This window comes from Drosophila teissieri, chromosome 2L (assembly GCF_016746235.2).
Source record: "Drosophila teissieri strain GT53w chromosome 2L, Prin_Dtei_1.1, whole genome shotgun sequence".
Taxonomy (NCBI): Eukaryota; Metazoa; Arthropoda; class Insecta; order Diptera; family Drosophilidae; genus Drosophila; species Drosophila teissieri.
This window is the reverse complement of record NC_053029.1, coordinates 23391925-23464013: the sequence shown is the minus strand read 5'-3', so window position 1 is coordinate 23464013 and position 72089 is coordinate 23391925. Positions and strand designations below refer to the sequence as shown.

At 40.6% G+C, this 72089-nt stretch overlaps 2 protein-coding genes and 1 long non-coding RNA gene across 4 annotated transcripts; 2 read left to right on the top strand and 1 right to left on the bottom strand.

Moving 5' to 3' along the window:
- The first annotated feature begins 17268 nt into the window (after positions 1-17268).
- On the top strand, positions 17269-19308 carry LOC122626087. 2 transcript variants are annotated; one of them, XM_043806212.1, is made up of 3 exons: positions 17269-17444; positions 17506-18090; positions 18160-19308. In XM_043806212.1, exons 2-3 carry the CDS (start codon positions 18042-18044, stop codon positions 18717-18719), a joined length of 609 nt encoding a protein of 202 aa, XP_043662147.1. In that variant the 5' UTR covers positions 17269-17444; positions 17506-18041; the 3' UTR covers positions 18720-19308. The 2 variants fall into 2 exon arrangements, with proteins under 2 accessions (XP_043662147.1, XP_043662146.1); XM_043806211.1 differs by having other exon boundaries at positions 17269-18090.
- A 14700-nt stretch (positions 19309-34008) lies between these two features.
- Positions 34009-50050, bottom strand: LOC122619040 (UDP-N-acetylglucosamine--peptide N-acetylglucosaminyltransferase 110 kDa subunit). The gene is given in 10 exon segments (XM_043795726.1): positions 34009-34474; positions 36467-36647; positions 36714-38442; positions 38494-38689; positions 43619-43815; positions 43941-44009; positions 44066-44249; positions 48151-48361; positions 49892-50027; positions 50030-50050. Coding segments are annotated over 10 exon segments (3180 nt in total). The 5' UTR covers positions 50048-50050; the 3' UTR covers positions 34009-34215.
- LOC122619047 lies at positions 48806-50255 on the top strand. Its single transcript, XR_006326069.1, has 2 exons — positions 48806-49390; positions 49935-50255. It is a non-coding gene; the product is annotated as an uncharacterized LOC122619047 (long non-coding RNA).
- Positions 50256-72089: the final 21834 nt, after the last annotated feature.

Here is a 72089-nt window from a genome sequence, read left to right as displayed (position 1 = left end):
TTACGGCAGCTAGGGCCGACAAAGAACTATATCGAAACACAAGTTGAGTCTTTGCCGAAAAACGAAGAAGTAACAATTAGCGGGACAGACAGCCGAAATGCCCAAGCTTAACGTAGGTAGATAACAAAGAGAACAAGGAATGAGCGCCGTACAGATAAATGCGTGCGAGAACAGCGGTTTGCACTATGGGCATCGCAACTGCTACCACTGACTATTTCGGCTTACAATATTAAGAGTATGAGATAGTCTACTGCACAGTTTTGGCGGCTGCATGACCCAACATCCTCCCCCCGTTGGAAGCTTGGCTTTCAACAGAGTCCTCAAGGGGAAGCAGACACAGCTTGTTCACTGCCCGCCTTATTACTCCAGACGCGGTCCTCAATTCTGCAACTCGAGCGACGCCGTCTCTGCCAGGAATCAACTGCATGACTCTCGCCAAAGGCCATCTTATTGGGGGTAGATTCTCGTCCTTAACAAGAACGACGTTGTCCACGGCTACGCCAGGCTTTGGGGTGCGCCACTTGGAGCGCTGCTGGAGCAACGTCAAGTACTCTTCCTTCCATCGCGACCAAAAGATTTGCTGAAGAAAGGAGATGCGCTGCCAAGAGTCAAGCCGATTATAGTTTAGGCCCGTTATATCTGGCTCGTCAAACGACGAAGGCGGACCACCATTGAGAAAATGCGCCGGAGTGAGGACGTCCAGATCGGCAGGGTTCTCTGAAATGGGAACTAAAGGTCTGGAGTTAATAACTGCCGAGATGTGGCACACCAGCGTCCTCAGCTCGTCGAAGGTCAGAACCGCCGTACCCACAGCGCGGTAGAAATGATGTTTGGCCGTTTTCACCGCCGCTTCCCAAAGTCCACCGAAATGGGGCGACCGTGGAGGGATGAACCGCCAGTCAATCGTCTCCGATAGGCAAAAATTCTGAACGGAGCCTTGATGCTCGCTGCTGAGAAATAACCTTCGAAGTTCATTCTTGGCGCCGACAAAGTTGGTGGCGTTGTCTGACCAAATTTGCTTTGGCTTCCGCCGGGTGCATATGAACCTCTTGAGTCCGCACAGAAACGAGAGATCCTTGATCAGCTCCAGGTGCACTGCCTTGGTTGCAAAGCATATAAATACGCAGACGTAGCATTTAACCGCGGGCTTGTTGCTAGTATCCGACTTGTGAAAGAAGGGTCCACAGAAGTCTATGCCAGCAACCTCAAAAGCGTGAGATCCTTCCAAGCGCTCCTTGGGAAGGTCCGCCATCAGCCGCGGCTTCATCCGAAAACATCTAACGCATCTGTTCACGGCCTTGGTAACCGTCTTCCTCCCCCAATAGGCCAATATTGGGATCGAATTGCACCCAGAAGAGCTCGAGGTCCGGCATGAAGATTGCTTTCATGGTAATGCGAAATAATTGCCAGAGTCACCGGATGGGACCTTGGAAGGATTTTTGGGTGGCGGCCATCAAAGTCCAATGACGAATTCCGGAGGCGACCGCCTACTCTAAGAAGTCCAAACTGATCCAGGAACGGCGACAGCGAGGATATGGGACTAGACGAGGAAACTCTTCCCAGCGTTTTTAGGGACTGCATGTCCTCCCATAACTGCGCGCGCTGCACCAACCGCAGCATCATCTGAGTACCCTCTTGAATGTGTGCGACGGTGAGCCCAGGATGACGAATTCCATTACAAAATTTGTAAATGTATGCAAACACTCGTTGCAGTGAGGGGTACGAATTTGCAAATTTGGAGCTAGCAATTACATCCACGTACGGCGACTTTACGATGAACACACTTCGACGAAGCTCAAGCACCGGTTTGTCAGGACAAACAGCTGTTGGCCAATCTCTTTCAGGCTCCGTAAGATAGGCGGTTCCATGCGCCCAGAGTGACGATTCGCTAAGCTCAGACGGCAAGGATCCTCTGGATAAGATGTCAGCCGGATTTAACGCTGTTGGAACATACCGCCAAGCCGTTACATCTGTCAGCTCCTGAATGGCAGCAACCCTATTTGCCACAAATATGTTGAACCTGGCGGGCTCATCTCGGATCCAGGAAAGTGCCACCGTCGAGTCGCACCAACAATAGTAGCGTCCTTTAAATACTTTCAAGCCAACTATTTCCCTCATGATTTTAGCCAGAAGATCCGCACCACAAAGTCCCAGCTTTGGTACTGTTATGGTCTTCAACGGAGCTATGCGCGACTTCGGACAAAGCAAATGGCTAAAACGTTGATTCCCTTTAGAAACCACATAAACGCAGGCTCCATAGGCATCAATGCTTGCATCACAAAAGCCATGCACTTCAAGACCAGACTCTGCGCTAAACACGAACCGAGGGAAACTAACATGACTTATTATTTCAAAACTGCGACATATATCAAGTTATTTCCTGTTATGAGTTTCCGGGAGGCTTTCATCCCAGGACAGCTTTTCCTTGCAGAGCTGCTGCAAAAAGATTTTACACCTTGTGATTATAGGACCGACCAGGCCGAGAGGATCGTAAAATTTTGCAATCGCAGACAAAACAGAGCGCCTGCAGGGTCTCAATGGCGACTGAAAGGCAGAGAACGAAAACAATAGCTGGTCGGAGGCGGGATCCCAAGCGAGACCTAAAGTTTTGGTGAAATCGCTACCATCTTCAAACTTCATGAACGACTCCTTGTCCTCGGCGGGCACACCCTCCAACACAAGCGGAATGTTAGAGCACCATTTCCTTAGCTTGAGCTTGCTCTTCGCAAGAATGCCAGCCGTCTGCTGCATTATGCTGATAGCATCCTTTACCGTGCCGGAGCCGGTGATAAGATCATCCAGCGCCGAAGGATTTCTGATCCAATGGGAAACGATGCCTGCTCATCGATTGACAACTGCTGCATAGCCCTTACGGACAAGAAGGAGGCTGGTTTGGTGCCGTACGTAACTGTGTCGAGTTTGTATACTTGAAGGTCATCTATTGGGGAGTCCCTCCATACAATGCACTGCAAATAGCTATCTTCTTGCGAGACTCTTACACATCGGTACATTTTACATATGTCTCCTGTAACGGCAACTGGGTGTGAGCGAAATCGAATTAGGATGTGAAATAGCTTGGGCTGGATGACCGGGCCAGCCATTAACACATCGTTAAGCGAGTAACCAGTGGAAGTGGCAGATGCTCCGTCAAAGACAACGCGAAGCTTGGTGGTAGAGCTATCCTCCTTCATGACGCAGTGATCCGAGCTGACCTCGGAAGCAGGCAAAGCCGACATATGTCCCAGATGACGATATTCCTTTATGAACGCCGCATATTTAACCTTCAAGCCAGGGTGCTTTGTAAGCTTCCTTTCCAGCGACAAGAATCTCCCGCACATCCTGAGGATAGGAATCTCCTAAAGAATCCAAATGGAGTGTTAGCGGTAACCGTACCGAGTAATCGCCAGCTGGCAATAGGGTGTAATTTTTAACAAAGTGGGCCTCGCAAACTAGCTCCTCATTAGTGGCTTGAACTATTGGGCCGGGACACTTTTCTATCTCCCAAAAGAGCTGCAGAAGTGAATCAAGTTCAACATCAATGCTGTTTTCCTCGCTGGCTGGTGGTTCTTCTTTCAGAGTCCTCGGTGTCCGGCTGTTAAGCCAGAGAGGGGTTACTTCTTACGGAGATTAGGATGGAGGGCGTGACTTTGCCCCCTTGGTCGATCGTTGGCCATTTGGCTCAGCGAGGATGTTCAATATAAAGAAATGGTATTTTAAGGCCAAGTGCCGGAGTAGCTGTTAAAGTGCTAGCTTAAAACTCAATACAAAGAATCGAGAAAATATGCATCACGCCATAAACCCATGGTCGGCAAGCCGACTCAGCATTTATGCAGCGCAATTCGGTACCCCGGATACTGGGTGTCCGCTGCTGACCGTTCTTAGCGCGGAGCGCTAAACTCAGTTGGGGCGCATAAGCATTATTTGTATGAAGCTACTTACTTGCTAGGGCATTATAAACGTAAACTATGTGACTGCTGACTCAAATAATATTGAACGCTCTATTATTTGTATGACCGTCCTCGGTTATATTAGGCTTATCGATGGTTTGTTGTATTTCGACGGAGGCTGCTTTCTCGTTAATACCAGAAAAAGGATGAGTGAACCAATCAGACCAACGTTCAGGATTACTCCAGCCGCGAACCAAAGTTTAGGGGAACCCGCGGCGTCAACCTCGTCCTTGAACCCTTGGATAAAGCGCAAGTTGTCGTTGTTCATGCGGTGTAGCAAGGGCATGCTCAGTACCGGGTCGTGGGCGACGATGTTCAGTAGTGGTGATCTTCCTACGCCAAGCTGCTTGTCTATTGTTTTTCGGAAATTTACGAACTCCGTTCCGTTGATGGTAGCTGATCGTTCGAAGGTTACCAGATGCGTTCCTTTGACGAGTACCTCTGGGCCGCCATCCGTGCTGACGCGTGCTGTTGCCTCGTTAATGATAACGATGCCGTCATCTATAGGCATTACTGCCCTCAGGTGGCTGGATTGAGTATGGCACTGGGCTGTGTTTGCCACGTGGAGCGAGCGGGCGCAGGTTTCGCGTCGAGATCGCTCGCAGAAGGTGTTGGTGACCGAAAAGGTGTCTTCATCACATTCTGCCAAAGTGTCTTCGTCGAGTCGTAGGATTACTGATAATGTGATACCGGATACACGAGGACTTTTTTACATCTGACCTTGACTCAAGGATAGGCTAGTAGTATATGGATAATGTTATCGGACTGAATAACCCTAAACTAACTATTGGGGTGTCTTGTTCAATTAGTGATTTCAGATCGGCATGATCAAGGATAGTGGGATTTACTATGTTAGCTTTAGCCAATGTTACAGTGAGAATTAAATGTTGTATCTCTGTTGTCAGCATTCTATTCCTCGCTAGTAGTGCCTCGTACAGATGCGGGGTTATTTCGGGCTTTAATAATTTTCTTAATGGAGTCGGTTAGCTTGTTTATCTGTTTTTGAGTTTCTGAGTTTATGTTGATCTGCCTGGAGTTTGAGTCCACTAGCTGAGCTTCTGTCATTCTGATTTTTAGGAAATCTGAGGCGTCAGGAGTTTCTGCAACTACCTTAAGAGCTGTACCCAAGAAGTCTAAACTTCTCGCAATTCGGTGGTGTACTTTTAGAACGGACAACAAGTTTCTAAGATGATCTGTATCAACATCTAATAATTTGCGCATTTGCGACTGTGGAAAAGATTCGGACCATTTTTCTGTCTCATCTTCCATGCTAATAAATTCAGTTAGGTTGCTCGAGTGCCTCAAGCAGTCACGATGTTCAAACACCGTAACATCTCCATCTATGACGGGAATGTATTTGGTGATGAGCGTTTTGAAGGCGAACCTGCAATCCAAACGTAGAATGAGACCTCGGCGTATTTACTTAAATCTGGCTTACTATTAAAGAATATGGTATTAGCAAATTAAAAGTAGGAATCTTTTTTGAGGTTGTCCTTATGGACCACCCTCCCCTTAATAAGAACAGACGTTCCCAGGTCTGCCTGCACTTTTTGTTCTGTGCACAATCAAGTTAGTTTGTTTCCTAACCCTTTATTGTTTTTGACAAAAACCTCGTCTCCTACCTCAAAAACACGGTTTTGCCTAGCTGGCTTGCATCTTTCAATGTTGTTTTGCTGGGCCTTTATCAACCTGTCTTTAATGCCTAAACAGCGACCATCTAACTTAAGACACCTGGCTATTTCTGTCAAGGTGCTGTGGAATCGTTCCACTTGACCGTTTGACAAGCTATGCAGCGGGGCCGCGTTCACAATGTTAATGTGGTAGCTGTTTTTAAGTAACGAGGTGATAGTTTCCAAATTATAGGCGGCTTCATTGTCGCAATATATTCAGGCATGCTCCGGTAATCGTAATTATTTTTCGAATTCGATTTGGGCCAATTCGTACGATATCGTTTTTAGGTGCTCTGGTTTTCGCAAAATTTTTGCTATCGTTTTGCTATCGGAATGTTTCGTTTCTCATCGCTTCTTGTTGCGCAAACACCTGTTTTATTCTATTTCTCTAAATCAAACAACGTGAATTAATGCTTTTAATATTTGCAATTGCTTGTTTTGAAGCCAGAAGGCCAATATTTGAGGGCTTGAGAAAATCCAGAGTTGCCACATTTTTCACAGTTTTAATTCCCATGTTCGCAATTACTTTTTTACAGCACTTTGACCATTTAGGTACTTAAATTAAGTAGCATTAATTTCAAACAACACTTTTGGCCCTCTTTTTAATTAATTAATGAATTCTTTTATATTTCATAAGTACTTTTACCTGCCTGTTTCTTTCCACGAACAGTATGGCAACCTTCTCGATAGCTTTTGGTGACGTACTTATCGACCATTTACCAAATCGTAAATTGTTGTTGCCGACGGCCACATTTTGTTTGTCAAATCTGAGGTGGGGTCAGAAATATATTTATTATAAAATAACTAAGTGGCAGAATAATTTTGTGGGGATGTGGAATTCACATCAATAGACCACTGAATTAACTGTTTTTTTCCTTAGTAAATAAGATCTGATCTGGGCGTGGCAAAAAGTTTTTAAGCAAATCGATAGAACTTTAGAAGACTAATACAAAAATGAAAAAATATCAAAACATTTTTCAAAAGTGTGGGCGTGGCAGATTTATGCGGTTTGTCGGCGTTAGAGTGGGCGTGGCAAAAAGTTTTTTGGCAAATCGATAGAAACTTACAACACTAATACAAAAATGAAAAAATATCAAAACATTTTTCAAAAGTGTGGGCGTGGCAGTTTTGGGCGGTTTGTGGGCGTTACAGTGGGCGTGGCAATATGAATCGACTTGCGCTGCGTCTATGTCTCTGGAGTCTGTATGCTTAGTCTCAACTTTCTACCTTTTGTAGTTCCTAAGATCTCGACGTTCATACGGACGGACAGACAGACGGACAGAAAGACGGACAGACAGACAGACGGACAGACAGACGGACAGACAGACTGACAGACGGAAGGACAGACCGACATGTCCAGATCGACTCGGCTATTGATCCTGATCAAGAATATATATACTTTATATGGTCGGAAACGCTTCCTTCTGCCCGTTACATACTTTTCAATGAATCTAGTATACCCTTTTACTCTACGAGTAACGGGTATAAAAAGACATTTGTTTTTTATTTCGACCACACAAAAGTGCCCATTTTACAAATCGAAAAGTTCTTACTATTTCGAAAACCGGAGCACCAATTTTTCGATTTCAAATCGAAATCGTAAAAATCTTATGAATTCGATTACCGGAGCATGCCTGATTGTTCTTATTTTGGGGAACAAATTTACGAGTTGAAGCAGGGGCCCTCTGACGGCCATTATTGTTCTGGACAGCACTGGTTGCACTATTGCAAACTTCGAGAACTTGTCAACGCATGTTAAGAATTGCCTCTTATCAGTTGAGAAGATATCAATGTGCAACATTTCGCCGGTAAAGCTTGGTATTGTTGTTTCCCCGAGCTCCTGTTTCTTAGGGTGCTTGTCATTTTTGGCTTTGGTGCATATTTTGCAATTTGAAACCACTTCTTCTGTTAGGCTGCTCATTTTGGGGAAATAGTAATCGTGGAGGACTTCCTTGGTATTCTCCTGAGCCGCCCTGTGTGACCTGTGTGCACGATTGTGTTCTGTCGTGATAATTTCCAACAGCTCGTTTCTATTTGTAACGTCTATCACAATATGAGCAATTAAATCATGTTGAAAACTTGCAAGGGTGGACAGATCGCAGTGTGTCGCATTTACGACTTCGGCGTTCACGACCTCCTTCAGTATTTCCAAAATGGTGATTTTATCGGCGAAATGGATTAAGTGACGAGTTTTACTACGAAACAACACCAAGCTTCGATTTAGTCGGAAACGTGCTTCTTCTATAACAATTTGATTTCTGAAACAGTTTACTGGTTGGTCTGTCGCTTCGACCGTGTAGGTCAGTGACAGTTCGCTGTGAAAAGTCGCAGCGTCTGACTGAGGTTCATTTTGTAGGGCATTAATGTTCTGCCTGGAAAGAGCGTCAGCCAAATGGTTGTCTTTACCCGGTTTGTAGTGTATTATTGCGATATGAACATCAATATACGCTTTCCACCCTTTTATATTCGGATTTGGATTCCGATCGGTCACCGCGAATGTCAGCTGCTGATGGTCCGTATAAATGTTTATATCGCGAGGGCCGTATAGGAAGTGTTGTAACTTGCCTAAAGCCCACACTATGGCCAACAATTCTCTTTCATTCGTGGCGTAGTGTGACTCGTCCTAGAGATCATAGTGATGGGTCTTTTATCTTGCGATAGAACCGCACCAAAACCTTTCGCGGAGGCATCCGTCGTTAGATCAAATGGCTTCCTGAAATCAGGGTATCTGAGAATTACATCGTCAGAAGCCAAGACATTTCTCATCCTCTCGAATGCATGTCTCTGCAAATCACCGAACTCAATTGGAGTTTTCTTGGTCATGTGCCGGCTGATAGAGCCGTTTTCTCCTTTCTACAAGCTTGTGAAAGGCCTCGCGATCGCCGCAAAGTCAGAGAATAACCGATGACCCAAAAATAACCTTAGCTCATACAAATTTATAGGCTCTGGGTATTCCTTTATGGCCTTTACTTTTTTTGGGTCGGTTTTTGCACCTCCATTGGTTACAATAAATCCCAGATATTCAACGCTTTGCTTAAAAAAGTGCGTCTTCTCGTTGGATACCTTCATGTTGGCATCGCACAGGCTTTTTAAAAACCAATCTATATGCCTAACATGGTCGTCTTCATTTTTAGAAAAAATACTGACGTCATCTACATAAACATAGCACGATTTGCCAATTTATTCCCGTAAGACGTCGTCAAACGCTCTTTGGAAGATGCTTCCCGCATTCTTCAACCCGACCGGTAATCGACAAAATTCATACTTTCCACCGTTAACCGAAAAAGAGGTCTTCTTACGGTCATGCTCGGCCAAGTATATCTGGTGGTAGATGAACTTCAAATCTAACGTTGTAAAGTACTTGGCTTTTCCTAAGTTTGCCAGTATCATGGGGATGTTTGGCATTGGGTACTTATCAGCGATGGTTTTTTTCCTTAAGCTTTCTAAAGTCTATAACCAAACGCATATTTTTGTTCCCCAGCTCATCATGGCCTTTTCTGTCCACAACCCATGTTGGATTGTTGTACGGTGACCTTGAGGTTCTAATAATGCCTTTCTGCAGTAAGTCTGCGATTTCTCGCTTAACAAACTCAGATACACCCATGGGGTGCGGGTATAATTTGGAATATACCGGCTTATCATCGCTTGTGCGAATTGTGGCAAAAACAAAAGTGTTAAACGGCAGTGACTTGTTACAGGCTGAAAATGCCTTAGATCTGTTTGCGATCATGTTTCGGAATTGAACTTTTACAGATTCCGGTACGGCGATGTCATTTACATTGTCGCAATTATGATGCTGAAGCTTTTCAGAAACAGAACCATAATTTATTATACCTTTCTCTGCGTCGAGTTTTGCTCCCACCTGAGCTAAGAAGTCAAATCCTATAATACCATCGAATGGTGCCAGCTCGTCTAAAAGAAAGAACGGAGATGTTTTTCCAAAAATATTCCATGCTAATAAATTCAGATAGGTTGCTCGAGTGGCAGTCACGATGTTCAAACACCAGGACATCTCCATCTATGACGGGAATGTATTTGCCGTGAGAAAAGTCGGTAATCTGTGCACTTGCCACTGCCAGGGTGGTGAGCGTTATGAAGGCGAACCCGCAATCCAAACGTAGAATGAGACCCCGGCGTATTTACTTAAATCTGGCTTACTATTAAAGAATATGGTATTAGCAGATTAAAAGTAGGAATCTTATTTGAGGTTGTCCTTATGGACCACCCTCTCCTTAATAAGAACAGACGTTCCCAGGTCTGCCTGCACTTTTTGTTCTGTGCACAATCAAGTTAGTTTGTTTCCTAACCCTTTATTGTTTTTGACAATAACCTCGTCTCCTACCTCAAAAACACGGTTTTGGCTAGCTGGCTTGCATCTTTCAATGTTGTTGTTGTAAATCAAATATGCATATACATATATTCAGCAAAATTTTACATACACATAAAATTATACATACCCATAAATATATATATCCATACATTAAGTAAAATTTGACATACATATATTCCAATAAAATTTACATCTACATACATATATAAGAATCACTCCATAGATTTAACCAATTTAATACACAAATAGAACCCGAACTGAGAACAAATTTTATCTTGGCTCAAAATAAAACACAAATCTCGACATACAGAATAAAATAAAACCTAATTTTTTTCTTCCGATATTACATTCTCCATACATAAATACATATTGCAAGTCCCCTATTAAAAAAAAAATACATACATACATACACACAGTCGCGACTTACACAGGCTTGCCAAGTGCAAGTTCTTTCGTCTCCTCTTTGTTCTTTATTGCCCTGACAAAAAACTGGCGCATAGCGACGAGAGAATACCCTAGATTCGAAACATAAAATAAAATAAATAAGTCCGATGACAAAATTTAAGAAAAAACTGACCCGATTATTTAATAATTATTTAAGCCAAATAATAATTTTTTACAAGCTATTTCTGGCTCCTATTTCTGGTTCCTAAATTAAAATAATTATTTATCAGTTCCACCCAAATTTATCAGCCTCCCAACTTGGCTTTTTGGCGTGTTTGTTGGTTTTTTTTTTTGGTGCTTATGTTTCGCATCCGTTTGTCGCGATTTTTCGTTGTGGTCCTAAATCCGGTAGCTATTTTTTTATAAATTATTAGCTATCATCCGAACTCTATTCGATAGCTATTTTTCTATAAATCCCAATTTATAGTAATTTTTCATATATTTTTTTCGGGATTTCCAATCGGTAGCTAATTTTTATAAATAATAGCCAATGATTACCCAGACTCCATCATTTTTTAAGCTATTTTTCCATCAATTCAAATTTATAGCTATTTTCTATATATTAGCTATTTTTTTCGGGATCTCAAGTCGGTAGCGATTTTTTATAAATTATTGGCTATTACCCAGACTCCATCTGGTAGCTATTATTTAGCTATTTTTCCATAAATTCCAATTTCCATATATAAGCTATTTTTTTTGGGATTTCCAATCGGTAGCGACTTTTTATAAATCATTGGCTATTATGCAGACTCCAGCTGGTAGCTATTTTTCTAAAAATTGCAATTCATAGTTTTTTTTATAAATTTGAGCTACTGTTTTTCTAGACTCCAATATAGCTATATCTTCTTGTGGACTTCACTCTAGCTGTTTTTTTGTGAATCCTCCTAGCTATTTTTCACACTGAATTTTATATATTGTGCTGCATTTAAGCTTTTTCCAGTTGATTGAAGATCTATTGGGGCCTTATTTCACAAAAATTGGGATTTTTTTTCCTTTCGTGCTCCAATCTCCAGATCCCAATTGCAACTTTCTCCCGAATTCCGACGGGATTCTTTTTCCATCCAGATTTGGGTGCCCTCTGTGTCTGGTTCTTTTTCAATTCCACATTTTTTGCGGCGTGCAGGCCTTCTTGACTTCCTTCTCCTAGGGCATAGCTGAGCATGCCCCTAGAGGGAGACAAGAAAAAGACACCCGCTCCTGGAAAAGAACAAAAGTTCAACCCGCAATCTCCGCTATCCACTCGCGGTAAGCCAGCACCCAAGTCCGTTAGTCCCAGCGTCAAAACCGCGACTCCCACTCCGAAAGCAAAGGTTTTGCCATCGACCAGTTCGAAGACAACTCCTAGGATTGTCATTTCCCGACCAGTGACGCGAGCGTCTAGTGAGTCTTCTCTATCGAGAAAATCCGAGAGTCCCTCCGCTGTCGGGACTGATTTCCTCCGCGTCACGCGCTCTACCACAAAGAAAATGGCATCCTCTGAGCAGCCAACGCCCGCAACCGCAGCGTTGCATAAATTCATCGCCGTCAGCGATCGCGTAAGCCTTTTCGAAGCGAAGATCAACACTCCTGATCAAGCCTCTCCGTCCCTACACACGTTACAAGTCCGTCTGCAACAGGTGCGAGCCTTATGAGACAAAGTGGAAAGAGAGTACGAAACATGCTCTGACCTAATGGCCCAAGAAGGATCCCTCGACACAGTGTCTATTCTCCAGGCCAAATATGACTACTGCTACTCAGTATACGAGTCATGTGCAGCACAAATTGGCGAAACAATCGACAGAGCAACGCCTCAAGTCGCGCAAGCACCCTCTCAGCCGCTAATTTCGTCCGGCTGCCGCTTACCTCCATGCGACACGGAAGTCTTCGATGGCGACTACCTCCGATGGCCCACTTTCCGGGACCTATTCACGGCAATTTACGTAAACAACCCCAGGCTGACTCCGGTCGAGAAGCTATTCCATCTCCTAACGAAAGCAAGTGACGAAGCAAAAGCCATCGTGGCGAAATCTCCTCTCACGAATGATGGTTTTGCTTCAGCGTGGGAGGCGCTTCGAGATCGGTTCCAAAACAAGCGACTTTTAGCCAACTTTAGCTCCTTTTTAACTTGAGTTCAATTTCGCAAGAATCTGGTCATGCTCTAAAAGAGCTACAATCCACGATTCAGGGGTGTTTAAGAGCACTAGCGCATTCCCAGGTATCCACAGAAAACTGGGATTGTCTCTTGGTTTTCCTTTGCGCGAGCAAACTGCCCAAGCAGACCCTGTCCTTATGGGAACAGTCGCTAACTGCCAAATCCGAGATCCCAGCTTGGGAAGAAATGAATGCCTTCCTGAGCGAAAGGTATCGGACATCGGAAGCCTTCGAAGATATGAAACCGACTCAGGCAGTTCCAAAAAGGCTTCAATCCTTCGAGACAAAGGTCAGCACCAAACGGAAAGGGTGTGACTTATGTTCTAAGGAGAACCATCCGGTAAGATTGTGCCCGCGTTTTCTTCAAATGTCTGTTGACTCGCGCTCCGGCTATAAAAAAAAGAAGCAGCTATGTCTGAATTGTTTTGCCAGAGGTCACCAGCTACGTGACTGCACAAGCACACACAGCTGCTTTACATGTAAGGGCAGGCACCATACGCTGCTGCATCGCAGCCCCCCAAATTCCGAAAATGCGAGTTCCTCAACCTCGCCCCCTACACAGCAACCTCCGAGACCCTCCAGCAGAAATGCATCGGCAAGCACCTCAGCGGTGCAAACTTTTTTCGCGTCCGGCACTTCAGGCGTCCTAGCGATCATTGACGTGTGCCATTTGGGGACGAACTACCGAGCCCGAGCCTTAATCGACTCGGTATCCGAGGCGACGTTCATTTCAGAACGCCTGTTCAACCTCATCAAGTTGCCATTCCGCAACACCCAGACCCAAGTCTCCGGGTTAAATCATTCGGTCTCCGCGAAATCCTCGAAGCTGTGTCACTTCGGGATTCGCTCTCCTACTAAGCCAGGTCTACAGTTAGACTCTGAAGCGTACGTCCTTCCGGAGCTCTCAGGCAAACTGCCCTCCATTTCCAAATGCCAGCCGCATCATCCAGCAGCACATGTACGTCGACGACGTTCTGGCAGGGGCGAATTCCGTAAACGAAGCCCAAAGTTCGATTCCAGAGTTGCAAGCAGCCCTAAGTGCCTCCGGGTTTCCGCGTCTCAGAGAGCCTATGGAGCGGCTATATACATCCGCGTCGAGTTCAGATATCCGCTGCTGGACAGATTCCACAATCGTCTTAGCCTGGCTACGAAAGCCTGCGTGCAACTGGACCACATTTGTGGCCAACAGAGTTGCCAAGATCACGCAGGCGACGCCAGTCGACTGTTGGGCACACGTTCGCTCAGAACAAAACTCCGCCGATCTATCCAGTCGAGGCGTATCCCTACATGAATTGGCAGAAAACCATCTCTGGTGGCACGGACCAGAGTGGCTGCAAGGGCCACGAGAGCTATGGCCAGCACAAAGCGACATTCTTCCAGTGACAGAGCTAGAGCAGCGCGCGGTCAAAGTGCATTTTGTCAAGGCCCCGTCCATCGACTTTCTCGAACGTTTCTCCAAATTGGACAAGGCCCTGCGAGTTCTGGTCTATGTTCAACGCTTCCTTAAACGCTGCCGCAAAGGTTCGTTCTTGCCCAATTCACGCCCTACAAGTGAAGTCGATCCCGTGCATTTAATTTCCAATTATCTTGGACAAATTCCGCCCACTCCAGTGTTGTAACTGCATGTTAAATACTCCGGCGTATTTACTTAAATCTGGCTTACTATTAAAGAATATGGTATTAGCAGATTCAAAGTGGGAATCTTATTTGAGGTTGTCCTTATGGACCACCCTCTCCTTAATAAGAACAGACGTTCCCAGGTCTGCCTGCACTTTTTGTTCTGTGCACAATCAAGTTAGTTTGTTTCCTAACCCTTTATTGTTTTTGACAAAAACCTCGTCTCCTACCTCAAAAACACGGTTTTGCCTAGCTGGCTTGCATCTTTCAATGTTGTTTCGCTGGGCCTTTATCAACCTGTCTTTAATGCCTAAACAGCGACCATCTAACTTAAGACACCTGTCTATTTCTGACAAGGTGCTGTGGAATCGTTCCACTTGACCGTTTGACAAGCTATGCAGCGGGGCCGCGTTCACAATGTCAATGTGGTAGCTGTTTTTAAGTAACAAGGTGATAGTTTCCGAATTAAAGGCGGCTTCACTGTCGCAATATATTGTTCTTATGTTGGGGAACAACTTTACGAGTTGAAGCAGGGGCCCTGTGACGTCCACTATTGTTCTGGACAGCACTGGTTGCACTATTGCAAACTTCGAGAACTTGTCAACGCATGTTAAGAATTGCCTCTTATCAGTTGAGAAGATATCAATGTGCAACATTTCATGACATGCCTGTCATATTTGGCTTTGGTGCATATTTTGCAATTTGAAACCACTTATTTTGCTAGGCTGCTCATTTTGGGGAAATAGTAATCGCGGAGGATAACCTGTGTGCACGATTGTGTTCTGTCGTGATAATTTCCAACTGCTCGATTCTATTTGTAACGTCTATCACAATATTATTACAGTATCGAAACTGCGCAGCCGGGAAATGAGCAATTAAATCATGTTGAAAACTTGCCAGGGTGGGCAGATCGCAGTGTATCGCATTTACGACTTCGTGGTTCACGATCTCCTTCAGTATTTCCAAAATGGTGCTTTTGTCGGCGAAATTGATTAAGTGACGAGTTTTACTACGAAACAACACCAAGCTTCGATTTAGTCGGAAACGTGCTTCTTCTATAACAATTTGATTTCTGAAACAGTTTACTGGTTGGTCTGTCGCTTCAACCGTGTAGGTCAGTGACAGTTCGCTGTGAATAGTCGCTGCGTCTGACTGAGGTTCATTTTTTAGGGCATTAATGTTCTGCCTGGAAAGAGCGTCAGCCAAATGGTTGTCTTTACACGGTTTGTAGTGGATTATTGCGATATGATCATCAATATACGCTTTCCACCCTTTTATATTCGGATTTGGATTCCGATCGGTCACCGCGAATGTCAGCGGCTGATGGTCCGTATAAATGTTAATATCGCGAGGGCGATTGGTAGTGTTGTAACTTGCCTAAAGCCCACACTATGGCCAACAATTCTCTTTCATTCGTGGCGTAGTGTGACTCGTTCTAGAGATCATAGTGATGGGTCTTTTATCTTGCGATAGAACCGCACCAATACCGTTCGCGGAAGCATCTGTCGATAGATCAAATGGCTTCCTGAAATCAGGGTATCTGAGAATTACATCCTCAGAAGCCAAGACATTTCTCAGCCTCTCGAATGCATCTCTCTGCAAATCACCGAACTCAATTGGAGTTTTCTTGATCATGTGCCGGCTAATAGAGCCGTTTTCTCCTTTCTACAAGCTTGTCAAAGGCCTCGCGATCGCCGCAAAGTCTTTAACGAAGCAACGGTAATAAATGGCTAGACCCAAAAATGACCGATCGATAGAAATTTACAAGACTAATACAAAAATGAAAAAATATCAAAACATTTTTCAAAAGTGTGGGCGTGGCAGTTTTGGGCGGTTTGTGGGCGTTAGAGTGGGCGTGGCAACATGAATCGACAAACTTGCGCTGCGTCTATGTCTCTGGAGTCCGTATGCTTATTCTTAACTTTCTAGCTTTTATAGTTCCTGAGATCTTGAATTTCATACGGACGGACAGACAGATGGACAGACGGACAGACAGACGGACGGACAGACGGACATGGTCAGATCGACTCGGCTATTGATTCTGATCAAGAATATATTTCTATGGTCGGAAACGCTTCCTTCTGCCTGTTACATACTTTTCAACGAATCTAGTATACCCTTTTACTCTACGAGTAACGGGTATAAAACAGAAGCTGAAAAACAAAATTATACAAATTAAAATCCCAAATCAAATGAGAGATAATAAAAAAAGTAAAATAAACATTGTAGACAATTATCATTTAAATATTGTTACAGAAAGATCAAAAGCATCCAAAATGGGATTAATAGACACAAATTCCACTGCTCATGTCATAAATAAAGTGGAAGTAGAAACTACTTATTTAAATCTAATTACCTTCCTGCTGCAAGGAATTTGTATATTGTTAATTACCAATACATTTATAAAGGCATACAAATTACATAACAAATGCCTATTAAAAACTACGGCAGTAAGGCTGATAATTTAGAAACAATTTAAAAAAAAAAGAGGAAAGAAAAACACATCGAATAAAGGCACCATAAACTATCGTAGAAAGATTCCTTTCAAATGCAATTGATTTAACAATAGAAAGGGACTCCCTATTCATACTGCGACCTTTAAAAGAATTGAGCCAATTTCACACGTTTATAAGCGTGAAGGAATTTGAGTATGGTTATATCGACAATTTAGAATTACCAGTAAGCCCTCTATACCATTGCTCGAAAACAGAAAAAGCAGTAGTTCTTTCTACATTACCCTATGTGAGTATCAAAGAAACCACGGAGAATAATATTTATCTAGGGAGCACAAAATAATAATAATAATAACAGAAAAGGCTCGTTAAGAATCATTTGTCTCAAGTATCAACATTTTTAAATATGTTCCGAGAGAATCTAGATAACGCAAGCCCAACCTAACAGTACCGAGCATACTAAGTACTACGGTATCAATAGAATCGGATGATGAAGACAGAACTCCTGATTCTATAAAAGATCCACATAAAGAAATAAAAATAAAATGTGTGCACGATTTGATTATACCGGCGGTAATAACCATACCAGATTTAATTTAAGAAGAAATTACAGAACAGGGCGTAGACCATATAAAAATCATGCTGAAGATTTGGCAAGCTCCCAAAGGGCATATATAAGAGAAGTAAGTTCAACCATACCGTCACAAGGTATATACATTGCAGCACTAAAATGACAGACAATGCAAACACGGTGCTGTATATGATCAGAGCTGCCAACAGAGGAAATAGTTTCAGAGGAAATTACCGAGGTCGTAGTTGCTAACAAATAATAATTATAATTTAAATAATCATGGTAATAATTACAACCGCAATAACAATTAACACCGAAACCGATGAAGTTTCCAAAACTCCAGGAGAGGTCGAGGAAACTACCAAGGAAATTTTTACGGACAACATTTTAACAGAGGCGAAACAAATAACAACAATAATATTAGATTAGCCCAGAATAATTCGGAAAACGGCCAACAACCCTTAGATGCAGACCGTGTCTAGTAATACCGTGTGATGGAATAGACATGGACTTTATAAACAAATTTAATTGCCAAATAGAATGCAATCCTACAGAATATTGACTAACAACCAGGCCAAATAACCTAAATTATTCGATTCATGTCCCCATGACATTTAATTCTGGTAATAACATAGTATTACTACCAGCCCGATGATCTCAAGTTATCTGAAAAATTAACATAACACCGGTTACAGATGAAAATATATTGATAAAAAACCAAGAAATTCAAGAAGGTATCTATGTAGTAAACACTATCTCAACTGCTCCAAACATTTTTCTTCAATTATTAAATACCACTTGAAATGACCAATTTAAAATATGAGCCGCTTTCAAACTATGATGTAGTTCAAACGAACATACCCATCAGAAAAAAATATCATGTCACCAAAAAAACCTTTCGGGTTCGGAACAAAAGAAGTGGCGATAAGTAATTACTTACCTCGTCAATTGACGATCGCCAAATAAATAAATAGTTACTATCCGATACATTACTCAGTTTCAGCTGGTGCGGACGGACCGGGGTGGTCGGCTAGCGGCTGTCGCGGCTGTCTCTGCTGTCTCGCCGTTCTCGTCGTCCCAAGTGGTGCGGACCGTGTCGCTGTGTGCCCGTCACTTGGGCTGAGGATTGTCGTCGTATGCGGACTCACGACAGCTACCGACTGCGATCCCCAAGGCAAACGCCTGGTGGAACAACAACACGCCAACCCCACGTCTGCTCCGACTGGTGGCCCCGGTACCACGCCTGCTCGGTTCGCATGGACACACCTGGCAATCGCCAGGTTCACGTACGTAGTCTCCGACACAGTCGACCGGGTCTTCACCACAAGTCCTGCCGCCTCTTCGGGTCCATCTTCAGTTTGGCCCCGCATGCAGAATGACACAGGACTAATCGTGCTTCGTCGTATTGGACCTCAGCTACCTGTGTCTCCATTCGGAGACTTTCCATTTCCCGAACGTCTCGAAGTAGCGATCTTGTTCCTAGCGGACTTTCACGGCTGTAGGTCCCTTGCTGACTTCGTTTTTCACGTTGTTGACTCGTATACTCGTTCTCCTTGACTGTTCAGCTTTCAGCGCTTGGCCCGCTTATATAGGCCTCCTTTAACGGTTTATCCCTCTTGTCTTCAGTCTCCGGACCCAAAGGCCGTTTTTACCGTTGTCCCGGTCCAAAGTCCAGCTTGGTCTGGTCCAAAGTTCTGCGGATACCGTTATTCTCCTTACCCTGGCACGACGACGCCTACTGTTGTCTTGCCGTCATGTTCTCTCCTTCAAACCGTCTGTTTTCCAAACTCTCTTTCTACCGGTTCTGTTTCTTCAAACTCTCTTTCTACCGGTTCAGTCTCTCCAAACTCTCTTTCTACCGGTTATGTATCTCCAAACTCTCATTCTACAACTCCAAGGCTTCACACTGCCGTTACTACGCGTTGACTTGTTGCGTAACTGGCTACGGCAGGCCCTCCTCATGCAATCTTCATTTGCATTTGTGCGGAGTTTTAACTCCTCCCAGAAGTCGACAACAATTGTTTTAGCGGTGAGTATCGAATTCACCACCGGGTGCACACGTCAAAAAAAATTGTTGGCTATTCACGACTACAAACGTCGCTCTGATGATATATGGCTATGCCTATATTAAACATTAAACATTTAATGTCGATCAATGAATTGCCTTGCATGGAAGAGGCTAACAATAAAATATCTTGTATACCTTCGGTTACCATTATTACAAAAATATATATATATAAATTAGCTTTTTCCTCCCGGACATGTGTCTTCTGCGACTCCAGACGCTGGTGGTTCTTCTTCCAGAGTCCTCGGTGTATGGCTGTTAAGCCAGAGAGTGGTGACTTCTTACGGAGATTAGGATGGAGGGCGTGACTTTGCCCCCTTGGTCGATCGTTGGCCTTATGGCTTAGCGCGAATGTTCAATATAAAGAAATGGTATTTTACGGCCAAGTGCCGGAGTAGCTGTTATTTATTGTTAAAGTGCCAGCTTAAAACTGAATACAAAGAATCGAGAAAATATGAATTTACCTAGCTCCAATACATCACGCCATAAACCCATGGTCGGCAAGCCGACTCAGCATTTATGCAGCGCAATTCGGTACCCCGGATACTGGGTGTCCGGTTGCCGCTGCTGACCGTTCTTAGCGCGGAGCGCTGAACTCAGTTGGGGCGCATCAGCATTATTTGTATGAAGCTACTTAGTTGCTAGGGCAATATAAACGTAAACTATGTGGCTGCTGACTGAAATATATTGAGCGCTCTATTAGCTGTTAACTACTCCCCCCCTCAGATTATGACCGTCCTCGGTTATATTAAGCTTATCGATGGTTTGTTGTATTTCGACGGAGACTCGCTTTCTCCTTAATACCAGAAAAAGGATGAGTGAACCAATCAGACCAACGTTCAGGATTACTCCAGCCGCGAACCAAAGTTTAGGGGAACCCGCTGCGTCCACCTCGTCCTTGAACCCTTGGATAAAGCGCAAGTTGTCGTTGCTCATGCGGTGTAGCAAGGGCATGCTCAGTACCGGGTCGTGGGCGACGATGTTCAGTAGTGGTGATCTTCCTACGCCAAGCTGCTTGTCTATTGTTTTTCGGAAATTTACGAACTCCGTTCCGTTGATGGTAGCTGATCGTTCGAAGGTTACCAGATGCGTTCCTTTGACGAGCACCTCTGGGCCGCCATCCGTGCTGACGCGGGCTGTTGCCTCGTTAATGATAACGATGCCGTCATCTATAGGCATTACTGCCCTCAGGTGGCTGGATTGAGTATGGCACTGGGCTGTGTTTCCCGCGTGGAGCGAGCGGGCGCAGGTTTCGCGTCGAGATCGCTCGCAGAAGGTGTTGGTGACCGAAAAGGTGTCTTCATCACATTCTGCCAAAGTGTCTTCGTCGAGTCGTAGGATTACTGATAATGTGATACCGGATACACGAGGACTTTTTTACATCTGACCTTGACTCTAGGATAGGCTATTAGTATATGGATAATGTTATCGGACTGAAGAACCCTAAACTAACTATTGGGGTGTCTTGTTCAATTAGTGATTTCAGATCGGCATGATCAAGGATAGTGGGATTTACTATGTTAGCTTTAGCCAATGTTACAGTGAGAATTAAATGTTGTATCTCTGTTGTCAGCATTCTATTCCTCGCTAGTAGTGCCTCGTACAGATGCGGGGTTATTTCGGGCTTTAATAATTTTTTTAATGGAGTCGCTTAGCTTGTTTATCTGTTTTTGAGTATCGGAGTTTATGTTGATCTGCCTGGAGTTTGAGTCCACTAGCTGAGCTTCTGTCATTCTGATTTTTAGGAAATCTGAGGAGTCAGGAGTTTCCGCAACTACCTTAAGAGCTGTACCCAAGAAGTCTAAACTTCTCGCAATTCGGTGGTGTACTTTTAGAACGGACAACAAGTTTCTAAGATGATCTGTATCAACATCTAATAATTTGCGCATATGCGACTGTGGAAAAGATTCGGACCATTTTTCTGTCTCATCTTCCATGCTAATAAATTCAGATAGGTTGCTCGAGTGCCTTAGGCAGTCACGATGTTCAAACACCAGTACATCTCCATCTATGGCGGGAATGTATTTGCCGTGAGAAAAGTCGGTAATCCGTGCACTTGCCACTGCCAGGGTAATGAGCGTTATGAAGGCGAACCCGCAATCCAAACGTAGAATGAGACCCCGGCGTATTTACTTAAATCTGGCTTACTATTAAGGAATATGGTATTAGCAGATTAAAAGTGGGAATCTTATTTGAGGTTGTCCTTATGGACCACCCTCCCCTTAATAAAAACAGACGTTCCCAGGTCTGCCTGCACTTTTTGTTCTGTGCACAATGGAGTTAGTTTGTTTCCTAACCCTTTACCTCCTACCTCAAACACACGGTTTTGCCTAGCTGGCTTGCATCTTTCAATGTTGTTTTGCTGGGCCTTTATCAACCTGTCTTTAATGCCCAAACAGCGACCATCTAACTTAAGACACCTGGCTATTTCTGTCAAGGTGCTGTGGAATCGTTCCACTTGACCGTTTGACAAGCTATGCAGCTTGCTGACAATTTGATTTCTAGAGCAGTTTACTGGTTGGTGACAGTGACAGTTCGCTGTGAATAGTCGCAGCGTCTGACTGAGGTTCATTTTGTAGGGCATTAATGTTCTGCCTGGAAAGAGCGTCAGCCAAATGGTTTTCTTCACCCGGTTTGTAGTGGATTATTGCGATATGATCATCAATATACGCTTTCCACCTTTTTATCTTCGGATTTCGGCATCTCTCTGCAAATCACCGAACTCAATTGGAGTTTTCTTGGTCATGTGCCGGCTGATAGAGCCGTTTTCTCCTTTCTACAAGCTTGTGAAAGGCCTCGCGATCGCCGCAAAGTCAGAGAATAACCGATGACCCAAAAATAACCTTAGCTCATACAAATTTATAGGCTCTGGGTATTCCTTTATGGCCTTTACTTTTTTTGGGTCGGTTTTTGCACCTCCATTGGTTACAATAAATCCCAGATATTCAACGCTTTGCTTAAAAAAGTGCGTCTTCTCGTTGGATACCTTCATGTTGGCATCGCACAGGCTTTTAAAAACCAATCTATATGCCTAACATGGTCGTCTTCATTTTTAGAAAAAATACTGACGTCATCTACATAAACAAAGCACGATTTGCCAATTTATTCCCGTAAGACGTCGTCGAACGCTCTTTGGAAGATGCTTCCCGCATTCTTCAACCCGACCGGTAATCGACAAAATTCATACTTTCCACCGTTAACCGAAAAAGAGGTCTTCTCACGGTCATGCTCGACCAAGTATATCTGGTGGTAGATGAACTTCAAATCTAACGTTGTAAAGTACTTGGTTTTTCCTAAGTTTGCCAGTATCATGGGGATGTTTGGCATTGGGTACTTATCAGCGATGGTTTTTTTCCTTAAGCTTCCTAAAGTCTATAACCAAACGCATATTTTTGTTCCTCAGCTCATCATGGCCTTTTTTGTCCACAACCCATGTTGGATTGTTGTACGGTGACCTTGAGGATCTAATAATGCCTTTCTGCAGTAAGTCTGCGATTTCTCGCTTAACAAACTCAGATACACCCATGGGGTGCGGGTATAATGTGGAATATACCGGCTTATCATCGCTTCTGCGAACTGTGGCAACAACAGAAGTGTTAAACGGCTGTGCCTTGTTAGAGGCTGAAAATGCCTTATGTCCAAGTTACGGGGCGAGGACTGTCACCCGCTCTTCGCTCTCTCTCTCTCTTTACCACAGAATCTCCAAATCTACTCTTCCCGTGGCAGCTTAGTTTGGAGTCTCCGCTGCGCTCGGGAGAGCTTAGCTAAGTAGAATAAGTTTTAGTTTCTCACTTGTATTCGCCGAATTCGCCGGTCGCGCCCGTGCAATAATTAAAAAGTCAAGTGTTCGCCTGTTCAAGTGTTTTTATATTTCAGCATACCAGAAAATTCCAGGCCAACATTTAGGTCCTTCGAGCCGGATAACCTGGATTTTCCACCAGCGAACAAATTCCAATATAAGTACGAAATTTCCTTTCCCTTTAATTGCTGGTCTGCAGCAAAAGGTTCGAAAATCCAATTTCGTTCAATTTGCTATAAGATTTATTGTCAAATCTAATGGATTTCTCCGACAAAAGGCAATTAAAGAAAAAGTACTTATTCATTCCAACAAGCGCGACCATATTACCCACCGTTCCCTTTCACCCTCATTTGTGAAAATTTCTAAGTCCAAATTTCCGAATATATTTACATATTCATCCAGTCCAAAAAGTGCAAAATCCCAAATGTGAAAATAATTTGTGCCAAGTTCAGTGAAAATTTCTAAGTTGGCAGAGCAAAAGTGTCAACCATTCTGTTCTCATTTCACTGTGTCCAACGCAAGCCAAATTCTTTTCGCAACACATTTATGCTTAAACTCCGCAGTCCACTTAATACAATGTGCTATCGAAGAATACAATAACAAAACAAACAACACATACCCTCTGGCCATTCCAAATAAAATATAAATTAAACATTTACGCGCCAGTTCCATATTACATCAACATATATTCCATACTACAGCAACATATATTCCATATTACATCAACATATATTCCATATTACATCAACATATATTATATATTATATCAACATATATTATATATTAAATCAACATATATTACATATTATCTGCATTCCTTATACACATACACCAAAGTGTAAATTGTTTCCCGTCGGCAAGTCCAAAGCAACAAATGCAATTTTTCTCAAGTGCCGACGCGGAAAAGGCGTTCATTTTCTATCCATAAAATCCAAGATAAATAAATTTCCAAATAAATTTCCAAGCAATAAATCAAAAGCGGTTTTTCTTTTTTAACAAATAAATTTTTCAATATTTATTTAATTATTTTTAAATTTTCATAACAACTACAAGAACCAGAATAATTTTTTCATCCAAAAACAAATTTTTTTTGTAAACCAAAATTTAAAAAATAAATAGACGTCCACCATATATAAGTCGTTCACACGATAAATATTTTTTCCTGTATTGCATGGATATTAATTTGTGTTTGTTTTTAAAAGAACTTACAACGCGGAGAAAAGATTGCAATTCCAAATTTCTTCGTTTCCAGTTGTAAAGAAAATATAAAATTTTTTTACTACGTTCTAATAAACATTTTTTCGACTGTGTTCCATATTCTGTGTTCCAACCGTAAATCAGGTGGACCTGATTACCATAAATCACCGATCATTTATACAATTCGCGGTTCACACCAAGTCAGCTGTCCAATTAGTCCAAAAAACGGCGTTCCCACTTAGTAAATTTTACACCACTTTCACACCTGTTACTTTTTTACCGTTTACGGCAGCAATCTTAAACTTATTAAGTTCAGTCTAACGATAATCTGTACACAAAACCGCTTCCTTTCCATTTCGCATTTCTTCGATTATGCCCATCAGGGACGATAAGAAGAAATTGTCCGTTGACAAACCTAGTTCTATTTATTCACCAGAAGGGCCGAAGACGCCTGCGCAGATTTCCGACGACTGTGCTACTCCATCCAAAGCCACACTACAGCGCACAGCTAAAAATATGGCTGCTTCCGATCTAGCGCTGGCCAAATTCATTTCGGTTTCTGACCCGCTTAAGCGAATTTGAGGTCAACACTCCGGAATCTGCAGCTCCAAACGTCACGATGCTTTCCGTCCGTCGCGACCAAGTCCGAATCCTATGGGACAAGATTGAAAAGGAATTCGACATCTGCTCCGAATGCCTTGTGTCAGCAGGCGAAGCGGCAGCAGGCAACATGCCTATTCTCTGGGCTAAATACAGTTATTGCTATTCAGTCTATGAAAGGTGTGTTGCCCAGCTCATTGATAAAATCGAACAGGGCACGTCTCAGTCCATCCCAGCCGTCCATCCCAGCAGTCCATACCTGCTGGTATATCTGTGTTCATCCAAGCTCCCGAAGATAACTCTCTCCTTATCGGAGTAGTCGCTCCATAAGAAAGCCGACATCCCGACATGGGTAGAGCTGAACACCTTCCTCACAGAACGCCATCGAACCCTAGAGGCCATCGATGATGTGAGACCGCCCGTACCAATTCAGTCGCACTCCAAAGCGATGAATTCAAGTGGGTTCTCTAAAAAATTAAGTTCCTACGAGACGAAAGTGTCTCCAAAATCCAAAAGTTGCGACTTGTGCAACAAGGAGAACCATCCTGTCCGTGTATGTTCGCGTTTTCTCCAAATGTCGGTTGATGACCGGTCAGCCTACATTAAACGGAGGCAGTTATGCTTAAACTGCTTTGCAAAGGGACATCAGCTTCGTGAGTGCAAAAGCACGCACAACTGTTTTACTTGCCGTGGCCGGCATCACACATTGTTGCACCGAAACAACCCCTTTTTCAGCAATTCAAGTCCTTCAAATCCTGCAAGGCCAATTTCTGCTAATCAAGCCAATTTCGTTCCTAATGAGCAAGCCGGTGTTTAAAATTATTTCGCCACTGGCTCAAGAGCTATCCTTCTTGGCACAGCCGTGATCAATATTTCCCATCTTGGCACTAACTTTAAGGCACGCGCCCTGATCGACTTTCGATCAGAGGCAACATTTATAACCGAGCGACTGTTCAATCTAATTAGATTGCCAATCCAGGTGGTTCAAGCCCAAGTCTCAGGCTTAAATCAAACAGTAGCAGCTCAGTCCACGAATCTCTGCAGTTTCACCATCCGATCTCCGAATAGGCCCGCGTTGCAGTTGGAGACGACGGCCTATGTCCTCCCTCAACTAGACGGAAATCTGCCTTCCTACCCAAATCCGCAAAATTTCCTTCGGGATCTTCCCGATTTTCAACTAGCGGATCCAAAATTCTATGAGAGCGCACAAATAGATGTCCTTATCGGAGCCGACATTCTGCCTTCGGTGCTTCTGAGTGGAGCAAAAACCAACATCTGTGGCTCTCTTGGGGCAAGACACCATTTTCGGCTGGGTATTAACTGGGCCAGTGTCACCCTCAGCACAAAGCAGAATTTCCTCCTTTTCGATGCAGATCTGCCACGCGTACGATAATTCACTGGACAAACTACTCACAAAATTTTGGGAGGTGGAGAATATACCAATAAAGTTGGTAAAAGAAAACGATTCAATGTGCGAGAAGAATTTCCTTCAAACGACCACGAGAGACGAGTGCGGCAAATATGTTGTTACCCTGTCTTTTCGCGACCCAGAACATATCGGTTCCGGGCTAGGGCATTCCAGGTCTTTCGCGTTGGCTCAGTTCTTAAGAAATGAGCAGCGTCTAAAAAGAGATGAGGCCTTAAAAGCGAAATACGATTCGGTGATCCAGGAATATCTCGACTTAAAGCACATGCGACAAGTTCTTCCTACCCATGATTGCAACGCCTATTATCTGCCACATGACGCCGTCTTAAGTACTGTAGTAGTATTCAATGCCTCCAGCCCTTCATCGAATGGTACAAGTTTAAATGATATCCTTCATGCTGGCCCTGTCTTACAGTCCGACTTAACCATTCAAATTCTGAAGTGGCGCTATTTCTGATACGTGTTTAGCGCCGATGTCGAAAAAATGTATCGGCAGATCTGGGTAGATCCGAAGCATACTCCATTCCAACAAGATTTCGAATTGAAACCTTTGGAGTCAATTACGCGCCTTTCCTGGCGTTTCCTGGCATTTGAGTACTGCAGCAGCTAGCAGCAGACGTAGAACTCAACCACCCAAAAGCTAGCAATATCTAGCCGGAGCGGACTCCACGGAAGAAGCTCAGCTCATGGTGCAAGAGCTCCAAGACGCTCTGAATTCTGCCGGATTTCCATTGAGGATATGGACCTCCAACGAAAAGGAAGTTTTAGCGGTCATTCAGAGCGACCATCTCTTAAATACTGATTTTCTCGAGATCGATGAAGAAAGCACTGCCAAAACCCTCGGTATTCGCTGGAAGGCAACTTCCGAATTCTTCTTCGTTCCGCCAGAATGGTGCAACTCCTAACCGCGAAAACCCGGGTAGCACCAGTCAAAACGGTTTCGCTCCCAAGACTGGAGCTGTGCGGAGCTTTATTGCTTTCCGAAATGGCTGCAGCTATCATTCCGCAGATGCCTACGATCAACTCCGAACTTTACTGCTAGACGGACTCCACAATAGTGCTTGCATGGTTAAGCAAGCCAGCGTGCCAGTGGACCACATTTGTAGCCAATAGGGTGACGAAGATCGCCCAGGCCACAAAAACAGAGAATTGTTCTCATGTTCAATCTGAGCATAATCCAGCAGACCTGGCAAGTAGAGGAGTTTCCCTCCAAGATCTAGCCGATAGCCAGTTATGGTGGCACGGACCGACTTGGTTGCAAAATCCACGCAACCAATGGCCAACTCAGGTCGACAACGCTCCGGTGACCGATCTGGAGAAGCGTGCTCTGAAAGTCCATCTCGCAAATGCTCCTTCTAAAGAGTTGTTGGAACGTTTTTTAAGCTTGAGAAAGCACTACGGGTCCTCGCTTATGTTCATCGCTTCATACAGCGGTGCAGGAAGCAGACATCTCCATTTGATGTGCATTTGCTGCCCACTGAAATCGCCGCCGCCGAGCGGATCCTTATTTCGAACACTCAGCGCAGAGAATTCCCTGTGGAATATCACTGCCTAAGTGAAAAGCGTCCAGTGCCAAGTTCCAGTTCCATCCTAAGCATGAACCCTTTTTTAGATCCGCAAGGACTGATCAGGGCGTGCGGCCGTGTGGCGGCTTCCGAAAGCCTTCAACACAATGAACGGCATCCAGTGATTCTTCCGTATAACTGCCTGCTTTCACGCCTCCTTGCGAATTTCACACATCGCATAACTCTCCATGGTGGTAACCAGTTAATGGTGCGCCTCATCCGGTCGAAATACTGGATTCCGAGAATTAAGAACCTGATGAAAGCAGTAGTAAATTCGTGTAAGTTATGTGTGATTCACAAGAAGCGGTTGCAAAGCCAACTGATGGGTGTCCTGCCCAAAGAAGGAGCATCGTTCTCCCGACCATTCACGTATACTGGCATGGATTACGCCGGTCCGTTCGATATAAAGAACTATGCGGGAAAAGCATGTCTTACTACAAAAAGGTATGTGTTAGTTTTTGTTTGTTTCTCCACCAAGGCCATCCATTTAGAGCCTACATCTGACTTAACGACCGAAAAGTTTCTTGCCGCTTTCGTTCGTTTTGTATCCAGAAGAGGGTGTCCACGTCAAGTCCAGTCAGACAATGGCAAAACCTTTGTTGCCGCTGCCACCCATCTTTCCAGTAAATTCCTTCAGGCCGTAAAAGAGTCGGTGACGGATGCCTATAGTCATCAAGAGATGCAATGGCAATTTATTCCTCCGGGGGCACCCCATACGGGAGGCCTTTGGGAAGCAGGCGTAAAAAGTTTTAGGACACTATTTTACAAATGCACTGCCACACGAAAATATACTTTCGAAGAGCTCTCTCTCTTAACTCCAGGCCGCTCTCTCCTATGTCTGAGGATCCGACATATTTGCTGGCCCTGACGCCAGGTCATTTCCTTGTCGGGGGACCCCTTATGTCCACGGTGGAACCCGAAGCAAAGGGGGAAACGAAATCCATTCTAAATCGGTGGCAGCTTTTGAAGGCTCTCCATCAGCAGTTCCGTGCGATGGAAAGAAGAGTACCTCAAAGAACTCCATAAGCGCACTAAATGGCAGGACCCGACCAAAAATCTTCGCATCGATGACATCGTCGTCATCGAGGACGACAACTTACCCTCTAATGAGTGGCGGCTCGGCAGAATTGAGTCTGTCTTGTCAGGAGCCGACGGCAACGGCCGTGTAGTAAATATCCGTACTGCACGTGGAGTTGTTAAAAGTCCAGTGGCAAAAGTGGTGCTTTTGCCGACGGAGTCTTTCGAATCTCCACAATAAATAGGCGCTCCTCTCGTCCTTAATTGTTCATTCCTCTTCATTTCGTTTTCGATCTCCTTTCGACATTCAACTACCCGCAGCATGGCCCCTCGTCAACAAAACGCACGCAGTGCTCGTGCCTTGGAGAGCAGACGTACCCGAGGTATTCAATCCTACCGGTGCCGAGTCTGCCGCGGTATCCATACTCTTCGGAAGTGCCGGAGGTTCCTAAAGCTTAGCGCTGAAAAGCGTCTGCGAGCAGTCCTCATCAACAAATACTGCGCCAACTGCCTTGCTCACGAGCAATCCAAAGGAGACTGCCGAAGGCATGAAGTGCGACCGATCCCACCACACGCTGCTCCACATGCACGAGCAGGTTAGCTCGTCTCCAACCGGTGCCAACCCGACAAGCAGCTTCGGCCTCGTGCCAGCGTTCCCGCCGGCAAAATCCGCCAAATCAGCCTAGGAGTTTACCGCCACAACGCCCGGAATCGACCACGCAATTATGATGCTGAAACTGTTCAGAAACAGAACCATAATTTATTGTACCTTTCCCTGCGTCGAGTTTTGCTCCCACCTGAGCTAAGAAGTCAAATCCTATAATACCATCGAATGGTGTCAGCTCGTCTAAAAGAAAAAACTAAGATGTTTTCCCAAAAATATTCATTAAACATTTCTGGTGAACTCTGTTAGAACCATGAATGGAACTAACTGTGAAAGCTACTTTTAAGCTACTTTACGGACTTGATGTAGTTTTTTGCCGCCCCTGTGTCGATTAAAATTTTTAGTTGTCTCCCTTGCAGCTGGCGTTCAATGAACGGCAGTCGGGAGCGTTCCCTAAAAAATTGTCTATCTCGGTCACGGACGCTGCGGCCGCGCCCTCATATTCGCTGTCATTTTTATCGTCAGCCTGTTGCATAGTGCTCTGCAACCTCTGACGCCTTTGACCGGTCATACGTGCGAAGCCAAATCTTTTATGGCCCCGAACACTTTCGCCCTTGGTATTTATAGGCTGATCGCTTCCAAAGGCTGCCTATGTTGAGTCACGGCAGAACCTAATTCCATAGACTCAGGCGACTGATTACGATAGCTGCCCGCGTTCTGGGCAGATCTATTTTGTTGGGGCCTATTCTGCTTTTTTGTAAAAATGGGGATTCTTCCCTTGGCCATCTTAGGCCCTGCTATGTTTTCCCTGCGGCTCCCTTCAGCGGTTTTGGTTCTTTCGGTGCTCATAGGTGAGTGCCTTGTCCTCCAAAGCCTTTGCATATGTAGCAGCAATGGTAGTGCGCTCTATGGTAGTCTCGGATTCCCTAGCTAAAGCCAAAGCTGAGGGCAAATTCATGGGCTGCGCTGGCAAGACTATGGCCCTCAAGGGCTTCCTAAGGCCAGCAATAAATGCATCTCTAACTTCATTATTAAACAGAATGGCACTGTCCGGTTCGTGTGTCATAACAATCTTATTCGTTATTAACGTCAACCGCTTTTCTACGTCGTCGTTCTCCTTGTTTCAAGTCCTGTCTAAGGACACGCAACGACGTTTTGTCCGCGTAAGTGCAGTCTAATCGAGCAATAATGGCATCGAAATTTAAGTCATCCTGGTTCCCGTAAAATCTGGCATGGTCATGACGATGTCAAGCTTGACTTCACACCGAATGTTTGGGTCAACGGTTATTCTCTGGTAAACTTCTACTTTTGGTGCTTCCACGCGCAAGTTTTGCATTTGTTGTTTCATCTGGTCCAACTGTGACTGGAACGCCTGCTTCAATCTAGCTTCCTGCTGGGCTAAGGCCTGGCTAACAGATCCACATATAATTACCTGTAACTGGGCGGCGTCCATGTCTGTACTGCTATCTGTCGTAGTAGGGTCAAAGGCTTCCGATTCTAAATCTCACTCGTCGTCACTATCGCACTCGACCTTAATATCTCTATATGCTCCTGCCCAACTCATTGACCATTGGTTGGCCCCGCACACTTAATTCTTTCCGAGCACAGTTGATCGGTTTTCGCGATGCGGCGCTATTTACGTGCGCGAGAAATAGAAGTCGACGAAAAAACTCTACCCTCAAAAGAAAAGGTTTGCCCAAAGGAATAATTTTCTCTTGTTTATTATTATTATTATTTATTCCTTTGGGCAGCAAAAGCTCACAGTAACTTGGGGTATGATGTAGAATTTACTCTTGGTATAAGTATGCAATGGGAAATGCCGAATTGAACTGACTTATCAAACTTACATGGTTTCTCTTCTTAGCTATCCTGTTAAGAAACTAGGTGCTAAATAATCGTCGGGCGCCAATTAGCTTTTTCCTCCCGTCCGGATGTCTTCTGCGACTCCAGACGCTGGTGGTTCTTCTTCCAGAGTCCTCGGTGTCCGGCTGTTAAGCCAGAGAGTGGTGACTTCTTACGGAGACTAGGATGGAGGGTATGACTTTGCCCCCTTGGTCGATCGTTGGCCTTTTGGCTTAGCAAGAATTTTTAATATAAAGAAATGGTATTTTAAGGCCAAGTGCCGGAGTAGCTGTTCTTTATTGTTAAAGTGCCAGCTTAAAACATAATACAAAGAATCGAGAAAATATGAATTTGCCCTAGCTCCAATGCATCACGCCATAAACCCATGGTCGGCAAGCCGACTCAGCATTTATGCAGCGCAATTCGGTACCCCGGATACTGGGTGTCCGGTTGCCGCTGCTGACCGTTCTTAGCGCGGAGCGCTGAACTCAGTTGGGGCGCATCAGCATTATTTGTATGAAGCTACTTAGTTGCTAGGGCAATATAAACGTAAACTATGTGGCTGCTGACTGAAATATATTGAGCGCTCTATTAGTTGTTAACTTATACATATAAGAAAACAAAATTGTCACAAGAATATTTGTATATATAAAAATAGATGAAGAAAATACGGGAACCGTGTTCGTTTAAACTTACCTCACTTAAATTCTGAATGATAAGATCTCGTTGGATCCTGGGTGTTGCCAAAGACATTATAATAACAAGATGCGTAACGCCATACGTTTTTTTTTTGCACACGATTTTGTTGTGCTTGCTCTAGCGCTGGCTCCAGGCTCTCCCGAAAATCCAGAGAGCGGAGAGCAGCTTTCTTGTACGCATACAGCGACAGCTGACCACTGCATTGGTGCACACGTATGCACATGCATTGTAAAAATGACAAAATATGCCCTTCATCTTAGAAGTTCTTAGACTTTAAATCTATATTATTTTTTATAAAAAAAACTCTGGTTTTGCATTGCCTTAACATAACAATTATTCAAATTCAACACAGTAATAATAATAGCACAATCTATGTACATAATAATGCATAATAATTTTAAAATATGACTTTATATTAGAATAATTGTCAATAGAGTATACAGCGTGCGACGTGTGAAAAATATATGAAGACAATGATTCTTCGGTGCTTATGTCCGCACTTCGTGCTTCAAGAAATCAATTTTGCAATAAACACATTCCATATTTTAATTTATTTTATAAATAGATAGATAGATAGGTAGATATTTTGTTGGATATATTGCAAAAGGATCCAATTGCGATAAATGCAGATCGGTAATTTTGAAAGAAACCGAGCATTTAACAGCTCTATCAGAGCTTTTTATACATGAGAAAAACTACTCGATGGAGTCGGACTTTGGAAAACTAAAGGCACCATCTGATATATTTTTTAATATTTGTAAAACACACATTAAAGTTTTTGAAAATATTTTTAAAAATAATAAAAAAGAAATGTGTATAAAACAATATATTGTAGACCAATGCATTAAGTGTACAAATGAAAGTAGTAATTTCTCATTATGATTTCATGTATACAATTAATGTTATATACATAAAATAGATCTTTTAAACAAACTTATAAAAGTTTTGCTGTTTAAACATTGCAAATGGAATGAGATTGCTGATAGACAAAAAAAGCAAGCTAAACTCAGCATTTTATCTCATAAATGAAAAATTGACTTATAATTGACGACTAAAAAAATTAAATATATTAATATATGTATATAAATTTTAAAAATATTATATAACTAATAAAAAGCGAGGCAATCTCAATATTGAAAAGCAATAGTTAGAAAACTAGCTTAGTTGGGGAACATGGAAATGTTTTAATGTTGAACATTTAAATATTTCAAGTCGACTCGACTGGGTACCGATTATTACACATATTACATATTAATAATTATCAATATAAGTATAGATATGTAAACGGTAACTAATTCGAGCGGCGATTTTATCACACGAATATTAAAACAACTTCTTTCAACCCATAATAGTTTTGAATCGAAATTGACCAAAACATTAATTAAATTCGTTTCTTAGATCAAAATTGATTTCGGCCCAAAAATCGTCGTCTAGCAGAAGCACGCACACATACACACTATCTCCTTTAATGTTTTTACTCACACAAACAAGTATACGTGTATGTAGGTGTGTATGTTTCTCTGCGGCACGCTTCGTCCGCTATCCGCCGCACTGATCGCTTGTAGATTTTTACTAATTTCATTATTGCTGCAACACCAAAAACACCGCGATGAAATCAAGGGTATGCTGTACGCCTAGAATCTCGTTTTTATGGTCGATGACTTCCATGGATGCCTTGGACTGATTGCCGCCCATCTTGAGAATTCTTTCATATCTCTCTGGATTGCAGGTCTTCCTTCAGGATTTCTTTCGTAGTCTCTTGATCCTTCTAGTCCATGACTCTGGAATCTTTAAAGTCTTATGATCTGACAAATAGGGTGCACGTTACAATAAATATGTTTATATTCACAACTATTAAAAGATGACATTGTAAAATTAAAATATAATTGAAAAAGAAGATAGTATTCCTGCCATTTTAGCTTTATCAATGGGTCTATGAAATCGTTTTTTAAAGTTATTTTTTTATATTTTTGGATAAATTTATCAGTAACAGTACGTCGTGCCATATTTATACATTTATAATACCTTATGATTATATTTCGTATAACTTTATTCATAAAAGGTAACATCTTATTAATAATATTTAAACGAAATAGGGTAGGCATTTTTCGCTTTTTACATAGAAGTATTATTCATATGTGTAACATACGAGCTCATTAAAATTTTGTTTTCGATATTTAAATTATATGAATATCTTTTGATTTCCTTGTCAAAATAGCAATTAACATTGTACAAGTTTTTATACTGCTGAAATGTGGTCCGGAAGTTCTCCGTGTTCGTATTTTTCCCACATTCGTAGAAACAATTTTTCTAAACCTTTGGCATACAGTGAGCAATCAAATAGAGGACTCTCCACGCGGGCTTTCCATACTTTTGCTCGTAGGGCTTTTAAATATTCTTTTTTTGTTCCCAGGCGTATAGCAATATTTTGATATTCATCTCTTGTACGCGCTATTAACTCTGGACATCCAAGGGTAGCAAGCTGTGAGGCAGCCACTCTGAAACAAAATTGAAATTAAAAATTTGATATTTGTTTATAAACTAACAAAAATTTTGAATATGTACAGAAAACAATAAAATTGGTGTAAAATAAGTGCACAGAAAATCATATCACTTAAATATCGGCGAACTGACTTTTTGGCCAGCAAATTTTTTTAATTACACACATAACACATACATATAATACTATATATCTATCTATATTCATTATTGTGGTTTAAATTATGAGCAACAAATTTTAAAATTGAATCCAAACTCTACGTAATAAAAGCATTTAAGTAATTGCTTATGCAAAACGCCTTCTGCATTTCTGGTGATAGATTTTACATTCAAAACTTTTTCCCAAATTTGGCCACTTATTTCGATTTTGGGGGTTTGGGCAATTACAGCCACTTTAGTTAGTATTTTTAGAAATGTTTACAAAATTATATATTATTAACCACACATGTTATCTTTGGAAAGTTTTACTTCTTCCAAACCCTTTATATATAAACAAAAAAAAAACAGAATGTACACAAAACAAGAGAGAACGCTATAGTCGAGTTCCCCGACTATCTGATACCCGTTACTCAGATGGTGAAAGTGCGCAGGAGAGTCTTCAACACTGACAGTTTTTGGCGGTTTGTGGGCGTTAGAGTGGGCGTGGCAAAAAGTTTTTTGACAAATCGATAGAAATTTACTAGACAAATACAAAAATTAAAAAATATCAAAACCTTTTTCAAAAGTGGCAGTTTTAGGCGGTTTGTGGGCGTTAGAGTGGGCGTGGCAACATGAATCGACAAACTTGCGCTGCGTCTATGTCTCTGGAGTTTGTATGCTTATTCTCAACTTTCTAGCTTTTATAGTTCCTGAGATCTCGACGTTCATACGGACGGACAGACGGACATGGCCAAATCGACTCGGCTATTGCTCCTGATCAAGAATATATATACTTTATGTGGTCGGAAACGCTTCTTTCTGCCTTTTCAATGAATCTAGTATACCCTTTTACTCTACGAGTAACGGGTATAAAAATGAAACACTAATACGTATCGTATGTGTAATAAAATGTACCTAACATAGGCAATTTTGAATATCTAGTCCTTTCTGAAAAATGACTTAGAGAAAAATGGTTTATCACTTGATTTTATAAATACACAATAATAAATTTACTCATTCGTCACGTCGAGTACATCGACCTGTTACTCAGCTAGTGGGGGAGCCAACAAGAAAGTTCAAGATTCCATATGGCATATCGATATAATTTAAAAGACTAATAATAAGACAAATAAAAAAATAATAAAAATGTTAGTATATATTTTAAAAGTAAAATGTGGCACATGTATAAAAATTTAAAATAAAAAAATTAAGAGAACTTTGTAGTTTGTAGGCGTTAGATTATACGTGGAAAGCAAAAAATCGATAGAAATTTACAAGACCAAATATAAAATATATGAAAACATTTTTCAAAAGGGTCGGCGTGGCAAACTTTCGCTGCGTCTTTGGTTTTGGAATCTGCATGCTTCATCTCAACGTTCTAGCATTTATAGTTCCTAAGATCTTAATATTCATACGGATCGAAAGACGGAAATGGCCAGATCGACATCCTGATTAAGAATATACATACTTTATATGGACAGATACTTTTAAAGAGTATAGTATACCCTTTTACTCTGCGTGTAACGAGTATAAAAATAAACAAGACAGTTTTGGTGGTGGAGTCTACTTCTGATAATAATAAGGAGGTGAGCGAGTGGTAATTTTCTTATGAACAAACTTTAGTAACTATTTTTTGCAACTTTAACTTTCTAGCTTTAATACTGTCCGAGATCTCGATGTTTATATGGTCAGACGAGCATTTAATAAGTTTTTAAATGACTATCGTCAAAGGGAGTAAAATATAAAGAAAACGAAAAAGGAAATGCAAATCGAATGCAGTAGACAAAAATAACCATAGATATTTAGCCCGAGAGGTGATCGAAAATTTGTTGTACAGTGTTACATGAACATACCTTGAGGCTAACGTCTCTCCTGGCAAAGTAACGACAGGGGTACCTGTCCACAAAACGTCCATAGACGTGGTGTGTCCATTACATAATGGAGTATCAAGACATATATCAGCTAATTGGCCTCGGCGTACGTGCTCTTCTTTTGCAGCCACATTGGAAAATATTACTCTATCAGGAGATATTCCTATAAAAAAAAATAATTCGTTTTATTTTAAAATCATTAATTGAATAAGTAAAAAAATATATTTACCAAAGTCACTGACGGTTTTTTTAATATTTTGTTCCCCGACTGCTGGAAATCTTAGTAACCACAAAACAGACTTAGGCACATTTTTTAATATTTCTACCCATGACTCGAGGGTTTGGGGATCAATTTTGTATAGCTGATTAAAATTGCAATAGACAACAGCGTCGTCGGGTAACATATATTGACGACGAGTGGTTATTACAATATTTTGTGGAACCTCTTCACCCGTAGCGGCCTTGTTATTTGTTTGGATAGTGGCCAATCCGTTTTGAACCACAACGCCATTTAAAGATGTTTGCACTTGACCAGCAGCAATCATTGATACTATTTGTGTTGTGTTTGGTAACTCTGCAACTTTATGAGTTATTTCTACTGGTTTTTGTGCGTTAACAACTTCTTTTATCTCCTTTACGTCGGTGTTTTCAACAAGAGGAGATAAATCTGTTGCATTTATAACCGTTACATTATCAACAACGGAAGATTGTTGTTTGTCACAAACAATTATTCGTTCCTTTAAATGTGGAAACATTTGCTTATGATCACCTATAAAATATGTGTGCGGCATATAAGACAATTTTTCACTATATTGGTAAGCCAATTCAATTGGACTAGTTACAGAATCCGTAATTATGTAATCCATAAAACTAGCCCCACTAGTACCTGGATAACCTAACCACATTACTTGAATAGGAGCAGGGCGAAGTGCAAATATTTCATTTCTTGCTCCCTTTGTGTAACCGTTCATATTAACCAAAATATTTATACCGTCATTAAATATCTTGTCCGCTGCTTTGCCATTACAAGGAATCTGAGAAAGATCCACAAAGTTTTCAGACTCTCGGCAAATTTTGTGTCGAAATGTTGTACCATCATCTGGACTTAAGGCATAACAAAAGATTTCCACTTTTGAACGATCATGAAGTCCTGGCACAGATTGCATTAAATGCGAGGTAGGATGATTTCCAAAGTCCGAGCTAAGATAACCTATTCGAAGCCTTCCTTTTGTAGGCAACTTCTTTAAGAAATTATACGGTTTTTTATGAAGCACGTGAACTTTTTCTAAACACAAATTAGCATGTCGCGCTGCAATTGCTTTCCGACTATCATGTGTCAACGGATAAAGCATCGAGTGGTGTGGATGCACGGATGGTAAACGGTTTTTATCAAGCTGCTCCGTGACAATACTAACCAGCTTTTTCATTCGAATATCATAGTCAGTCCAATCACAAACAATTTGCAAGCAATGAGCCAAATTACAGTATGCATCAGGAAAATCGGGTTTTAACTTTAGAGCTGTTCGATAAGACTGAATTGCTTCAGGAATATTTCCGGAATCTTTGTGTATGCTTGCCAAATTGCTATGCGCATCAGCAAATGCTGGGTTAATTTGAATAGCTCTCGTGTAGCATTGCAATGCCCCGCTGACGTCTTGTAACTCTTTAAGAGTATTTCCCATATTTGAATATGCATCCGCAAATGTGGGCTGGATTCTAATAGCTTCCTTATAATGCATTAATGCTTCCTTTAATTTGCCTTGCTGTTGCAAAACAGATGCCAAGTTTGAATGAGCAGCAGCAAAATCGGGGAACACTTCCAAAGCTTTTAAATAAAGCCTCGTAGCTTCTTCAATATATCCTTGCTCTCTTTTTATGTTAGCTAAATTATTAAGGGAATCTGCATGATTTGAACATAGCCTTAGTGCAGTGTTATAGCACTCCTCAGCTTCTTTAACCTATAAAGATTACTAAGTTATTGCACACCAAAAACATAAATAAAAACATACCTGCCCCTTTTCTTTAAGAGCGTTTGCAAGATTGCAATAGGCATCAGGGAAATTTGGTTGCAGTTCTATTGCCCTCCTATATGTGTCGATAGCCAAATCAATAAGACCCTGTTCATAGTAAACGCATGCCAAATTCCCATGAACTACAGCATTATTCGGCGATAAATTTAATGCACGTAAATAGGCGGCCACAGCTCTAGAAGTTATTTAATATTTTAAAATATGTAAAGTATTAGTATCAAATAAGTTGTAATAAATGTATTGTATATATACTCGATTACCAATAGTAATTTGATCAAAATATTAAACGTACCGTTTCCATAAAACTTTTAACTTGAAAAGAATTGAAAAAGTAGTTCTGACGTTGCTTGTGCATCTCAACAGATTTGTATATTTTTCATCTGAACGGCCTATTTTAATTATTGTATAAATCATTACGGATTGGTAATTCATTTAAGTAGCAAACTTATTGCGTTAGAATTGTTTCAAATGTATTGCAAAACCAAAAATTTATAAAAATTGCCGACAAAGAAAATATTTTCATTAACATATGTACATAAAAACACGCGTCCAATATTAGTTTCGCTTAATGTTGTATTGAAAAATACATACATATGTACATACAACACACATATGCACGCATACTGTACAATGAAATAGACTTAAGTGACGTAAATAAACGCCAATGTTTTCACACTGTTGGTCAACTAAATAGGTTTAATGATTATAATTTTGCGAAAACAAAAATGAAATAGTATTCAAATATTTTGTTTGATCTTTAATTGTGTAAACTATATGCTTTTGGAATTATAGTAGTTATAAAAGTTTGTATAAACATTTTTCTTCGATTTTCGAACTGTTTTCAGGGCTGTTTCTATAGTCGTCCGATTTTTATATACGTTTAATGCGTAATCCTGAAGTATTAAAATAAAGAGACCGATATAGTCAATTTTCCCAACTACTAGATAACTCTCATAACTGGCATAGGGAAATGCCAAGCCAAATAGGAAAATAAAAACATGTGTTTGTAGGCGTTAGAGTAGATGTGCTGGATTTTTTTTGCATATTGACAGTAGTTGACAACACAAATAAAAAAAAAGAAATAATAAATTGAATTCGGGTTGGGTGAGAGTTTTTGGTGGTTTTGGGTAATCTTCTGAAACAAACTTGGGTTCCTATAGTCGACGAGATCGCAGACATCAATTTAATGAGTATACTAGATTCGTTGAAAAGTATGTAACAGGCAGAAGGAAGCGGTTCCGACCTTATAAAGTATATATAATATATTCTTGATCAGGATCAATAGCCAAGTCGGTCTGTCCATATCCGTATGTATGAACGTCGAGATCTCAGGAACTATAAAAGCTAGAAAAATGAGACTCAGCTTGCAGACGCAGTGCATGTTTGTCGATTCTGTTGCTCCGCCCACTCTAACGCCCACAAACCGCCCAAAACTGCCACGCCCACACTTTTGCAAAATGTTTTCATATTTTTCCCATTATTGTTAGTCTTGTAAATCTCTCTCGATTTGCCTCGCCCACTCTAACGCCCACAAAACGCCAAAAACTGTCAGTGTGGAAATTTCTCCTTATATACAGTTCTCTCTTGATTAATTTTACCTCCTTAACAAGCGTTCTCTTTGTTTATTATAATACTATTCTATTGTTGATTCTTATTAATTTATATCATTTTTAAAATATATCTTAATACATACATTATTTTCTATGCGTATTCGCGCCAAACAGACAAAAGGAAAGTTTTTAATTGTTTTGATTTTCATATTATTTTTATACCCGGTACTCGTACAGTAAAAATGTTAAGAATAAGCATGCAGCATGGAATTTTCGGTTGCAGTGGAAGTACATAATCCCTACGGTCATGAGGCCATTCGAATTAACGGAGTAAAGAACGTTACCTGACTTCACCTGGCACAGGGTACAACTAGTGGTGTGGTTCCGTCGCAGCTTCCACACAGACGTTAATTTCAATGGAAGGATCTAAAACGTATCTTCAACGTATCGAATTTTCTAATAAATCTTATCAAAAATGTATACACTTTATATGGTCGAAAACGCTTTCTTCTACCAGTTACATACTTTTCAACGAATCTAGTATAACCTTTTGGTCTACGAGTACCAGCTATAAAAATAATATGTGACGTATTTGCAGATACACTAGACCCACCTCAGCGAACAGCCTGCATATTCCGAGATACCCATTATTTCATTTGTCAATAACGTAAGTCCAGAATCAACTATAAGAGTTGTTCGAATCAATATGACATAAACATTTAAACACCTTGTACATCGTATGCCATTTTCAAACTTTTTAACCAAAGGTCCGCGTTTGCCAGCGTAAAAGCTTTGACCAATCCAAACTAATTAAACAAAAAATGTGGTCTGGAAACCTATTCATCAGGGCACAGTTTTGAATAATCGAAATCTTCTGATCAAAGTCCACTCTCGCTGTTCGCGTTGCTGTCACCGAAAAAAGCCACTGTTATTGCATTTGTAAAATCAGTTTCCCACGGTGGATCTCACTAAAAATTGTATTATTGATAGAACTCCGTTATAATGTATTAAACTCTGCATTTCTGCAAGACATATCTGAAACCCAATTAAAAATTCTTAAACATCATAATGCTTTGGTAAGACTTTTAAATAATTTTATGCTGAAACTGAATTTACGATGGGGTGGGATATTCAACAGGAGACACAATGTTCAAATTCAAAATGTGCAACCCTCCGACACGGATATGTACGTAATTCTTATAATAAATCAAAAAGATAAGATACAATAAAAACAAGCGTTCTTTCGCTATAGTCGAGTTCCCCGACTATCTGATACCCGTTACTCAGCTATTGGAAGTGCGCAGGAGAGTCTTCAGCACTGACAGTTTTTGGCGGTTTGTGAGCGTTAGAGTGGGCGTGGCAGACTTTCAGAAAAAGTTTTATCCTCACTGTGACGCCAGCGATTTCGGCATTGGTGCAGTGTTGGTTCAACTAGCGGAAGATAAAGCTGAAAGCCCATTGCCTATACATATGTATATCCAACAAGAGAGAACGCTATAGTCGAGTTCCCCGACTATCTGATACCCGTTACTCAGCTAGTGGAAGTGCGAAGGCAAGTCTTCAAAACTGACAGTTTTTTTCGGTTTGAGGGCGTTAGAGTGGGCGTGGCAAAAAGTTTTTTGGCAAATCGATAAAAATTTACAAGTCTAATACAAAAATGGAAAAATATCAAAACATTTTTCAAAAGTGTGGGCGTGGCAGTTTTATGCGGTTTGTGGGCGTTAGAGTGGGCGTGGCAACATGAATCAACAAACTTGCGCTGCGTCTATGTCTCTGGAGTCCGTATGTTTAATCTCAACTTTCTAGCTTTTGTAGTTCCTGAGATCTCGACGTTCATACGGACAGACGGACGGACAGACGGACATACTTTATATCGTCGGAAACGCTTTCTTCTGCCTGTTACATACTTCTCAACGAATCTAGTATACCCTTTTACTCTACGAGTAACGGGTATAAAAAGTTAAGTCGTTCACAACGTAGCTATAGTGTCACCGAACGAGAGTGTTTAGCTGTGGTACTGAAAAGTTTCGCTGCTACTTAGAACTGCAAGAATTTGAAGTAGTCACCGATCATTCTAGCTTATTATAGCTCATGAGACAACAGAATGTTACAGGAAGAATTGCTAGGAGGATTTTTAGATTGTTTAGACAGTTTAAATTTGCATTCTCGCATCGAAAAGGAAATGATCATGTTGTCCCTGACGCTTTGTCTAGATTATTTGAGAACGAAATAAATGCATTGGACATGGCCCCCATAATAGACCGTAGACCGTGTAAATTTCCCGACATTAAAATAGTAGATAAATTGTTGTATATTCGTACAGGACACGCAGAATAAAGCCCCGAATTATACGTTACGTCCACCCATGGGAGAGCATTGTCCATCATATCGAACATTTCAACGGCTATATATTGACCTGCTCGGACCCTATCCCCGTAGTAAGCAAGGACACGTTAGATTGCTTATAGTATTAGACCACTTTAGCAAATATCCTTGGTTTCACCCCCTAAAAAAATTTACCTCAACGGCAATCATACATTTCCTTTTAAAACAGGTATTTCAGTGTAGGTTTTCCAGAAACTATAGTAAGCGAAAATGGAGCCCAATTTAATGCTTTGGAATTCAATGCCTTTCTTACGGAATTAGGAATAAACCACGTTTATACCGGATTATACTCACCGCAAAGTAATGCGGCCGAAAGAGTAAACCGTTTCCTATTAGCTGCTATCCGCACTTGCTTAAAACCCGACAAAACCGAGTGGGACAGGAACATCACTAGTATCTCATGTTCGTTAAGAACAGCGATGCATCAATCGTTAGGATGTTCACCATACCGTGCGTTATACGGATTGAATATGATTACCCATGGATCTGATTATAAACGGCTGAAGAATTTATCCCTATTGGAAGAACCGATAGCACCGAGTTTCCGATCTGATAATTTAGCCATCATTCGAATAGACATTCAGGTCAATATTCGTCGTCCGTATGATCGCAATGTACGGCAATATAACCTACGCGCGAAACCCATTTTCTTTAAGGAAGGACAGGAAGTATTCCGTCAAAATTTTGCCCAATGCAAATTCGCGCAGAATTTTAACTCGAAATTAAGTCCACAATTTAAAAAGTCCCGAATGAAAATGAAACTAGGAAATTGTTATTACCAGCTTGATAATTTACACGGAAAAGAGGTAGGGCCGTATCATGCTAAGGATACTCGAAGCTAATTCCCGCTAATATTGCATCTGACGAAGAAATATTATCGGGTTGTGTAAAGGTCGGCAAGGTAAGCGAGAAGAATTTGCAGATAGAACAAATTGTAAATGTAATGTTGGCCAGGTACAACCGAGAACTTAGGTTAGTTCATTAAGTGGGTATGCTTTTAGGCTGGAGTCGATCACCTCAGTCTAGTCATCGGTTTACATGCCCGAAAACGTTGTCCAGCATTAAAGGGAATAATAATATCCTCGGTGTTATTATACAAAACTATGACGCGTTCCTTTGGTTAAATTACTAACATAACATACAAACCAAAATGTAAAGAATGGCCTTACCTATCAAATATTCGTGCCTCCTTGAGAACATTCCCCAAATTTATATATGCGTCCAAAAAATTGGGATCAAGAGTCACAGCTTTTTCAAAGTGATGTATAGCCAACCAAATTTCGCCCTGTGCATTAAACACACATCCTAAGTTACTCCATGCAACTGCAAAGCCCGGACATGTTTCAATTGCTTTTAGGTAACAGGCCTAAAAATATAATATAAAAAAAGCTTAAATTTTTTATGAATTTTAGTATTGTTTGGATTTGTCCGTGAAAAATTTATTTAAACCAGAATTTTTCATTAATGTGATGTACTTTGCTTTATACATACTTTCGCTTCTTCCAAACGACCGAGGGCCTTAAGAAGATTTCCCAGATCGCTGCGCACACAATACAGATCCTACAAATCTGCATATTAAAGCTTATATTTATATAAATATTAAAATTAAACCTTACAGGATTATATTGTAACGCTGTAATATATGCTTGGACAGCAGACTCCATGTCACGAGCAGCAACCAATGCAGCAGCTAAATTTATGTATCCATCAATAAAATCTGGCTTTAGGCGTACAGCTCTGCGATAGTTGTCTAAAGCTTCTTGTAACTGTCCGCGCTCTTTAAAAACATTTCCTAAATTACTAAAAAAAAATAATTTAATAAATTAGCTGTCAGTGAAAAATATTGTTTTATGATTTTATATATATCACAGATTTAGAGCCAAAAGAAAATTTAAGATTCAGTAGGAATTGGCCGCCGGCCTCAATATATTTTTATTTTTTAAATGTGTTAAAGAAATTTATTTAATACTTAGGCAGATTTTAGGTACTATTGATGAAGCAGAGTATATACATATGTTCGGTGGCATAATCAATGATACAACTATAAAAAACAATATAGGACCGGTAATACAAAAATGTTTGTAATGGTCACCTTAGCCAGATTTTCAGTTCTTTTTTTATTAAAAAAAACAAGAGAGAACGCTATTAATAAGTTCCCCAACTATTTCAACACTAAAGGTTTGTGGGCGGTTGAGTGGGCGTGGCAAAATGATTTTTGACAGATCGATAGTTATTTAAAAGTCTAATGAAAAAATATCAAAACATTTTTAAAAGGTGTGGGCGTAACCGTTTTGTGGGCTTTAGAGTGGGCGTGGGAAAAAGTTTTTCTGCAAATCGATAGAAAGACATAAAAATATGAAAAAAAAAAAAAATTTTTTTAGGTGTGAGCGTGGCAGTTTTGGGCGGATTGTGGGATTGGCAACATGGGTCAACAAACATGCGCCGTTATGTTGCTAAGATCTCGACCTTCATACGGACGGACATGGCCAGATCGACTATTGCTATTGATCCTGATCAAAAATAAAATACTTTATATGGTCGGAAACTTTTCCTTCTGCCTGTTACATAATTTTCAACGAATCTTTTAGAGTAAGAAGTATAATAATTACATAAAAAATAGATGACAAAATTGCCACCACACCTTTAACACGCAACAAATCGTACAATTAAATAACTATATTTTTTGTTAGTCGTATTAAGCTCTTGGCTTAGCCTATTTTTTTTACGATAAATCGATTATTATTTACAAGAATTTGACTCATAATTGATATCCAAAATTCTCCCGAAATTATATTTTCATCTGTAGTTTAAAATTATAGTCTCATTAATATTAGCACCATAGATCTTCCAAAAGAAAAAAAAAGTCCGTGTCATGGCTTTACCTCGACTTGTATTGTTCCTTGTTTTTCTAATTTTACTTAGTCGTTATTTTTGTCTGGCCATTTTCTATTGACATGCCCAAAACACATTAACCACACCCACTGTAACGACCAGACTTTTAAAAAATGTTTCAATCTTTTTATCTATTTGTTTTGGTCACACAATCTTCTATTGTTATGCCAAAAACATTTATTTTCATGTTGCAATTTTTCTTGAAAATTCTTATCGATTTCCAAAAAGAATTACGAAATTGCTCCCTCGCACTACCACTGTTTTCCTTGAATTGACTTATATGTAATGAACTGTTTTTCTAAGTTCTTGCCACGGGATGCAGTTTGTGTATGTATCCCACCAAATTGCACCAGATTTAGCAGCACCTCGTTGTCTACTGCTTGGAGCTCCTGTGCAACGTTACTTTCCAACCCGGATCGAGATTTAGTTCGTTACGTCTAGAACAAGCTATCCTCAGAACGCTTCTGTCACAGGACACCACACAAGAACTCATAGCATCAAAACCCAGATCAGATGTTCGAAAAATAATATAAAAAAAGAAGAAATTTTAAAAAAAGAAGAAAGAACGCTATAGTCGAGTACACCGACTATCTGATACCCGTTACTCAGCTAGTGGAAGTGCGCAGGAGAGTCTTCAACATTAACAGTTTTTGGCGGTTTGTGGGCGTTAGAGTGGGCTTGGCAAAAAGTTTTTTGGCAAATCGATAGAACTTTACAAGACTAACACAAAAATGAAAAAATATCAAAACATTTTTTAAAAGTGTGTGGTGTGGCAGCTTTGGGCGGTTTGTGGGCGTTATAGTGGGCGTGGCAAAAAGTTTTTTGGCAAATCGATAGAAATTTACGAGACTGACACACAAATGAAAAATATCAAAACATTTTTCAAAAGTGTGGTAAAATGATTCAAATCGGTTCAGTATTTTAGAAGTTACACGTGTTCAAAGTTGAACCTTTATTGGGTTGCAAAAAAAGCAGGTATTTTTTGTAGATTTTTAGGTAAAATATGTAACCGACCGGCTTGGAAAGAGTCATCAAATCTCGGTAAAACCAAGGTAGAATAAATGTATAATATTATTTGCACGTGCAGGCATACCATGTTTTACCGAAGTACTAATTTTCACATATTTTTCAACTTTGATAGAGAAAATAAAGCGATTCCCCACCGTTCCCTGGGTTTGGCGTATGAGGTGTTGTTCATGAATATGTTCTTTATCATATTCAAAAGAGATCGGGTCCGCCCACGTCCGACCTCGAATTTCTTAGGCAAAAGATACTTTCAACTCAGCGTAAAAAACGCGCGGCTTGGTGCGAATTCTGCTACAAGCGCGTTGCTGCGCAACACGAAATTGTATGGCGGGCATTCATTTTTTCCTGTATTGGCGGCTTGTTTTTCAATCCCTGACTTTGTAATGATTTTAAATGAATATATAATGATTAATTATTTATCAAAAATATTAAATGTAAAATTGAATGATTATTTTGAACAAAAAGTAAAAAAAAAGGTAAAAATAGATACAAAATTGACCATATAAAAAAAAATATTTTTCCTTACCATTTATTTATTTTTAAAACAGTAAAAAAAATTAAAACATTCATTAAAAAAATTATGAAAATATCTCAACTGGTTCAAGAGTTATGATTTTTGTAACCTTAAAGTTACACTGTGAGACGGCAAGATAGGCGGACATGGTGGCGGACAGGCTGGTGATTTGAGCGATTTAATCTAATTTTAAGTATTTGCACTACTTATTGTTTATGCACAATTCACGTCGGGGTCACCTACTATTGAGCTAATAAGTTTTTTTTATTGAACTAAACCCGAAATTATACATTGTGGAAAACTGGTATATAGAATTATAACTCTTCTGTTCATATACATATATGATTATTATATGATCACAAATGTCTCCTTCACTTCGGTGTAAGTTTTGGCAAAATTCAAGGCAATACTCTCTGCAAAGGGTACACAAATTGTTCATAACGCCTCATATATAACCAGAGAGAACGCTATAGTCTAGTTCCCCGAGTTCTGATACCCGTTACTCAGCTAGTGAAAGTGCGAAGAAAAGTCTTTAACACTGACAGTTTCTGACGGTTTTTGGGCGCTAGAGTGGGCGTGGCAAAAAGTTTTTTGGCAAATCGATACAAATTTACAAGACTAATAAAAAATGAAAAAATATTACAACATTTTTCAAAAGTGTGGGCGTGGCAGTTTTGGCCGGTTTGTGGGCGTTAGGGTAGGCGTGGCAACAAGTTTTTCTGCAGATCGATAGAAATTTACAATACTAATAAGAAAATTAAAAAATATCAAAACAGTTTTCAAAAGTGTAGGCGTGGCAGTTTTGGGCGGTTTGTGGGCGTGGCAACATGAATCGACAAACTTGCGCTGCGTCTCTGGAGGCTGTATGCTTATTCTCAACTTTTTAGCTTTTATAGTTCCTGAGATCTCGACGTTCATACGGACGGACAGACAGACGGACGGACAGACGGACATGGTCAGATCGACTCGGCTATTGATCCTGATCAAGAATATATATACTTTATATGGTCGGAAACGCTTCCTTCTGCCTGTTACATACTTTTCAACGAATCTAGTATACCCTTTTACTCTATGAGTAAATAAATGTATTAATGAATAATTTATCGAAAAAAATTAGATATTTTTCAGAGAGTTAGTTTTGGATTATTTTAGAGAATATAATACTATATATATAAATCAGACACACGTTTTAAGAGTTTTGAATTAAGTCAAATCAAATAACATAATAACTATGTACTATGGTTTTTTTTTTAGTGGAAAAGTACTTACCTATAAGCTTCGGCAAGGACAGGGTTTTGTTTTATTGCCAATGTTGAGAATTGTGCTGACTTATCAAGACGTCTGCACTGAAAATGAATAGATGACAGCAACAACAAAACTCCAGTATTCGTACTGTCTTGACGCCATAATTGCATGCAATGCTTTTCCGCACTTTCATAGTCAACTGCTTGGTATTCCCTATGAGCCAACTCCAGTAAACCTTTATTACAATAAAACCGATTTAAATAGTTATAAATAGTTTTGTACTGATTGTTGTGAAAATAAAAATTTCTTTACATAGAAATATATTTTAAAAATGAAGACTGTTTCGTTTTATACTTATGTTTTTCTACTTATGTTTATTTGCCAATGCCTATCGATGTACCGAAATCTTTTTAAGTCCGATTACCTAATGAATTATTATTAGATGTTATTAAATTTTAAAACGCTTTCAATAATTTATTTAAATTAATCCAGATCCAGATACAGCATCGCCGATGTAGAGTTTGGAACCGCTAACATTTAAGAACAAGTTAAGAACATACTTAAATGCGCCTGACAGGGCGCTTTGTGGCGCTATAAGGGGACTGGTCATATTTTTGGCATACCAATAGAAATTGCCAAAAAAAAAGTGGGCTGAGTGGGCTTGGCAAAACATTTGTGGAATACCGATAGAAATTGGGAAAGCAAATAAGAAAACGAAACAAAATCAACATTATTTTCAAAAGTATGGGCGTAGCAATATTTGGACACAAACTTCCGCTGCATGCTTAATATCCAATATCTAGCTCTCAAAGATCGAGGCGTTCATACAGATAAACGGCGGGCAGACGGACATGGCCAGATCGACTCGGCTAATGATACTAATCAAGAATATATTTAGATATGTATATATATATAGGGTCGGAAATCGTTTTTCAAAAATTTGTGCGTGATCACGTCGTTCATAAGGACAAGCGGACAGAATTACATACATTTCCAACGATTGAAGTATATCCGGAGACGACGTTATTTTGAGGGACGTGAATGCATGCTATACTTTCCAATATTAAATAAAAACCTTCTGCAAACTGAAGAAAAACTGGGCATATGCGAGTTTTAGCGGTATTACCGGGAAAAGTTCCCAAACATTTAACAGCGGTTGTTAGATCTTGGCTCGTCTGAAACTGTTCTCAAGTCCCCAGACTTGTATGTAATCGAAAATTTATGAACATAAGACAATGACATGAGGAATGATGAAGATAAGTATGTACGTCCTGTATTATCTTGAAACATGAAAGATGTCCTAAAGCATACAAAATATAAGCTTTAAAATTAGTAATAAAAAGTTAAGCGCATTGAAATTCACAAAATAAGCTATGATATTAAAAAGCATGTACATTTTCCTTTTATTAAATTTTTTGTTGTATTATGATTAACAATATATTTTAAATTTCATAAATATGTCCACATTTTTATTTAAAATATTGCGTTTAAAGTTTAAAAGCTGAGGGAAACTTTTTTTAACTGTGTACATTTTTAAAATACGTAGAGCGTTCTGAGCCCCCGTCAAAACCAATTGTTTGATTTATTGATTTTTCATATTTTGTTTGGGTTTAATTTTAATTATATTCATTTGAACTTTGATTATCTGTAGTGAATAATTTACATGAAATCAACGAATTCAATTATTTTCCTAGATGTATTCTTTCAAACACATAGTACATAGTTATGTACATACAATGTATAGTAATGTAAAATTGTTTCTTACCAACTGATGAAAGAGATTGAATATCATTTTGTTTTCCGACCAGGTGACTTCCCGTTGAATTAGGGTTTTGATCTAATAATAGATGGGCCGCGGACGGAAGTTGCTGGCTTTGTCCTTGAGACTGCATATTTCTTTGTAAGTTTGTTCAACATGCATTTAAATCCAACGTTGATAACATGTGTCTTAAATCAATAAGCCACCCTTCAGTAAACACAGTGGATGTTGTTTACATGATTAGACCTCTAAGGAAAAATATTATCCGTAAAATATGGGTATGAATTGTATTAGTTATAAAGTCAACCTAATTTAACTATTTTCAGAGCTGTTAAAACGATTTACTATAGCAAACTGATGGATAACAAAATATTTGTTTCATATTCATATAATGAAAACTATGAACAGAAACTTCCTGGCTTATACCCTATTCTTACGGCGACAAATCAAACATTTAAATAATATCAATATTATACCACATGTAATTTAATATATAAGGCTGGCGCTTAAATTGTGGAAAAATTAAGCAAAACAGAAACCAGACCAGAAACTAATTCGATAAAAAATGCTCACTTGATTTATTTTTAACCATTTCAATTACCTTATCGGACTTGGCGGCTAAAGGAACAGAGTGAACTCGGCTGTGACTCGCATCGTTTAAAATCTATAAGTTTCTGAAAAAACGATTTAAAGGTAATTGAATTAATATTATAAATAAAATGTCAACAGGAATGCTTGTCAATGAAAAAAAATTGTTTTCCAAATGCGCTGCAATTTCAAAAGAACTTACTGTAAGCCGACTATTACAGGAAGCACTGACTTTATTCAATATTCACTTAATAACTAAAACAGTAAAGACGTATTAAGTGCTAATTTGATGGAATTGTACAGATAGTACTTTTGTGCTTTTCTAATATTATCTATAAAATTATGCTGTTTATTAAAATTACATGTTATAAGATTTGTGTGTAGTCCTTCCCTGGGCATTCCATAGGGCGTCGACGGCCGCAGTTGCTTCCTACAACATTTATAGTTTGATTGCAAGACTAATATTAATATAAATATATATATAAGAATATAAACTGTGTTAAACTATATATATATATATATTTGTTAGTCAAGCGGAGTCAGAATCGTGTGTCCAAATTGTCGTCGTCGTGCCGCCTAACGTCATGTCGTCAGATCCTAACGTCATGTGTTCACGACCTACCTTATCCTTTGGAACTCCTCAGGCTTAGATGACCCTAAAATTCTTTACAGACGTCCGTTTCTGTGCAGTTTATAAAAGCATCGCAACTTTTTCGCTGAGTTTGGTGAATCCTTGTCTATCTATACTAACCGCTTTGACTTTTCCACAAGAAGTCGACAATCAATACGGTTCTCAGAGCTGATGATAAATTGATAGAAAAGTAAATAATTGTTAGAATTATTAGTACGAATTACCCTTTGATTATAAAGTCAAGCAAACCTACTATCCTCCGGGCATCCTAGGTTTTATTATTCGTCGTTTGCTTGTATTTAATTCTGCTGTTTACCTTTTTCTTCTTTTTGGTGATAGAAGATCGAAGGCGTTTAGTGTTGAGAGACGTCGATAGTCATCGTTTGTTATGTTGCGAGCTGTGTGGCACGGGAGGGCTTTTCAGCAAGAATAGCATAAGTATTGCTCCTGGTCACAAGATTTTGCTGGTGACATCCTTTAAGGCGGAAACCAAAGATTTGCATCACGGTGAGCCTTCTAAAAAATAGGTGATAATCCTGTGCTAGCGTAGACCAATAAGCTTGCCCTATCTGTTAGTTTGTTGTATTTATTAAATGTTTTTGGTTTTGTGTAGTGCAATAGTTTAATGTGGAGATCCTTAGTTTTTATATTATTCGTTAAAAAGTATGCAACAGACAGAAGGAAGTGTTTCCGACCCTATAAAGGATATATATTCTTGATCTGGATCAATAGCCCACCCGATTTGGTCATGTCCATCTGTCCGTCCGTCGAGATCTCAGGAACTTTTGAGGCTAGAATGTTAAGATTAAGCATACAGTTTACAGAGACATAGACACAGCCCATGTTGCCACGCCCACTCTACGCCCACAAACCGCCAAAAACTGTCAATGTTGAAATTTCAGCTTCGCGCTTCCACTAGCTGAGTAACTGGTATCTGATAGTCGGGTAACCCGACTATAGCATTCTCTCTTGTTTCCTATCTTGAAGAATTTAAGGCCGTGACCCGTGGTAAACTAACGTGGAAAAACTAACGGGAGCTCTAGGCCAGCCGATGTCCTGGCAGCTATAACCAATAGTGGTAAGGAGCGGTTACTGAGCGGCAATGATGCGAGGGATAATTTTTTGCCAAAGCGTTTTCGCTTTTTAGATTGGCGTCCGAATCTTTAATATTGAGAAGCAAAGAAGTTGCACCTTTGCCTTAACTGTTTGCGCAAAGCAATAGTTTGCAGCAATGCAAGTCAACTCCCTGCATGTATTGTCGCATGAAGCACCACTCATTATTGTACCCATCGGCAGTATCCACCTCATCTTCATCGACCAAACTTGAGCTCTCAGCCATTGCCATCTACTTTATCAACATTAGTATCAAGTTCTCATTCATAATCGCAGCCTGATCCTCATTTTTTAAGCCCTCCATCAAAAACTTCAATATTATGCCAAAAAAAAAAATAAAAACGAAAGAGAACGCTTTAGTCGAGTTCCCCGACTATATGATACCCGTTACTCAGCTAGTGAAAGTGCGAAGGAGGCTCTTCAACACTGATAGTTTATGGCGGTTTGTGGGCGTGGCAAAAAATTTTTTGCAAATCGAGAAAAAACAAGATAGAACGCTATAGTCGGATTCCCCGACTATCTGATACCCGCTACTTATCTAGTGAAAGTGCGAAGAGAAATTACAACACTGACCGTTTTTGGCGGTTTGTGGGCGTAAGAGTGAGCGTGGCAAAAATAATTTTGGTATATAGAGTTAAATTTACAAGAACAACAAAAATATGAAAAAATTGCACAACATTTTTTAAAAGTATGGGCGTGGCATTTTTTGGCGGTTTGTGGGCGTAAGCGTGGGCGTGGCAAAAAGTTTTTCTACAGATCGATAGAAATTTACAATACTAATAAGAAAATGGAACAATATCAAAACATTTTTCAAAAATGTGGGCGTGGCAGTTTTGGGCGGTTTGTGGGCGTTAGAGAGGGCGTGGCAACATGAATCGACAAACTTGCGCTGCGCCTATGTCTCTGTCGTCTGTATACTTAATCTCAACTTTCTAGCTTTTGTAGTTCCTGAGATCTCACCGTTCATACGGACGGACAGACGGACATGGCCACGGGAGTCCCATTTTAATATAAATGCAACAGCATGGAGTATACCACACAACAGTTCGGTCGCTAATCCTCATTTTAATCAATCACAACGAATTGACCTTTGAATTGGTGCTGGTCTGTTATTCGAAATAATTTCTCTGGGACAAATTCATTTGGACAGGACGTTACTTCAACTTGGTTGAATAGTATCTGGAGGGATGTCGACAATGCTAAATCAAAAATCGGTTTTTGCAGCCATCATTAAGGAGCTTTTGATCATTTTGATGATGATACACTTTGATTTTGGGAAATTAAAGACTTAACTATGTAAAAGCCATTTTTGTTGCCGAAAGATTTGCAATGCGAGCAGCTATTCAATGAAAATTGCACTCGACTTGGAAATGGTCAATACCCTGTTCGCCTCTTGTCTATTTCAGGATCAAATCTTTAGGTGAAGCCTATGGCTCGTCGTCGTTTCAGGAGCCCTAAAATCTCAGTATTCAGATCTAGGCCACATTTCTCTTGTAACAAAGGAACTATCGGTATCACAATTCTATTTGTATTTTCGTATAAAAAAAATCGATAAAATTCAGGAGATGACGAAAGACATGACATGGCTTGGTTCCGACAAACTTAAGCCCGTCAGACGTCGTGTCGCCAGGATAAGGACTAAGGAGACTTCATATATTTTCGAAAGCTTGTTGAATTGGCCGTCCCTGTTAATTGCAGTAAAGGATCGGTCAGAGCGGTTCTAATTGGAACCATTTGCTTTGACAATTCATCAAACTGCCAATTCTTCAACTCTTTCGACAATTGCAGAGCCAAATCTATGCCATTAAAGGGCTGTCTTTCAGAGGAGGAGATTAACTTGGGAACTTCTGAGGAGCATCCAGCCTGGATTTCCTATCCAGGGCAAGCCGTTTGCTCCGAAAAGCAACTTGAATTCGCTTGGGCCTGTACTAGGTTTCGATGGTTTGCTTCGAGTCGGTGGGAGCTTCAGAACGCAAAATTGGACTACGATACGAGGCATCCGATACTTTTACCAAAGGATAATCCAGTCACCAAGGTGCTCATCGTGTTATTCACTTCTTTGTCTACCATTTCGGCCTTTCATTGAGCTGCCATATGTCCAGGTTGGTAGCATCTGAAACATTAGTTGTTTGTTTTTGAACAATATCTTTTTATGGTTGATTCGTATCCACAGTTGTAACATTTTCTGACCTTCTTATCCACTTTCAATGACTTTTCTCACCATCAATGGAGTGAGAGTCAATTGACTCATCTCGGATCTTCTGGTATGCTTCGATTGGAATGGGGCTTTCGATTTTATGAATGTTTAACAACCTTTCGTGAGATCGTAAGACTTTGAAGATTCACAACCAGAATCTAAAGCAGGGGAAGGGGAACTATAATTGCGTTGAGTCATATGTATTGCGACAAAGAAAATGCAAGTCGACAATAAACGGGTCTCCGATGACCAGGTCAGCGGCCGCAATAGGTTGCAGAAAGAAAAGAAAACCCACACCAGAATTCCGCACAATTCACCGAGGGGGTGTTGACTCCCAAAATAGGGGAAAGTTAAAAATATGATTCCTAGGTGGGAACACTTGGCATATAAGACCGATAGATCAGAAAAAGCTCTATGCCGGTATAAAAAAACCGTGGCCCACAGATAAAATAGTCAATACCCTGGGTAACTATCCGACGTTAATACCCGGGCGATTATCCGCCAGTCTAGCGAGGACGCTATCAACCCTTAAAGTAACAGGACCTCCCTTGGAAGGATCCAGGACCAACACAAGGAATACACTTGAAGAAAAACCCTAGTTCCATAGAAGTTTCAGCATGGGCGGCAAAAGTCTAAAGCCTCCGACAACACAGCAAATCCGATCAACACCGAGGAGGTGGTCGAACAAAAGGAGGAAATAGCAGGGGTGCAGCATACCCGAATAGCAGCCGAAGCGTGCCGCAGAAAAAAAACCAACCCATTCATTCATTTATATATATATATCTATAAAAAAAGATGACCTTCCCTTAATGTATTTTTATTTTTTTGTTTGTGTATATCTTATTATTGTTCGGTTACAATTATTGGTGCACGAAGGTATATGTATGTATAACTCCATCACTATATGTATAGCAATACCCAGGATTCAACTCGTCGAGATCTCATCGCTCCGGATAAAAGTGGGGTAAGTTTGACGGAACCCTGTTCCCGAGTTTTCTCTATATTTATATATATACATATATTCTCGTGCTCATTTTATTTTTACACCATTATTAAATATAAGTATTTTTTTGTAACAATGGTAACCGATGGGTGTCAGGTTTAAAGAAAAATAATTTTGGGCGGGGGACGATTTTAGTATCTTTGGTTCACGCTGCCGACGTACTAGGCCATGTAGCCATGTTGTTTGTGAGGCATGTGGCCAGGGAAATAAAAAAACTGTTGTGGATTCCGACCGTATCGGTCAAATAGCAGCAGTCTGTGGAGTCCGCAAATATCGGTCAAACAGCCTGATGTTCCGACGACTGGTGGGAGGGGGTTTTCGGACATACACTTTCTTAGGTGGCCCATTTCACATATGGAACAGTTCACATAGTTTTTGACTGAGGAGAGACTTATTAATGGCGTAACAGCACCTATCTTATTATAGCAAGTTGTAGTCAGCAACGTTCACTTTAGATCGTGTCATACGAGGGTCGTTTGATAAGTCCGTGACTTTTTGTATTTGCCGCGAACCTGCTCTAAATACAACACTGCTCCTGTCAGCAGTTATCGATTAACAGCTGACTGTAAAATTTTGAGAAAGCTGCGTTTTTTGGTTTGCGTTTTATAGGCATTGAAAGCAGACGATCTCGTGAATTTTTTTTGTCCATCAGGACAATGCACGGGTGCACACGTGTGTAGTCAGCATGGCAAAATTTCATAAATTGGGCTACGAACTGCTACCCCATCCAGCATATTCTCCAGATTTAGCCCCCTGTGACTATTTTTTGTTTCCAAACATGAAGAAATGGCTCGGCGGTAAGTGATTCGGGTCAAATGAAGAGGTCATCACAGAAACAAACGACTATTTTGAGGGCCTTGAGAAAACCTATTATTTGGAAGGAATAAAAAAATTGGAAAAACGCTGGACTAAATGTATAGAGCTAAAAGGAGATTATGTTGAGAAATAAAACGCTTCTTTGACGAAAAAAATATATTTTATTCAAAAAGTCACGGACTTATCAAACGACCCTCGTATATTTAGCTGCATACCAAGCAGAACACCAAAAACAATTCTTAAATAGAGAAACCCAAATACAAAATGAACACAAGTGCGGGAGACACCCCCCTACAATATGAGGCACTTAATCAAGAGAGTCTTGAAAACTTCGAAAAGCATCCGGAAGAGGTAGGACACTTGACCGATCAGATTGACAACACAATGGATGAAGCAGCCGGAGGAATGGATTTACCACTAGGACCTCCTAGGGGACGCTTCAGCATGCTTCCGCGGTACCAGGCAAGTTCGGGAGACCGTTCGGATGCTGCCCATAAGCGGGAAAACGAACTGATGGATTTAGTGAGACAAAGTAGAGATACGAGCCGCACAAACCTTTACGGAACAACCAAGAATGGGACCACCACCTGGACTACCCAGAAACCCCACGGATAGCTTTGTAAGGCATCAAGACACCCCGACATCAGAACAGGTGTCGCAATACTGTTTTAACAGCCAAATTCATCGATTAAAGGGGTCGTCTACCTTCGCGGTTTAAAAAAATAGATTTTTGTTTGCATATTTTTAATGTAGACATAATTAAAAACATGCCCTGTGAAGGATTTGATCGAAAGCATGCTGGTTTACGAGATATCGAGCCTTAAACATGGCCCGCAATGCCAATTTACTTCGCTCAGAAGCGTATCATTTATCTTTAATCGCGTTTTTCTTCAAAACTATAGAAGATATCCTAAATCTGTAAAGCGTCACTTATACACAAAACATCTGGCTATGGCATGACACTTCTTTTTTTTTTTTAAGTTTTTTTTTCGATTTTTTATAGTCTGAAAGTTGAAAGTTTTTGATTCAGCGTGGAAAGTTTACAAGAATTATATGGAATAAGTCGACAGCAAGTGTTCAGAGAATTTTATAGTCTGCTGTTCGGCGCAGCAGGCAAGTGGTATTGGCAACTAATGGAGGATCGAGCTGAAGATTACGATTTTGATTACTATTCGCTCACCAGGGAAATGAAATGTCCTTTTTTTCTACAACTGGAAGTGACTTAATGAAGGTCAAAGAATTAATGGAGAGGAAACAAGCGTATAACGAGTCCTTCAGCGATTGTGTCTCCGACATGCACAACTTACACTTCAAGTTAAAACACACAAAACTCACGCGCAGTCAGCAGAGTATGGCGGGTCGAAGCCACACGTTTATGGGCGCCTCATGAGAGCAGAGAAAGAAAATAAACTAAAAAAAAAATGGCGTACGATTTTCTTTTGCGAAGTCATTCCATGCGTAAACGCATCGATCACTTCGAGCCTGTTACGTACACCCTTTTCGTGAGATCGTAAGACTTTGAAGATTCACAACCAGAATCTAAATCATCGCGTTGAGTCAGATGGATTGCGACAAAGAAAATGCAAGTCGACAATAAACGAGTCTCCGATGACCAGTTCAGCGGCCGCAATAGGTTGCAGAAAGAAAAGAAAACCCACACCAGTTCCGGGCACAACTGACCGAGGGGGTATTGACTCCCAAAATAGGGGAAAGTTTGAAATATGATTCCTAGGTTGGAACACTTGGCATATAAGACCGATAGATCAGAAAAAGCTCTATGCCGGTATAAAAAAACCGTGGCCCACAGATAAAATAGTCAATACCCTGGGTAACTATCCGTACGTCAATACCCGGGCGATTATCCGCCAGTCTATAGCCGGGAAGACTCAAAGTGAACATCCAAAAGTGAATATCCTGGAAGACTCGAACTAACTACCCGAAAGCCAACACTCGGGATAACTTCAGTCAAAGGAAAAATGTCGAGGAGCGAGGACGCTATCAACCCTTAAAGTAACAGGACCTCCCTTGGAAGGATCCAGGACCAACACAAGGAATACACTTGAAGAAAAACCCTAGTTCCATAGAAGTCTCAGGATGGGCGGCAAGGAGTCTAAAGCCTCCGACAACACAGCAAATGTGATCAACATTGTGGAGGTTGTCGACCACAAGGAGGAAATAGCAGGGGTTCAGCATACCCTGAAATTCATCGCTGCCTTATTGATTTTCCTGGCACTATTAAAACTAGTGAAAATATACAAGAGATCCGTACAGCGGAGGTGGGATCACCATACACTGGACAGAATTGCATCCGGTTTCCCACAAAGTGCATAATTAAAAAACGGCAAAACAATTAAACCAAGAACATGTGAGCTGGTGCATTTTCGTTACAATTTTCCAAACAAGTGCTTATTCCAAGTAATCTGGGAGTCGAATAGCAGCCGAAGCGTGCCAAAACCAACCCATTCATTCATTCATATATATATATATCTATAGAAATATGACCTTCACTTAATGTATTTTTATACCCGTTACTCGTAGAGTAAAAGGGTATACTAGATTCGTTGAAAAGTATGTAACAGGCAGAAGGAAGCGTTTCCGACCATATAAAGTATATATATTCTTGATCAGGATCAGTAGCCGAGTCGATCTGGCCATGTCCGTCTGTCCGTCCGTCTGTCTGTCCGTCTGTCTGTCTGTCCGTCTGTCCGTCTGTCTGTCCGTCCGTATGAACGTCGAGATCTCAGGAACTACAAAAGCTAGAATGTTGAGATTAAGCATACAGACTCCAGGGACATAGACGCAGCGCAAGTTTGTCGATTCATGTTGCCACGCCCACTCTAACGCCCACAAACCGCCTAAAACTGCTACGCCCACACTTTTGAAAAAGGTTTTGATATTTTTTCATTTTTGTATTAGTCTTGTAAATTTCTATCGATTTACCAAAAAACTTTTTGCCACGCCCACTATAACGCCCACAAACCGCCAAAAACTGCCACGCCCACACTTTTGAAAAATGTTTTGATATTTTTTCATTTTTGTATTAGTCTTGTAAATTTTTATCGATTTCCCAAAAAACTTTTTGCCACGCCCACTCTAACGCCCACAAACCGCCAAAAACTCTCCTTCGCACTTCCACTAGCTGAGTAACGGGTATCAGATAGTCGGGGAACTCGACTATAGCGTTCTCTCTTGTTTTATATATTTTTTTGTTGTTTGTGTACATCTTATTATTGTTCGGTTACAATTATTGGTGTATGTATAGCAACACCCAGGATCCAACGGGTAGAGATCTCATCGCTCCGGATTAAAATGGGGTAAGTTTCACAAGTGGGGTAACCGTCGCCAAACTAGCCAAACATAATATAGCGGGGGATTATGTTCGGAGCAGATCGCCAGCGCTTAGTCATGCGCGAGTTAACTCCCCGTAGCTTTGAGGGTGGAGTTTGGAGAAAAATATAACGTCCGCTGGAGTTGGAGTTGGAAATTCTGAATGATCCTTATATTTCTTTCATAGCTCTTTACAACTTGGTTTGTTACATTATAATCGGACCGAAAAGTGGAATTGGAGCGGATGCGATTCTGTGTGTCAAGAGGTGCGATATGAGTTGTCTCCTTGGGGAAACAGGCCGCTGCGAGTACCAGTATCAGTAGTACTCCGAGCATCGTGTATGTAGTCGTCGAATGGACCTTAGCTCGCCACTGTATTCTGTTGATCTGTATTTTCGTTTCAAGGTCCTCCATTTTTATTGCTCGTAGAGTAAAAGGGTATACTAGACTCGTTGAAAAGTTCGTAACAGGATCAGGATCAAAAGCCGAGTCGATCTGGCCATGTCCGTCTGTCTGTCCGTGTTGCCAAGCCCACTCTAACGCCCACAAGCCGCCAAAAACTGTCACGCCCACACTTTTGAAAAATGTTTTGATATTTTTTTAATTTATTTGTAAGTCTTGTAAATATCTCTCGATTTGCCAAAAATTGTTTTGACACGCCCACAAACCGCCCAAAGCTCCCACGGCCACACTTTTGAAAAATGTTTTGATATTTTTTCACAATTTTGTAAGCCTTGTAAATATCTCTCGATTTGCCAAAAATCTTCTTGCCACGCCCACTCTAACGCCCACAAACCACCAAAAACTGTCAGTGTTGAAATTTCTCCTTCGCACTTCCACTAGCTGAGTAACGGGTATTAGATAGTCGGGGAACTCGACTATAGCGTTATCTCTTGTTAGATCGTGTATTCCCAATTCTTGGGTTGTTCTGTTCCTCTTGTTTGTTTCTATTTGAGATATGTCCAACTTCAGGTTGGCGGTGCCAAGACTCTCCACCGCTTCGTACTGTACGTTGTTTATTATGGTCTTTCAACGACGGAATTTCATCAATACTGAAAAATTGCGATATAACCGGCTTTCGGTTCGAATATCGCGGTGACGAATCTTACGTACTTTACTTATCTTTCCGCTTCCTTTGTAATACAATTCTTATTTGTTTGAGTTACACTTTTGTTGTTTATACATATATAAATGTTTCTTATAAACTAATATATTTCCTTATATGTAGTAGTGAATTATGTGTAGTGGATCCTTGAGTGTCTGTGTGTGAAATGGAGTTTGAACATTCAAGATTTAATTCAGCAAAATGGGATTTCAAAATACTTGTCCCTGCTATTATTTTTTTCTTTTTTAATTTTAATTTTATTATTTAATTTATTCTTTTTCTCTTTTCATTATATTTATTTTACTTATTTTATTTATCGTATTTATTTTATTTAGTTTCCTTCTTTTATTTTACCAAATGTGGACAGTTATTGCTCCCCTTTCTTTATTTAATTTCCAATTCACTTTCCCTTATTAATATTTTATATTATTAATTTTTTATATGTGTGTATAACGATTCCTACGCTAAGCAGCCGCCCTGTTCTTAACAGTAAACATGTAAATGATACAATACCGAGAGTAGTAAAGAGAATCATCCTGATGACTCTTCGACATATGCAATGTTCGTTGCTATCGGGACGTTCTGCTCGACCATTTCCCTTTACTACATCATATAATCGAACCTATTGGCCACTTCCCAATCTGTGCACCGAACTTCCAACTATAATCGACAGACTCGTCCGGCATGACAGGCCGACGCTCTTCGCGTACCTCATTGTTACCTCGAACTGCCAATAACCGACACCGTTTGCCGACGGTTGTTTGTCTGATCTAGCCGTTCGTTATGGCATCGAGCCGCGACCGATCGTTTGTTTGGTCAAATCAACTTCTTTTCCATGCTTACCTCTTTCCAAACTTTTCCACAATCATATATGAACTTAGCTCGTTAATTTTTGATATATGTATATTGATTTATTTTATTTAGCGCTTGCCTTCATTATTAATATATGGGCTTGGATTAATCCGGGTGAGTTATTATTTGCTTATTCCTCATTTCGCACTTTCCATTTACTATTTCCATTGCTTTAACAACTTGTCGTTTCTTTTATTATGTCCACCTCCATTTCACTTACTTCACTCTACCCACTGTTTTCTTCTCCTTACATTGATATTATAATTAATATTATTTGCATTGTCCTAGATTTTCGCGAATCCTTTGATTATTCTCGGTATTCACGAATCCTTTGATTATCCTCGGTCTTTATAAATCCTTGATGCACTCGTCCTTTGGCCTAGGTCTACCGACTGCGACAGTTAACTCCCCGTAGGTTCGAGGATGTGGAGTTTGGAGAAAAATAATACGTCCGCTGGAGTTTAGTTGGAAATTCTGAATGATCTTTATATTTCTTTCAAAGTTCTTTACAACTTGGTTTGTTACATTGTGCTTATACTAATATGTTGATCGCTCGGAATTCGAGCGGATGCGATTCTGTGTGTCAACAGGTTTCGGGTGGCCCGATGTTTTAATCGATTCAGCATCTCAAGTGCTAATCGATACAAAGACTCAGCGAGTTAAGTGTTAGCCGAAACAGCGTTTCGAGTGTTAGTTGATATTAAGACTTTGCGGTTCAAGTGCGGTAACTCGCGCACACCGTAGGTGGTCGTTCCGAGTTTGCCTTTCGGTTCCATTAAAAATCCATTTAAAAATATTATCTTCATCGACTTGCTCCGGCTAATCTACACTGGTTCAAGTGCGGTAACTCGCGCACACCGTAGGTGGTCGTTCCGAGGCCCTGCTCACCCAGATGTACTCCTCCAGGGTGATGGCCAGCCTAACCATGGCGGCTGCCACCACCAAGTGTCCGTAGTCCGGAACCTTCAGCGCGAATCCTGCGGGTATCGGATGGGGCTCTAATCCTGCCCTTTTTCTCGGTGTTGAAGTTGTTTTATTTCTCCCGAATCACGTCTGCTTTGTCTAACTTCTCGATCATCACATCTCTATCGGCGGGCAAGCCGCTGCAGGGCTTTGGCTCTGACGGGGTACTCAGCCGGTATTGACTCTGCCGTGTTTTGGCTCTGCCGTGTTTTGGCTCTACCGGTATTTTGGCTCTGCTGGTATTTTGGCACTGCCGGTGTTGGCTCTGCCGCACAGTGGACGTCGTTGTATGGAGAGCGCGGCCATAAATACTTCCAGTTGAGGTAGAGGCTTGAAACTTTGCACAACTTTTTTTCTTATAATACCTCTAATATCATATATAAAAATTAGTCAGATCGGACTACTATATCATATAGGTGCCATAGAGCGATCGGTCTGCAATAAAGTGTTTGTATGGAAAATTTCTAATATTTCGGTTACTTATTAGAGATTTTTAAAAGAATACAAATAAAATTAATAGGAATGTTTCAACATATTTATGCCTCAAAAAAGAAGCAGTCGTCTTGTCCAGTTTAAAAATTTCAGCTATCCGTCTCTGCTTTGTCCTTTTTGAGCAACCCTCATATTCCATTTCCGTCCTCGTTCACCATTAACATTTGTCATTTCCACTTAACAAAATACTCTCCTGTTTGTTAAGCCATTCAGAGTGTGCTCCGACTGTCTTCACCTTACTTCCACATTTCTTCCAAAAAACGGCTATTTATTTTGCAAATTTAATTGGTGCACTTGGTTATTATGCAAACTTCTGCGACTTCCTCCATATCTTCAATTAATTATTGTACGTGATTTGCAACATTTTTCGCTTTTTGTGCATTGAGACAAATTTTTCGTGCACCAAATCTCGAGTATGTCCATTCTTGAAGAAACGTAAAATGTGCCTAACAGTAAAGTAAATAACAGACTGAAGAAAACAAAATAACAAAACAACATATTTGAACACAAATAAAATACAAACACAATAACGGTATTACAAAAACAAACCAAACGCAGCGCAGTAACTAGAAAATAGACCTTGGAATAAAGGGAGACGGCGTTAGTGTTTTTAATTTTTGAGTACATTGGAGCGCCTGTCTGCAAAAGTCTTAAGTTTTAATACCCGTTATTCGTAGATTCGTTCAAAAGTATGTAACAGGCAGAAGGAAGCGCTTCCGACCATATAAAGTATATATATTCTTGATCAGGATCAATAGCCGAGTCGATCTGGCCATGTCCGTCTGTCCGTTCGTATGAACGTCGAGATCTCAGGAACTATAAAAGCTAGAAAGTTGAGACTCAGCATGACTCCAGAGACATAGAAGCAGCGCAAGTTTGTCGATTCATGTTGCCACGTCCACTCTAACGCCCACAAACCGCCCAAAACTGCCACGCCCAAGTTTTGATTATTATTATTATTAATATTGAGAAATTAACGCATAATTAAAATTATGCGGAATTTTGGATTAGCTATAGCAGCTGAGGGCCTTAAGCTAAGTTATATACATTTTGTTGAGTTTGGTTATATTATATGTACAAGGTTCTTATTTTACGGTTAATTACTATGTAATAGTTTTTTAAAGCTAATTTATTTATGTTATTTATGGATATGATTTTTTATTTTTTGCTTATATTGTATGGTAAAGGTTCGTATTTTTTAAGAATTGTATTGTTTGGTGAATGTTTTCAAATGAGGTGATTTCTCTAATTGTTTGTTTCAGGAGATTCGATCTGTTTTGCTGAAGGTCAGGACAGTCGAGTAATATATGTTGTAATGTTATGTTGATGTTGCAGGTTGTGCAGATTGGTGGTGGAGTTTTATTGAGTATGTGGCTGTGGGTTAGATTGGTATGTCCTAGTCTTATTCTTGTGAATTTTATTGAGTCTGATCGTGAGATGTTTTTCGTCGGGGTGCTGTCGTGGCTAATATTTTTGTAGTGGATTGATGAGTTGTTAAATATTGAAGTTTTAAATGTTTCAGTGTTTTGTTTGATGTGTTTCAAGATGTCTGATGTGTTGAAGTTTTTTTGGGTAATCAAAGGGAAATTATGTGCGTTTTTTGCTGTTTCGTCCGCGAGCTCGTTTCCTGGAATCCCGCAGTGTCCCGGGAATTAAGATTTTATTCCTCTTGTATTTGTTTAGGATATTTCTGATGGAGGTGGTGTAGTAGTTTTGGCTTTTTATGTTTTCAATTTCTTTTAGGGCTGATGGGGAATCTGTGCAGATTGCAAATTTTCCTCGTTGTTTGCTGGCGTGGTTGCATGCTGTCAGAATTGCTGCTATTTCGGCTGTGTATATGGAGGAGTATTGTGGGAGTATATGGTGGTAAATAATTTCTGTTTCCGTTGTTACGCTATATGAGACTCCGCTAGCTGACTTGGATCCATCTGTGTAAAGAAAGTGTCTGCCTGCTAGTGTGTTTTTTAATTCCTTGAACTTTTGTTGGTATATTAATGGTGCCGTTTCTGCTTTGGATGAGGTGTGTAGTGCGGTGTTAGTGCTTGTATTACTGCACAGCCAGTGTGGGGTTTTTTCTTTCCTGCTTGTTTCGGGTGATACATAAATATATTTTAGTTGTTCTATTGTGTTGTGTAGTGAAGACGGGACTTTTGGTATTCTTTTGGAATTTTTAATTTTGTTGTAAATTTTTTCAATTGGTGAGAACTTGGAGTTGATTATGATTTTGATGTTTTTTTGTGCTGCATATGTTGTTCTATGTTCTATTGGCAGTATGTTAGCTTCATGCAATAGGTTGTTAATTGGAGTGGTGCGAAAGGCATTGAAGGCGATTCCTATTGCTCAGTGGTAAATCGTTCTTAGTTTGCTCAGGGTTGATTTTGGAGCATTTCCATAAATGTGTACTCCGTAGTCTATTTTGGACATAATAATTGATTTGACCACATATATTATTGTTTTTGTGTTGCAGCAGAATTTTTTGTTGGCTAGACATTTAATGACGTCTAGTCTTTTAGCTAGTTCTAAAGTAAGATTTTCTATGTGTTTGTTCCATCTGTAGTTTCTGGCTATTGTTATTCCTAGTATTTTGAGGGACGTTACATTTTGTATGGGGGTATCGATGGTTTGCAGTGTGAAGTTGCAGGTTCTTTTCCTACAAACGTGCTGATGTTTGCATTTTTTGGTTGAGAGGGATGCACCCGAGTAGTTGCACCATTGATTTATGTCGTTGAGAAGTGCGTCTAGGTTGAGGTTGTTTTGTTTTTTCCCAAGATTGTAAATTATTGTGAAGTCGTCGGCGTAAGCAGTGAAATCCATTTGTTTGTGCGTAGCTAGTATTTTGTTTAATTGGTTGAATGCTATTGCGAATAATATCACAGATAAGGGGGATCCTTGCGGTATTCCATTGTGTAGTGGTTGGGGGTTTGAGTAGCATTTGTTGGAAAGGACTGTTATTTTTCTATTGGTGAGGAAGTATGTTATGTAGTTGGAGATCCTTGGGCCTATTTTCCAGGCTATGAGTTCGTCAATGATGCTGTGGATGCCTACTCTGTCAAAAGCTTTGGCGAAATCTAGTGAGATGATCGACGCGTGGCTTTTCTTTGATAGGGATGCAGTTATCTGATAATCTAGCATAGCTAGAGAATCAGAAACCGATTTTCCCTTTCTGAATCCCATTTGCCGGTTATCTAGAAGCTTGCTATTTGAAGCAAACCACCATAGCCGTTTTGCTATTATTTTATCAAGGACTTTGGATATGCATGGATTGAGTGATATGGGTCGGTAGGAGTTAATGTTGGTTTTGTCCGTGTTCGGTTTGGGTATTGGTATGACGCTGCTTACTTTAAGTTGCTGAGGTATATGTGAGCTAAGGATGTTGTTAAAAAGTTTTAGCAGTCTTTTATGTAGGTTTGTGGATAGGTTTTTAAGCATAGGATAGCTTATACGGTCTCAGCCTGGAGTTTTTCCTTTAAGTTGGTTAAGTGCAGCAAGGAGTTCTGTAAGAGATATGTCCTGTTCGATGCTAAGCGCTGTAGGGGATGGGACGTGTGTGTGAGGGATTGGATTTGATTTCCTTTGTATGAATGCTGTGTGGAAGTTTCTGTCAAGCGATGCTTTAGACCAGTGGGTGCAGAGGTAGTTGGCTATTTCTTTATTGTCCATAATGCTTTGTGTTGTGTCATTGGAGCAGTGGATGTGGTGTCTAGTTTTCAGCGCAGAAATGGTTTATTTTAGTCATATTTTTCCGATGGTGAATTGGCTAATTTCGGTTGTAAGCTTTCCGTTGCTGTTTTTTTTCTTATTTTTATTTCTTGTTTGAGTTTGGCGTTGGATTTTTTGTATGATAATACGTTTGTCATATTAGTGTTTCTGTTGAGATTTTTCCATGCTGTTTGCTTTTCATTTCTTAATTGTTGGAGGTTTTGGTCCCACCATGGAACGTTCCGCTGTCTTCTAGACTGGTGTGATTGGGGGATGGATTCATTGGCGGATTGAATTATTATTCTTGTAATAATAGCGAGTTCTTTATTAACATTGGAGCTTGGGGGCTTTTCAATAGATAGCTTATCCGCAATTTCCTGGAATAGGGGCCAGTTTGCTTTCTTAAGGTTAAATCTTGGTCGTTCGATTGGGTTGTTCATGTTATGTTCTTCGAATAGGTCTATGTGAATTGGGTAATGGTCGCTGCCTGAAAGCGAGCTGTCCGTATACCATTTTGAGTTTAGGTTAATAGGGGGTGATCCAATGGAAAGGTCAATGTGTGTGAATGTATGATGTGTGGTAAAGTGGGTTTCTGAGCCGTTGTTAAGTGTTACGAATGAGTTTTGGTTGATAAATTTAAATAATGTGTTTCCACTTTGGTTGTTGGTTTGTGAGCCCCAGCTCCTGTGCCAGCTATTAAAATCTCCAGTTATTAGAAGGGGTGGTTGTAAGTTGTCGTATATATTTCTGAGGTTTTGTATTGTAAAAGGTTTGTTGGGTGGGATGTAAGATGATGATATGGTGAACTTGAATTTGGAGTGAATTGTTACTGCTATTGTGTCAAAGTCAAAGGCGCTGATTTGTACATTTTGATGTTGTAATGAGTTATGGACGAGGAGAGCAACTCCTCCAACACTGTTTGTGGCGGTGTTTTCGTGATAGATGGTGTAGTTTATTGGAATAGGTATGTTTTGAGTAGAGTGTAAGTGTGTTTCTTGTATGGATATTATCTTAGGGTTGTGTTTTTTTATAATAATTTGCAATTGGTTGTAGTTGTTAATGTAACCGTTCATGTTCCACTGTATTACTTTAAGCATTTTTTTTTTAATTGGGATTTTAATTAATTTAGGAAATAGAGACAGTTTACCTGTTTTGATGTATAATTGCATTATATTTTTTTTTTGTATTTATTTTATTTTTGTTTGTATTAGATACTGTCGCTGTCGCTATTAAGAAGTGGAGTTTTGTTGCTATTATTTTTTTTTTGTTTTTGTTCAGTTTTTTCTTTAGATTTAAGGGGTTTGGCGAGAGTGTTTTGTTTGTTGGTGTAGATTCTTAGTTTTAGGTCTTCTTGTATGGAGGAGTTCAGTGTTGATGTAGATGCAGTGATCGGGGTGGTGTCCATTAGTGTATCGAGGTCATCATATGGGTGTTTCTAGATGGGGGTTTAGCGGCTGAAGAGGTGGAGGCAGTATTTTTTCCGTTCTGAAGTGAATTGGGTAAGACGATGGGTAGTTTGGTGATTGGCGTGGCTTCTTTTGTTGTTTTTTCGGTTGTTATGGTTGAGTATAGAGTATGTTGGTGGGTATGTCGTGAGTAGTAAATCATTAGGGCCTTTTTGTGGTCGACTTTTTCGAGGGTTTTTATAGATGTTAGTTCCTTTTGTTTTATAAATGCTGGGCATGTTTTTTCTAATGGGCTGTGTTTGTTGTCTGGGATATCGTATTTGCAGTTTACGCAAAATTTAGTTTTGGTGCATATTTCGTCTGTTGTTCTGCGGAGCAGTTGATGCATATTTTGTTTGATGAGCAAGCAGTTGTGGGATGTCCGAATCTTAGGCAGTTTCGGCATCTGAGTGGAAGAGGAATATATGGGCGTACATTCACTCTCTCGTATCCAATCATCAGTGTATCTGGAAGCGTTAGTGATGCAAAGGTGATAATGATGAGGCCAGTTTCTTTAGGTTCGTTGTTTTCAATTTTTTTAATTTTCCGTATTTCTGTCACGTGTTGTGGTTTTAGTTCATTTACAATTGTTTCGTCGTCGATGTTACGGAGATCATTGGAGTATATAACTCCTTTGGAGAAGTTGAGGGTCTTGTGCTCACTTACTTCTACGGGGAAGTTGTGAAAGTTAGTCATTTTTAGAAGTTTTTGTGCTTGTAGGGTCTCTTGTGACCTTGGCTGTTTCCACTTCACCGTTGCATGCGTAGTCAATAACTTTTTTCCTTAAGAATGGGCTTACGTTTTTAAATGTTTCATTGTCTGTTCTTTTTATGATTATGAATTTGGGTCCAGTGTCGGATGATTTAAATAATCAATTTATTTCGGGAGGCATTGTTGTTGGGCACTAGCCCTTTTTGCTTTGTCACTTTTTTTTTTTCTCTTTTAATGTCGTTTGTTTGTCCAAAAAAATTTTTTATATGGTTAGTGTTGTTGTTGGTTTTTAACTGATAAGGCGTATAGGTCCGCTGTTAATTAGTCGCACGTCTTTACTTCTCGAAGCTTGGAGTGGTACTGCAAGTTTTGATATTTTTTCATTTTTGTATTAGTCGTGTAAATTTCTATCGATTTTCCAATAAACTTTTTGCCACGCCCACTAAAACGCCCACAAACCGCCAAAAACTGTCAGTGCTGAAGACTCTCCTTAGCACTTCCACTAGCTGAGTAACGGGTATTTGATAGTCCTTGTTCTTTTATCAAAAAGCATTGACAAAGGTTAAGGTTTCATTAATGGAAACAATCGCGCACAGCAAAAAACACAAGCTCGCAACTTTAGTTATATTTTTAGAAAGTACCGTAAGCTTTGCAGAAAAAATCGGTTTGATTTAGATATGTTTGGACATTTTTGAGATGGTTTGGCTATTTTATGAGCAAATCGGCTGTACTACGTTTTTTGATTTTTGGCCTATGGGCGAAACCACTGTGTGCCGGTATGTTTCTGGGCTCTTTAGTGTTGCTAAGCTTAGCCGTGTTGCTGGGCTCTGCCGCGTAATAATAATAACCCAATTAACCTAATCCCTTATGCTAACTAAGATTACAAATATTACTAGACCCTATTCTAAATGTTCATATTTACATAAACTTGTGGAGAACCAGGATGGCGGCGGCCAATCATGGTATCCTGTAGCCTTACTATGTTCGACGAAAGGAAATTCACGACCTGATAGGGTTCTTCGTATCTTTTTTGTCAGTTTAGAGGCGAAACCTTCATCAGCGTTAGAGAGGGTGTGCCGGCGCACGAGAACTGAAGAGCTCAGTGTTGGTCTCCATTCTCGCCGTTCTTATTGACCACGTGGTTTTACTTTCACAATAAAATAAGTCGCGGCGCGATTTTGCCGGGATCGGTTTTAATTGCACCTTCGCTTGGTGGCTAACGACTGGTATTAAATGTTCGGGGGCAAGGTCGGCTTGCCTCGGTAGGTACCCTTGCTTTTCGGTGACTAACGGCTGTGACTTGGTTGGGAGCTTGTGATCGAATGTGTTGCTGTTGCTTAGCTGCGTGCTGATGTTGATCGATGGAGCGCTTACAATCGACTGTCCAGGATGTTTCCCGGCTGGAGGTTTATAATCTTGATGTTGCACGACTGGGAGCTTGTGATCGACTCCCCGAATACCGGTCGAAGTTGAACTTAAATACCGGCGCGGCCGGCCCCGGGCTTCCCTCCTTAGGAAAGAAACATCGCGTGCGAGAGGGATGGGAAAACTATGCGTGCTGGTGGCGGCGACGCCTGCTTCAACGGCTCTGCTCTCTACTCGGCTTATCGAGTCGGGGCGCGTTTTTTTCCTGGGCTTACGCCTTGAGCTTCGTGCTCTCGTTCTTCGTGTCCCGAACTATGCTTTGCCGATGTTTTGAGCCGTGGCGACGATGATCGCATGCGGTTTTCGCTGTTGCTATGCGAGAATTTTTGTCTGTGCCTAAGTGTGTATTTATGTGTTTCTATGTGCCCCGTCCTCCCTAAAATCTTCGTCCCTTACCTATAATTTTGTGTCCATATTTTTCCTACTTGTGGAGCTTTAATCACCGATGGGTGTTAGGAGTCCTTTTATCCTGCCTGGTCGGGCGCCATTCTGTAAGGATGCTAATCACTTAGCTAGCCCAGGATCATCCACGAAAACAGGCAGATCAAAAGGGGCCTACTGGCCAGGATTTGGAACGTAGAGGGGTGAACGCCGCATAACTCGGCCCGTATCTAAGGTCCCACTCCGGTAAGAGGCTGCGTAGCCGCGGGACCGCTCAAGGGGGGCGAAGCGCTGCGGAGACGGAGCTTCACCATGGAGACGGCTGCGTATCCGCGGGTCGCTTCCAGGTGGGGATCGGAAGGCGGACTCCCGCCCAGGGGAGACAGCTGCGTATTCTCCGGGCCGCTCCCAGGGGGCTCGGGAGGATGCAGAGTCCCATCATGGGTGGACGGCTGCGTATCCGCGGTGCCGTTCCCTGTTGCGAATCGAGGGGGGCTGAAGAGGAGGGAGCGACGGGTGCGGGAGGAATCGAAATATTTGTGGTTATAGTTTCGTTTGTCCAAAGTTTTATTTCTATCCTATCGAAACACTCATTGAGCAGACCAACCGCGTGGTGTTCATTCGCTTTCAGGCATTTCATACGCTCCAATACAAATTCTGAACAACGGACGGTGAGCCAACGCCAGGACTTCTAATTATTCTAAACCATATTAGTAATAAATTAACTTCAACCGAAAACCCTAGAGTGTGTTACGTCACTGAAGAAGCAGGTTATTACATTGGCGATGAGTAGAAAAATCGATAAATAATAATAATAACTAAAAAAAAAATTAGGTAAGTTTGCCCATCAGAAACAAGAGAAAAAAAAGACAATGAATTGCAAGACACGCGCGACGAGTGTGAATAAAAAAAACCGTCTTAAATGTGTAATGGAAATAATAAGGAAAAGGAGAGAAGGAATGACGTTGCAAACAGAAACCACAAAGCACAAAGTGGAATGAGTGGTTTTGCATGCAATAATTATTCCCCTTCCCTCTCTCGTTCCACACACACGCACTCCGCTAAATAGGCTAAGTGAAGAACTTATTCTTCTCAATTCTGACATTTGCTGAGTAAGAGAGACTCTCTAGCAACCAAAGAAAGCCAAACAAAATAAAGTGTTTCAAGGCCGAGTACGCATCACAAGCTCTAAAGAGAGAAGCTGAGTAGTGGTACAAGGCAAAAAAAAAATTTAATAATAAAAAGAAATTAAAAATAATAATAATATACAGGTCGAGTGGAGCAGGCAAGGCTGCCCTCCACAAGCCAAAGAAGGAAACACAAACAAACGAAAACAACTAAACCCCAAATTGAATTGGGTATATTATTGAACTGAGGGTGGTTAATAATTACAAGTCATGTTATAAATCTTACAGTTGCTTTCGTTGTAAACCCCAAATCTAGGTCCCATATTGGA

What these genes read in the sequence shown, in the direction of transcription:
- LOC122626087 (XM_043806212.1), top strand. Translation starts at nt 18,042, where the DNA reads ATGTCACCAAAAAAACCTTTCGGGTTCGGAACAAAAGAAGTGGCGATA. An exon ending in AACAAAAGAAGTGGCGATAA is followed by an intron (nt 18,091 to 18,159) that starts GTAATTACTTAC and finishes TACATTACTCAG; the next exon opens with TTTCAGCTGGTGCGGACGGA.